Source organism: Malurus melanocephalus, unplaced genomic scaffold, assembly GCF_030028575.1.
Source record: "Malurus melanocephalus ecotype Western Australia unplaced genomic scaffold, MMel_1.1 scaffold_65, whole genome shotgun sequence".
NCBI lineage: Eukaryota > Metazoa > Chordata > Aves > Passeriformes > Maluridae > Malurus > Malurus melanocephalus.
In genome coordinates this window covers 1669923-1740547 of record NW_026623297.1, presented here as the reverse complement: position 1 = coordinate 1740547, position 70625 = coordinate 1669923, and the positions used below count along the sequence as shown (strand labels likewise).

The 70625-nt window shown below is 41.7% G+C and overlaps 5 protein-coding genes and 1 long non-coding RNA gene across 10 annotated transcripts in view; 4 read left to right on the top strand and 2 right to left on the bottom strand.

Annotated features, from left to right (window-relative positions):
• The first annotated feature begins 12584 nt into the window (after positions 1–12584).
• On the top strand, positions 12585–24188 carry HSPA14 (heat shock protein family A (Hsp70) member 14). The gene is made up of 14 exons (XM_057366434.1): positions 12585–12655; positions 12780–12860; positions 12967–13049; positions 14099–14147; positions 14875–14968; positions 15082–15172; positions 16317–16421; positions 17031–17192; positions 17595–17750; positions 18954–19056; positions 20537–20749; positions 21157–21330; positions 22218–22288; positions 23549–24188. Exons 1-14 carry the CDS (start codon positions 12599–12601, stop codon positions 23625–23627), a joined length of 1518 nt encoding a protein of 505 aa, XP_057222417.1. The 5' UTR covers positions 12585–12598; the 3' UTR covers positions 23628–24188.
• Positions 24189–25089: 901 nt separating this feature from the next.
• Positions 25090–38758, top strand: SUV39H2 (SUV39H2 histone lysine methyltransferase). 2 transcript variants are annotated; one of them, XM_057366432.1, is made up of 7 exons: positions 25090–25141; positions 26182–26327; positions 27284–27955; positions 29902–30048; positions 31611–31740; positions 33104–33219; positions 36627–38758. In XM_057366432.1, exons 1-6 carry the CDS (start codon positions 25123–25125, stop codon positions 33211–33213), a joined length of 1224 nt encoding a protein of 407 aa, XP_057222415.1. In that variant the 5' UTR covers positions 25090–25122; the 3' UTR covers positions 33214–33219; positions 36627–38758. The 2 variants fall into 2 exon arrangements, with proteins under 2 accessions (XP_057222415.1, XP_057222414.1); XM_057366431.1 differs by having other exon boundaries at positions 33104–38758.
• Positions 38759–39089: 331 nt separating this feature from the next.
• DCLRE1C (DNA cross-link repair 1C) lies at positions 39090–50880 on the bottom strand. Its single transcript, XM_057366430.1, is given in 15 exon segments — positions 39090–40541; positions 40543–41483; positions 41978–42078; positions 42881–42969; positions 44554–44608; positions 44767–44903; positions 45501–45602; positions 46120–46260; positions 46421–46493; positions 46739–46840; positions 46929–46984; positions 47652–47711; positions 48773–48857; positions 50568–50619; positions 50741–50880. Coding segments are annotated over 15 exon segments (2142 nt in total). The 5' UTR covers positions 50850–50880; the 3' UTR covers positions 39090–40502.
• A 90-nt stretch (positions 50881–50970) lies between these two features.
• MEIG1 (meiosis/spermiogenesis associated 1) lies at positions 50971–61976 on the top strand. Of its 4 annotated transcripts, none has more exons than XM_057366428.1 (4): positions 50971–51126; positions 53213–53345; positions 55172–55334; positions 61416–61976. In XM_057366428.1, exons 2-4 carry the CDS (start codon positions 53242–53244, stop codon positions 61488–61490), a joined length of 342 nt encoding a protein of 113 aa, XP_057222411.1. In that variant the 5' UTR covers positions 50971–51126; positions 53213–53241; the 3' UTR covers positions 61491–61976. The 4 variants fall into 4 exon arrangements, with proteins under 4 accessions (XP_057222411.1, XP_057222409.1, XP_057222410.1 ...); XM_057366426.1 differs by lacking the exon at positions 61416–61976 and adding an exon at positions 57362–61088; XM_057366427.1 differs by lacking the exons at positions 50971–51126; positions 61416–61976 and adding exons at positions 51212–51262; positions 57362–61088.
• Positions 61977–63046: 1070 nt separating this feature from the next.
• On the bottom strand, positions 63047–68215 carry LOC130573753 (uncharacterized). The gene is made up of 3 exons (XR_008965357.1): positions 68001–68215; positions 67236–67378; positions 63047–65701 (listed from the first exon to the last, which is right to left on the bottom strand). It is a non-coding gene; the product is annotated as an uncharacterized LOC130573753 (long non-coding RNA).
• Positions 68216–69935: 1720 nt separating this feature from the next.
• The window catches only part of TMEM243 (transmembrane protein 243), an 8603-nt gene continuing 7913 nt past the window's right edge, over positions 69936–70625 (top strand). Inside the window, exon 1 of the mRNA XM_057366424.1 lies at positions 69936–70120. Within this exon, the coding sequence (XP_057222407.1) occupies positions 70043–70120 (78 nt within the window). The 5' untranslated portion in view covers positions 69936–70042. The remainder of the gene's footprint in view (positions 70121–70625) is intronic.

Here is a 70625-nt window from a genome sequence, read left to right as displayed (position 1 = left end):
CTTCTGGTGACTGTGAGTCTATCCTTAGGTGCACACCTGGTTCTGTGGTCACTCCACMRGCAARTAAGTCATAGCTGAGCAGACAAAASGTCTTGAACTAAGATRTCTATCTGTATTTTATATGTGTATAAACATATTCTTGACCACAAGAAAAATTTTKATACTTTTCAAACTTTAGGCAACACAATTAAACCCATTTATTGAAATGCTTTGGTGATGAAATACAAATTTATGTATTTTGTACGTAGTTTTTACCTCACTGCAAAAAGATATTGTGATTTTGGATAGGAAATGCAGACTATCTTATTCAGATGTACCTGGAGGGAAATGGAGGTGGACAGGAAGGCTTAGGCAAGGTGTGTTTGGCCACATCCCCAGAGTTAATACTCTGTTCTTTTCTGAAATGATAGAAAATTTTAAGAAGGTGGAAGGGATGGACTTAACTTCTGTGACAGAGCACATGCAAAAGGCAAGTAACATTAAGAGTAAAGCAGGTCCTTGGTTCATTACTGATGGAGAAGGAGCAAACCCTCTTCTACTTCCTTTTTTGAAGCAGATAACTTACAAATTGATACAGATGTAGCTATAGATATAAATGATATAGATATAGATAGATATAGATGTAGAGACAGAGATATCTACCTACTCATGTGTCTACTTCTGTTACAGAAGACACTGAAAATTCACTGCAAACCCAAAAAAAGGCTCTATTCAGTGAACTCAACACATTTCTAACTCTCTTGGCTGAGGCATGAAGTGTGGACAGATGTAAYATGGGACCTCCAGGAGATGCACATCCTTCCAGTCCAGCTGGGACTGCCCAATAGCACTAGAGATGTCTGCTCATTCAAGAGATTCAAGTGGAGGTTTTCCAGACAAGACAAGGCTGCCAAGGTTCAGATRTGAATTTTTAGGCATTTATTCATTTGTAACATATTAGAAGTTTGCTTTTTACCAGCTTTACTATTGCATTTGACCAACTGCAATCCAAATCCTTTTTCCAATGGTGTTTGATTGTGAAAAAACAAAATATTTCAGGGGCTGCCAATGCATGGACTGGTTTCTTTCCTAAGTACTGCATCTTGTTTTGTTCTGCTCCTCCAGCTAGTAGAAAGTAGGTCTCACTTTTTCCAGGATGGGTCAAGTTACTCCTGTTGTTAAGGGATCTGCTGGCAGTCTCAAGCTTTGGGACCAGCTCAAATCCTGCCCATCAAGGCTTGTTTGCTCAGGACTCATGTCATAATCTGTCCTGATGTCTCCCAGACCTTTCACAGTATGAGGGTGCCCGGGCAAACCAGACCAGGATGAGAGATGGCACATTTCCTTCTGGTGGAGATGGARGGGATTCTGCTCATCCCCACTGGAATTTTTGAGGTAAAAACACAATGGACAAGCCCTCTGCTTTCCTTTTATTATTTGTACCRTTGTCTTCTCCTGATCTTCCTGCATCTACATTTTCTGTACTTACAGTTAAGATCACAGCCTCTACCTGTATACATGCCAAATAATTCCTTTAAACAAGTAGAAGGTATTGGAGTAGTGGGATTTTCTGGTTGTGTTGCCATCCATTGTATAAATCCCTGACTGGAAGGGATTTGAAGAGTGCCAAAACAATAAGAGAGTTGAGAGCTCAAGTTTTATTGAAAACCTCTCAAAAGCTCAGTTTARTGGAGTAAAATAAGGTGACAAAGCCCTTGGATACCTCTAGATTTTGGCAAAGCACAATACAATGTGGGAAGAAATGCATTTAGAGTAGGTCTAAAYGCATCTTGAGTTTTCATTTATAAAAATCTTGAGGTTTCATTTATAACAGCTTTAAGTGCATTCAGCTACATATTTGTATCAAACTGCCTCAAAGACAACAATCAAGGAAAACGCAAGCTTGTTGAAGAATCATTCCCAAACAGCAAAGATCTATGGATTAGGGAATAATCTTCACAAGGGAACAAGTATGTGTATTGATGCCACATGGACTCTCCCATCCATTACAAGATTACAGGTGCAAGGTGAAACACTCATTTTGTCCGTTGTGCACTGCAATCAGATGTTTGAAAATAAAGACTTTTTTTCCTGCAGGATTCTGGCTTGTTCTATAATGTGCAATGGACAGGGTTATTCGCAGGGATCCTGCCTCCTTCCTTCACTGCTAAGATAAAAGGCAAAAGCCTTCCAGGAAAGCCAAGGTGGATCTGTGACCAAGGAGCTGCCTGTGGAAGCTGCAGCCAGTGCCAAATACCTCCATATGAGATGATAAGGTAATGTGATTGCTGGCTGCTGCTGCTCAGTGTCAGCAGCGAGTGCTCTGACGGCGACTTCTGCTGGTGTGTGCTGTCCTTGCCCTGTGGAGCACTTCAGGCTGATGCTGGCACTGCAGGCAGAGCCCCTTCCTAATCCTGGCAGCATCATGACATGCTTTAAATGAACTCACCTGAAAACACACTGAAAAAAAAAAAAAATCAAAAGCCGTGATTTTTGCTAGACTTCAATTTTCTGATAGAACTGCRTTGGGAAGCAATGTTTTATCAGGGGACCTTCACTATCAGCAACCATCAGCAGACTGGGAATGCACCACTGGAAATCCCCCTCCAGCCTAAATCTTAGCAGAGCTGGTGTAACATGGCCAGAGAGATTTAAAGCTGCCTCACATCAATAAATCCTGTGCTTGTAAACGGCAAACTCTACCGGTGTCACGCACACTTAAAATCAATGGTGAACTTAATCTCCACTGCAGCTGGGTATTGATTTACCTACATTGACTTAAATTCTGATATAGTAAATCGAGAGCTCCCTCGAACTGACATAAAAAAGCAGGTTAAGGTACTTGTCCTAAGAAAAATAATTTTAGCAGGATTAATTATTTTTGCCTGAGTTTYCCTCTGGATGTGGTTGGACAATCACAAGCAGGCAGGTTAGTTCCTTAAGGCATGTAAGAGTCAACAGCAACACTGAAAGTAAAAAACCTCGAGGAGAGGCTGGAAAAGCAGAAGGCAGCACATACCACTGTGTGCTGCAAAGCTCATCTGTCCCTGTTTTCATATGCCCATGCACATGTGGGCATGTGAATTCTGTCATTTTCCTGCCAGACTAAAATGAAGTAACTGAAGCCACTTGCATCAGCAATCTGAGGTTAAATTAAATCATTGGGGGACCTGGAGAGGACTGGATTCTCTGCCAGCTGGTAGTGGAAATTTCTTAGAGTGTCTGAGGCAAGGAATATTAATAAGAAAATCAGAAGAGTGGATGCATGCAAATAGCAATGATGCATAGTAAGAGGCAGATTGTTTCCTAGCAACACAGGCTTTAGGCTGGTTAGTTTTGGTTAGCGTTTTCTGACTAATTGTTGCAATTTCTATGTGTATTGCTGCTCACTTGCCTACCTGTGTTCAAAGAGAGGAAAAGCAATAGAGAACACAGAGTAGGATCTGTATGTGCCAGGCTGTGTTTGCAGGMGAGAACTCTGCATGTGAGGGACTTGCCAGGGGTCCAAAAATTGATGAAAGCGTGTCTGCAGATGCCCTTTTGTGCCAAATATGAACTAGTTCAGACCTGGACCTTGTGCTTCAGGCAGCTGGACCAGGGCACATGAGTTCACCCCCACTGCATTTTGGCACTTCCCTCCTTCTCTATCTCTATTCCACAATACCATGTRCTCCAGGAATACCCCATGGCTGGTTCTGCTCTCAGTGTCATCAGTGAGAGACCCTTGACTCCACTGGTAACAGGRCAGAGCCCTTTTATTTATTTATGGATTCTGTCTGTGGCTCTATTTACACCATTTCCTCAGAGAATAATGTAGAAAAACAGCTCCTCTGTATGTGTGTGTTCATGTGTGTGTTATGTATAGGTCTTGGCATACTGGGACCCCTGCTCACCTATTGCATGATAAATAATGAATGATTGTATGTCTGTTAGAAATCTTTTCTGAAGGTGTTTGACAAATGCCTTGCACTGCTGCGGTGCTACAAAAGCAACTCCTAATAAAAATCCAATCATCCCTTTAAAACAGCATTTGTGATTAATATGGGATTAATACCAATTAAAGCCAGCTCAGGGTGTGAACTGGGCTTTCCACACAGACTCTTCAGAATAAGCTCTGCTTTCTCCATACAGACCCTGCTGTCAATATGTGCAGCGTCCAGCATCTCYCATCCTCCTGGAGAGCTCCATGTGTTTTAAGTCCAGTTTCCTTTTTGCAAGAGGAAGGAATGTGAGAGATGCTTTAGAGAGCATGTGAGTTTTCACATTGTCCTTAACTAGTCTGTGCTACAGAGAGGCAAATAATTCACTCAGTTTATGCCAAAGCTGTGGAGYAGTCGCTGTAACAGAGGGCAGCACAGCCAGGGAGATCAGTTGTTGCTTCCCAGATGAAATGGGCTTGCAGTCCTGTATGCTCCACCAATCTGTCTGCAGCTCCAAGTATTCAAAGCCAAGGACGAGGGTTTTACCAGTCCATGACATCTCTCTAGAGGGGATGGCACCAGCTCCTCCCTCTCATTTCTTTCCCCAAGAGGGGAAGGCTTTAGAATAAGTCTCAGTAGATATCAGAAAAATCACACAGGAGAATGAGYCTGAGAAGTGCCCAGCCATGAGAAAAGTTCATGCCAACTCCTGCACTTTATTAAGAAAAAAGCAGCAGATCCAAAAGTCATTAAGCCACTGGAAATGAGGTTTCATTCAGTCCACAGGACTGGCTCTTCATGCCCTGTATTCAGTTTTTGTCTGCCATGGACAACTGTCTGGGTGAGAGGAAAGCAGGTTTTTGATGTACAGAAAAAGCAAGAAGAGGGAGTAGAGACTTCATTTATTTGGGTTATTTAAAACTCRGCAGTCTTTGTTAACAGCTGTTCAACTTGAACAGCAACCTCTCTCTGAAGGAGTCAGCATTGTTCCTCCTTCACTGCAGAGCTGGGAAAGTGCCCATCCACWTCCATGAGTCATCCAGAGAGGCCTCCAACAAAGGCTGCTCTGGCCAGCAGGACAGTGTAAGCCCCAGGCTCTTTATTTTTCCTGGCCTAAACTGTRAGTAGATGAGAAAAGGGAGGGAGGCACTACAGAACTATTTATTTCCCTTTCTGCCTGGGTTYAGAAAGGCTGAAGAACAGAAACAGTCTGCAGGAAGGCTGCAGCAGGAAAAACTCAGCAATTTGCTTTAAAACCTCAATCTACCTTATCTGAACTCACCAGCATGAATATCTGCCAAATTATATTTTTCACAGACCCTTGGTAGCGGATGCTGCAAAGCTGGGAATGCTTGCACTCTTTTAGAAACCCACAGAAGTACAAACCCGCAGTCATGCCAGGGAGGTTGACTGCCACAAGCCTCTACCATGGACTCCCTCTTCCATGGGGAAAAACACATGGCAAAGCAAAGTGCCAGAACTGCTCCTAAAGGATGTTGTAAATATGCAAATAATGGATTTTCAAGGAGATATTGAATGATGTTGTTACTATTTGGCAACGATTTATTTAATTTTTGCACCTATAATAAATCCTGAAGGTAAGCCTTGGATTGTGTCTGTCACATGAGAAAACATAATGAATATACAATTAAATGAATTAAAGAGTAATGTGATACAGCAARGAAGCTCTCCTCTTCATGATAGAATGCATCCCATGAAAGCAGCAGAGGTTTCCTACCAGCTTGTACAGCACAGAGAAGGCAAAGAGACCACCTCTGGTTCTAAATCAAGAATGAGGCTCTCCCAGCTCTACCCATCCAGTCCCACCAGGACCTGTGGTGGATAAGCACTCTTCAGCACAGGGGAGGAGGGTGATCCACCAAAACCTCTGCTTATCTCCTGGCCAGACTGACTCTTTGTTTCTCTATCCCCCCAGGAAATTCCTCTTGGTTTCACTGTTATTTCTTCAAGCAGCTTTTGTCTTTTTGCTCTGTGGTTGAACAAAACTCAGAGGAATAACCTCTGGGTGTGAGAAGAGGTCAGGAAAATCCCCAAAAGGTAACCTGGGAAAATCCRGACCTAAAAATTCAGCATACATCTTTCTTCAATGAGTAGACCCATGCAATTGATTGGTGCTGCAGATGTGTCTGCTGAAGTTGGCCTAAAGCTCCTTCTCGGTGCAGTGGGATTTGTCCCTTGTGAGCTTCCAGAAAGCAGTGTCTCCTACAATAGCTCTTCAGGCATTCCACTCCAGCTTCCAAAGTGAGGAGTCCCTGCAGCATGACTGATTAACATCAGARCATGGAGAGATTTTACAACAAACTGCCTGATTGCACAGCCCTCCTGTGGATCAGGAGGCAGGATCAGTCGATGTAATGTGTCCCAACTGCCTGGGCTCCAGGTCTGCACTGAATGAGAAGTGGTTTTTCTCCATAAAAACATGTAGTTTTCCACAGAAAACTACAGCTGTTATTTCAGAGGCAGCTCTCTGGGTCCAGGTCATTAAAACCAGAGAATCATACAGTAAAATTATCCGGTGTCTGAAATTCCTCAGAAGCCCTGAAGCTGTCGCTAAGGAAGAAAAGTGCAGCTCTTTGTTCATCAACCCAGCAGCTCCCTCCTCTGCACCCTTGGCCTTTCCAGGCTTCCTCTGTAAAGGTGGAAGGGAATTTCAGTGTATCTATTCAGTCATCAGTGATGAGCTGCCAACAGCTCTGTTAATTTTCTCCTGCTGTAACAGGCAGTTTAGGGCCCCAGCCAATGACCAGGGAAGCTGCTGGAAAGAGTCCCACTGATTTCAATGGCTGTGCAACAACACACRGCCATATATGCTAAAAATTAAGCACAGATCCTCCAAATTTGCTTCTCACAGGCCACAGGACTGTCCTTTGTTATTCATAATTATCATTATTATTGTCATTACTGGATTTGAATTAATGCCCRTGAGTACAGATGGACAGAGATTTTTAGTGAACACAAATTCTGTCATTTAACTAGGACTTTCTCAGAACTTAAAACAAAGGAGAATGGTTCCAGATGTCATTCTTTTCCTTTGCATCCCCAGCTGCTGACCAGCTATGATGTCCACAGCAAAAACTGAAATTCTCAAAGTGAATTKTAAAATCTGTCAAAAAAATACTTTACATACAACAAGAAAATAAAAACCTTAAGCTGAACAGTTTCTATTAACAAAAGAATATTAACAAGTTAGCTAAAGACAGGGATCATTAACACTTAAAAAAATGATTGCTGTGTAGTTTAAAGAAGAACTGTAATTTCATCTTTGAGCTTTATAGATAAGAGGGATTGTGGGAAAGGAAGTAGTTCTGTCAGCTCTGCATGAATCCTATTAACACTTTTTTTTTTTTTAATAAAAGGAGCTCAAAATCTATCACCACTTTGATCTCAGTTCAACAAAGCTAATCTTAGTGTAGGTTTTAACATGGACATTTAATTGTGTTTAATCACCTTCTGCAAAAATCAATTTAGTTGACATGATACTGACCAGGAGTGGTCAGCAGAGATAAGGAAGAGCTGTGTTCTAGCTACTCCATCCTATTACACTCACCTCTAAGCAGACAACTAATTAATGTGGTTATCCTCAAAACACCCTTGGGAGGAAGGGAAAATGCTACTCCTGTTTGTTTGTTAGTTTGAAAAAACTAAGAATTCAAGGAACAGCAAAATTAAATGGCTTCCACAAGATCCCATAGTAAATCTCGGACAGTGCACAGAATGAACTGATTGTTTCAAGGTGGCACCCTCATACCTAAATCTGTTCTTTGCCTAAAATTCAGACAYTTTTCACTAGCTAATCTGATGCTGATCACAACCTGTTGTGGTAGTCATCTCTTCTTAAACTGCTGGTTGAAACACCACTCSGTTTTCATGGAATCATAGAATTGTTCAGGTTGGAAAAGGCCTCTAAACACTGAGTCCAACCCTTACCCCAGAACCACTGGGGTGMTCACCATGAYCCCAAGTGCCACATCCACATGCCTTTTGAACAGTTCYAGAGATGGTGATTCCAATGYCTGTGCTCCCTTCCAGCAAAGAATTTGTTCCTAATATTTAATTCTAATCTAAATCTTCCCTAACACAACTTGAAGCCATTTCCTCTCATCCTTTYGTAGTCACTTTGCCCTGTATTGTATGAAGGTCATGGCCGTGCTCAATGAACATAAGGTTTTCCACTCAGAGCACAAAAGTGAATTTCAGGCATATTTTACCATGAAGTTTGCTTGGAAAGCTCTGAGCTTGTCTTACGGCAGCCTTTGTAACTCATGTCACAACTTAGATCTGCATTATTAACCATAACATTTTGCATTACAGAGCATCTTCTGGCCAAGGATCTCAGCAGACTTCYTATCTATTATTAAAACCTTTTAACATTCCTGTAGAGTGAACTTGACATCATTTAAGAGTTGGAAAAACTAGAACACAGAGAAGAAAAAGGCCAAAAATATGCAGATGGGCACTTTTCCTGGGGGGAGAAAATAAAAAGTGGTCTGTATCTTTAAAAGTTCTCAGGCTTGACAAGACTAATAAAGTTGTTTAGCCRGCTTTGACCATCACAGATGTGCCCAGAGATGATACTGCCCAACAGAGTCAACAGCAATTCCCCCAATAGCAATGAGATTATAAATATTTTTTCTTTTACTAACACCGTGTGCATGCAATTATCTGTGGCATGTGCTTATATTTACTCTATGGTAATTTATACAAATTTGATTTCCTAATAGCCAAGTTTCAACAAAACCTTACCAAAGGTGACTTGTGTCAGTTCTTCTCTGTTCTAGCTATGCAATGTGTTTACCATGTTTAATTGGCCTTCAGTGCCTCCTTACTCCTGTCAACAATAATTCACAGTTGGCTGAGTGGCAGCAGAGAAGAAATGTACTGGAGTGACTTGAAAGAGCTTCCTATTTTCAGGACAACATTGTTTTCTGTGGAGTCATTGGCAGATTCCCTTGGGATGCTTCAATGTGGGTGAAGGAGCACTGATCAATGCCTCAGGTACAGGCCGGCAGTTTGGTTGTTTCACGTTGTAGGAAAAACAAACTTTTCCTACTTTGTGACTCAAGTTTGTGATGTGGAATGCAAAAAGGGRTGGTTTATTTTCAAAGCACTCCAAGGCTTTTCAAGAAAAGAAAGAAAACTACCATTCTTGAATTACAATCGAAATCAGAGACCTTTAATATGCTTTATGTTGTCTAAAATACAAACCTTTCTTGGGGTACTCTCTAATAAGCATTCTGGTGTGAGTAAAAGAAAATTAATCTGGCATCAACCTTATTGATGCAAACCTACCGAGCCGCCAAACAGAATGCTGCAGGTAAATTGTAGCACTGCAGTTCCATGCTGCAATTCTGCCATCTACAGGCACTGCAGGCAGCTTTACAACGGGTTTGCTTGCCAATCTTTCTACGTTTTCTTTTTTGGTCAGCTGAACGAAGACTCCACAGTGATCAGCCCTGACCTTCGACCCATAAAAATATTTTGTTCCACTCATTAAGAATGAAGACAAGTATTTGATTAYCTGGTCCACTAACTGATCTTGCTTCTTTCTCTATGATTTGCATGCTGTGGCTACAAAGCAAGGAGGATGCTGAAAGTGACTTTATCAAGTGACTTCTGTAATGGGTGGCAAGTGTTAGAGCAAAGCCAGAAACAGCTACAGACTCCACCAAAGCCCAGCAGCTTTGGGGGTGATACACAGACAGACACCCCCTACACCATGTGTGCCCCAAACAAGCACTGCATAATGGTGTAATCACTTTGAGGGGTTTAGACAATGAGCTTCAAAAGCCTCTTTCTATGCAAAKTGAGGGAGATGGAATTTTTCTAACAGAGGTGACAGTACCTCCAGTAAAACTGYTGAGTCTTACACCTCTGTCTTGGGGAAGGAGCTGTTTCCAAAGTTGGGGTGAAGTGCTGCACATGGATTCCTGTCCAGGTCTTGCAGAGCATGTCTCCCAAAGTTCTTCTGAGAATCCTGGCCACTGCACTCGTTCTGTTCACATCCCCAGGCCCGAGATGATCTCAGGCCACACTCTTGCAGCTGCCATCTCTAGTCTCCTAGGAGCTTAATTTCCTGAGAATTAAGTCAGAACACATACAAGATAATTAAAAGAAATTCTCTCATCCCTCTTTCCTTACCCCAAGGGACATTTTAGAGTATATACTATTTACCAGCTGCAAAACAATCTTTGTTCAATAGAAACACTTGTTTCTACTTTTGAAGGCATTTCAGKATTAAAAGCAGACTGTGAGAAATATGGGGACAGAATTTTTAGCAGAGCCTGTTGGAAAAGGAGCTAGTTTTAAACTGAAAGAGAGCTCGTATTATATATAAGGATATAATACCCTGGATTTTGGATGGCTGAGATGTGCCACAGCCCTGAGGAGAAGGGACAGCTCTGACACTGTGAAGGTTTGGGCCACACCTTTGTCAACTGGGAAATAATACTAAGATGTTTCAGCAGAGTACCTCATACTGAGCTGAGTTTGATTCATTGTGGGCTTCTTTGTTGGATGTAGGKGCCTGGAGATGTGCAGGACTCCAGTCAGACTGGGACTGGATGTTTCTCCTCTTCCTGGGTCAGAAAAAGAGCTCTTACAGAGGTGTGCAAGATCAAATTCCCTTGCATTCTGAATCCAGGCTGCTGCTTACACTTTTATTTAGAGGTAGGTTATTGCCCGATTTATCAGCTCACTCAGGTTCAGTGAAGGCTCTAAACTTCCCATTAGATAAGGACAATTCCCCAAACAGTAGGAAGGACACAGGCAGACAAGGGCTTTTCACTCCTCAGCAAACACCACTTGCCATCACAAACCTCTGCCAAGGCATTTTTTGCCGACTACCACTCAGCTTTGCTTACATCTGGCAGGAATATTAACCGCTTTAGTTAAGATAAGCAGAACTTCTTATCATGTGATAAGCTCCATGTGTCCATATGGACATGTCCATGGCATAACAACAACTGGAAAATAACTGGGGATGTGCTTAGCTGTGCAGGAGTTGTTACCAGTGTGGCCACAAGCATTTTTTAATGCACAGATTACACATTTTGGTTTGGGTTCTAAACACCAGTATATTGTCATRAATAGTGCAGCTGGCATTAGGATTTGGGGAAAGCACAGGAAAAATATTCTTGGTTTATGTACTGGGGTTTCCATTCTTCTTTAATCTCTCATTTTCCATGTTTCTTCCCAGACAATCTGCACCTTTTCCTTGGCAAAAAAACATCACTTTTATCAACCCTTTCTTCTACAATACCTTTTTCCAGTCTCCAGAGGTCTCTTCTGTTCGCTGATGCCCTTTTTCTCTTTTCATTCCTCCCTTTACGTGAGAAGAGGAAAACGAGATTTTGGTCATCCTTCAAAGGTACTGTTTCCAGTTGTATAAGCTTTGCTTTTGTCACACTGCCATCATCTCCCAAGCACAGACTGCTGGCATCTGAGCTCCAGCCTTTGGTCACATTCAGCAAGTTCAGGTACCCAAAGGAAGAGTTTCCCATGGCTTAGGAACTTGGGATCTGTTTTGGGAGACAAAATCTTCTTGCAATTTCAAGTGACACTTTTCACTTCTGAGTGATCCTGGTCCATTCCTTTATGGTTCTGGTCCATGTCTAAAGCAGGATAAGGACATTCTTCGCTTCATAATGATCCAGTGAGATGGCCAAGAGGAGCACTTAGTCTCCCTATGGAAATGAGATGCAAATGAGCACCCAAACTTACWCAACTGCTGTCACCTGCACAGTGTGAGGTTGCAAACATGAGGTGGCCTGTCCTGTGATAACTGTGCAGTCCCTTTGCGGGGCCACACGAACTCTGAGGAGCTTTTGGCACAACAGCTTGGGCCAGGATGAAATTCTGTGTGAATGTTGCTGATTTCCCCAGGAATCATTAGAGATATTTTTTTTCTTCCCTTTCTTGTGGCATTGAGGATGGATTTCTCCATGMAGTGCAGCATAACGACACAGAGATTGGCTTTCAGACATTGGACATGCCTTAGATGATGCCAAACCAGCGCTTCAACTCAACCTACAGCACTAGATGTAAAGAAATTTCTGCAATACAGAAAGGTTGGGCATTAGGAGGAATTTCTTCACAGAAAGGATTAGACATTAGAAGAGGCTGCCAAGGGAGGTGGTGCCGTCACCGTCCCTGCAGTTGTTTAAGGAAAGGCTGGATGCGGCATTTAGTGCCATGGTCTGGTTGGCAGGGTGGTGTTTAGTCACAGGTTGGACTCGATGATTGCAGCGATCTTTTCCAACCTAATCGATTCTGTGATTCCGCGACTTAAAATGCCTCCATGCGCTTCACKGCCAGCAACTGAACCGCGAGAGGCGCCACGAACATACACCACMGGCACAGCTGCTGCTTTCTCCACTTTAATCTCGATTTTCTATTTTAATTTCCCTGTTWTCTAATTTCCGCTCTTTACCCTCTATTTTCTCCCGGCCCGGGTGTCCCGGGTTAAACAATCCCTCACGGCCCCGGTTCCCCTCAGCGCCGCTTCCCGCCAAAACCCCGCGCCTGGCACGCGGAGTCTGCCCCCGTTGCTATGCGCGATGACGCCTCTCCCTCCGCTTTTTCTCATTGGCTGCTCCGCCGGTGACGGCGCAGCGCGGCGCGGGATTGGCTGGGAGCGGGCGCGCGCGGGGCACGTCGGGGCGGGAGGGAGGGAGGGAGCGATGGCGGCCATCGGGGTCCACCTGGGCGCCACCTGTGCCTGCGCCGCCGTSTACAAGGTGAGGGCTCCGCGGCTGCCAGGGGCTCTCGCTCCGGGGTTCTCTGCTGCTCCGAGCTGCCCCCTCGGCGGTGAAGCCCCGAGGGGCGGCTCACGGGTCTGCCTCTCTCTGTCTCTTCCTCCAGGATGGCCGCGCCGACGTGGTCGCCAACGACGCCGGGGACAGGGTSACACCCGCGGTGGTGGCGTTCTCGGAGAGCGAGGAGGTGAGGCTGCCCCTCCGCGGGGTCCTGTAGGGAGAAGGAAAGAAAGGGCTCTGTTTGTCTGTTTGCTACTCACTTTTTTTTTTCCCCCCCTTTATTTTTCATTCAGGTTGTTGGCCTAGCTGCGAAGCAAAGTAGAATAAGAAATATTTCAAACACTGTAGTGAAAGTAAAGCAAATCCTTGGGCGAAGGTAAGAGAACAGGCGTGAAAGGGGCGGTGAAAAGTTTTATTTTCCCTATTAAAGCTGGTCAGCACTTGAGTTCAACTGAAGGCATTTTAACTTAGTGTGGAAGTAGTTACGTTACCCTGGAGCTGACAGGAGGGTATAATGTCTTTTAAAAAATATTCTGTTATCATAGAGTCTTTTGGTTTGGAAGKGACTTYAATTATCWTTTTGTYACACYCYTGCCATAGGCAGGGACACTYTACACTCGATTGGGTTGCTATTAGGAACTTCTTAGTCTACATTTCATTCCAGCAGCAAAGAGATGCTCCTGAAAACTGAAAAGTAGAAAACTAGTATTTTATGTCTGAGTTTGATTGTGAAAATCTAATTGTGAAATTTGGTCAAAAGTTTTCATGTATGCTTAAATTTCTTATCTAAAATGTTTTGTTATCTGGTTCTTTCCCGTGTGTTAAATCCACTGTGGTTTTGTTTGAATGAAACTTTGTCTTACTTTTATTGCAATAGTGAAACTATTGACTAGTGCCTGTTGTGATTCCTCTGTTAGTGGAGCTGTGATAATTTGCACTGGCAATTACAGTGACACTAAAACTAAACCTCTTGGGTTGGATTTACCATCAGAGATGTGRCAAAGCTCTTTAGTGATGACCCAGCTGTGTGCTATGGCCCTTTCATTGACAGGAGATGACAAGATGTTGTCCATTGTGATTTATTTCTCAGCATTTTTCAGATGCAGAACTTGACTTAAATCTTTTRTAATGGTAATGGGGKATAGCAGGTTAAAACAATGTGTTGGGTTTTGTTTTCCCTTTTCCCTAACTAGTAGGTATTTTTTCTATCCTAAGTTTGGGGAAAGAAAAGTGAATGATGCCAGCAGTCAGAACTGTTGGGTTTCCTTCTATTTTATGAATATGTCTGTAGAGTGGAAGCAGGAATTTTTGGTTCAAGTATAGCCTTGATGTGTTGGAGATCTTATAAGGAATATGAGCAAGATGAATTTTGCAATTACCCTTGAACAGGTGATTTATTTTGTTCTTTTGAAYTTTTCTGGACAGCCCTGGTGACCCACAGGCAAAGAAATATATTGCAGAAAGCAAATGCTCTGTGAGTATGATAATTTGTATCATTTTATGATTTTCTTGTCATTGTTTGTGCCACACTATATCTGTGTTCTGTAGTGATCAGCTCTCATCATATGAGGTCCCTTTGCTGCTATGTGGAATGTTTCTGTTTTTATCCAGTAAATAGCCATGTTCTGATATCTGACAGCATAATATAGTTCTAACAGAAGAATTTTTGTCTCTTGGCTGTTCTCCAAARGGATGAATTTTAATATATTTGTGTAGTAGCATTATTGGTTTTTTAGTGCTGGTAGAAGATGCTCAGGTTACATCACCTTGTGATAAAAATGTTTACTACTTGATTTAATGTCAGTATTTAATTTGTATAGTATTGTGCTTGTTGCTAGAAAATTTTGCAAAACAGGAGAAATTGTCCTGAAAAATACATTTGTAATAAAGGAGCAAGTTTTTCTCTGAGTTTTGTCTCTTCATATTGATGTGATTTTTTTAAATAGTTAGGGTTTTTTCTTATAGAAGAAACCTGGCATGGTTTTGTTCTAAATATTGCTTTTGTACTAAGGAAAACTTAAAAGTTGGTCATGCTGCAGATCTTTGATAAGCATCTTGAAAGCATTTATTCCCTTGTAGTAGAGTACTAATGCAGAGGATACCTACACGGTCCAGTGCTTTTTACTTGAAACAGAACCTAARTTAGGTTTTGTTATTAATGAAATTACTGTCTAACAAAGGTGTGTTGGTTTTGCTTACAGATAATTGAGAAGAATGGAAAACTTCAGTATGAAATAGATAACAAGCTCATTAACCCAGAAGATGTGGCAAAACTAATTTTTAGTAAAATGAAAGGTATATAATAATTAAATTTGTAGTATGTTTTAGCTTTTTAAGCTGTCCTTGTATTTTTAAGATTTCTTTTTTTTTTCTTTTACTCAACATGCTCTGCCTGTGTTTATAAACAGAGACTGCTCAGTCTGCATTGGGTTCAGATGTAAACGATGTTGTTGTCACTGTACCGTTTGATTTTGGAGAGAATCAGAAAAATGCCCTTGGGTAAGAGCATTAAGGTTTTTATGTTATTTTATGTGCCTAAAGCAGAAGGGCTGGAAGATCAGCAGTGGAAATTCTGTTGCTGGACTTCAGCTTGTGACTGTCAGTCAAGATTTTGGGATTTTTTTTTGAGCTGGGAAAACATGAAAGCAAGAAATTAAATCCTGAGTTGAGAAACTTTAAATGGARTTCACTGACATAACCAAAAGGAAATTTTGAATCACTAACGTGAGGGAAATTTCAATTTAATGTAGGCTAGAACCTCATTTCAGATTAGGATTTTCAGTGACTCCTTTGAAATGCAAATTCTGACCTTCCTCCATAATTTCCTCTCCCTGTCCTTCATACTCCCCAAAACTAAGTGATGCTACGTGACCTACTGAGGTCTGTTTTGTCAGAGTACAGCKATGGAATACATACCCAATTTCTACTTGGAAATTCTGTTTGGAAACATGTTTTCTGGAAGAGTTCCTCCATATGAAAACATAAATGTACTTAAAATTGAGCATAAATGGCAGCATCTGTTTCTGCTTCCTGATATGTAGAAGCCCTTATGTTTAACTGTAACTAAATAACTAAAGCCTGCCTAAATGGTCAGAAAACAGTTAACTGGGGATTTGCTGTGTCTATAGTGAAGCATTCTGCTGCTCTGGTAAAACTTCAAAGTGGAGGAAACAAGTTGTGGGGTATTCCCAGGGTCACTGAGCTTTCAAGAAAACAGCTAAGTAAAATGTTACAAGTGAGGCACAGTGAGTTCATTATGAAATAAATCAGTGTTCCTGGTTGCCTGTTGAAATAACGTATTGACAGTTTTTAATACCACACCTGAACATAAGTTACTAAGTTTGATTTAGGGTGGAGTTTTCAGTCTTGTAGTGGAGGGATGTTTTCCAGTTTTCACGGGCAATATAAATTGACAGACCTGTGTTTTCTTTGACAATGAGCACACAACAGTCCTATTACTTGAAAAATACAGTAGTAACTGGATTTCTTCGTACTTTACTTTTCCAGTCACTCAACTTTGTTAATACCATGCAGTAAAGAAGGTCTGATTAGGTGGCACATATAGTTCAGGTGAAATCTTAATAGTGTGTGACTATGGTGAAATCATTAAAGTAAAATGAAATGTTGTTATGGCTCATTGCAGGGAAGCAGCTGCAGCTGCTGGGTTCAATGTTATGAGATTAATTCATGAACCATCTGCAGCTCTCCTCGCTTATGGAATTGGCCAAGATTCACCCACTGGGAAAAGGTAAAATCGTAATATTTTACTTCTTTTCAAGTTCTTGGATTTAAATCCTGAGGAATCTTAAATGAAGGAATGCTGTGTTACATTAGCATGAGGTTTGTTTTGCCTTTTTTTCTCTCAATAAATGAATAAGCATTTGGAAGTTGTAATTTGGTAGTGCTTTAAATGCCTTTGTTTTGGTTTTTATATTTTGAGAATTGTCTCTAAAGATTTGTCCCCAGTTTGTGATTTTCTCTTTTATGAGCTGGTTAGCTTGAAGAAAAATGCATTCATTTTAAACATATTTTGGCATAACTGTTTTTAATTGTGGGAGATGGGATCATTTTACACATGCTGGAAGAACTAAAGCAGAGCTCCTGCGTTCAGTAAGTGCATTTGGTTGTGTTTATGAATATTCAGATTATTCACAAGACTTTGAAAATAGTTAAATCAGTGTGAACTACGTTGTTGCTCTTGGTGTTTTTTACTGTTCTCAAATACTTCTTGCCTGACTAAAATCTGCAGTATATTATTTGTTGGTATTTTTAGTGTCTTTATAGACAGCRTGTCAAAATTAACATACCTTTTGATGGTTTACTGATGCTGCTTCCAATATTTTTTTTAATGTGGCAGCAATGTGCTGGTTTACAAACTTGGTGGAACGTCACTTTCTATCACAGTCATAGAAGTCAACAGTGGAATATATCGTGTGCTTGCCACAAACACAGATGACAGCATTGGTGGAGTTTGCTTCACAGAAGCTCTAGCGCAACACTTAGCTTCTGAATTTCAGAGGTAAGATTTGAATTCCAAGCATGTTCCTGTTAGGACAGGAAATTCATTATCTAGTGCTTGCTTAAAAAAAAATAAATCTAGCAGACTGTCTGTGAGTAAAATGGTTCAAGTAAAGATCATGTTGAAGGAACAATCAGTTGTTTGRGGCCAAGAAGGAAGACTGGGAAATTCTGGGGTTTGTGTGGATGTTGCCTGAAATTGGTGTTGAACTATAAGGGCTCAGCTATGAACTCTGCTGTGTCTCAAGTGATGTGTGCAAACTTTCAGTAGTGACACTGTAGTTAATACTAAAATGTTTATAAAAAGAAGTTCAAAATCCCTACCTTGTTTTTCCTTTCAGAAGGAGTTATCAGGCAAAGTCCCCCCTCTATAAACTTCTATCTTTTTTTTTTATGAATACAGGTCTTGTAAGCATGATATTAGAGGAAATCCCAGAGCCATGATGAAGTTAATGAACAGTGCTGATATTGCAAAACACTCTTTATCRACCCTGGGAAGTGCAAACTGTTTTGTAGATTCATTGTATGATGGATTAGATTTTGATTGCAATGTGTCCAGGTAAGGCAGATCTTGAAGCTACTCAAATCTTTCTAGGTGGTATTATGGATGTTCAATTAAGCTTTGGTTTCTGGTGGTGTTTATTTTGGAGAAGAAAAGAAGATTGAAGGCAGATTTGCTGTTCCATATTGATTGTTGCCTTGTGCTGCAATCTGTAGTGGTCAGGGCAGTTGCACTAACAGTGTTGCCCCAATGGTTAGAAGGTAAAGTACAAAAAGGCACAAGGAGATCCCATCTTTGGGGTCTGGCTGTTGATGGGAGGAGAGTAAATACCATAATGAATCAAGGTGGCTGTTTCCTCCCCTTTATTGTTTTTGTTGCTATACTTTCCTTAAAGAAAAGATGGCTTGTGGACTCTTTAAATAAGATCCAGAATGGTAGGGGTCCTGGGAATCTTGATGTTGCCTCAGTGACAGCTGGGGTAGAAGGATGTCTTCTGTCTTTTTGTTCATAGTGCTGTGTCCTACTCAGTCTCTTTTCCCTTGGGATGGTCTCTTACTGAGAGTTTTAGCTCACTTTGATTGCTCTTCCAGGCAGCAGCAGCTTTAGCAAAATGAAACAGACTTTCCCGGTTTAGAGCTCCAGCAGTCTAAAATAAGACACAGCATGTTTGCAAATGTGAGAGGGGATACTGTGTACCGTGGGTCGGCTCAMTGTTGGATGGGGATGCCAATCMTGTGGATAAAGTGTTGCAGACWTGGATTCATTGTATTCGTGCAGAGYAGAACTTCCTCTGCAGGSTTGAAAGAGACAAAAGCAAGCTCAAGTTTGTCTCTTAATTTGCTTAAACTACTTCCTGTCTGCAAATCATAACGCACCTTRATTTGTCTCTAAAAAATATTTGAGCCTTTGTATCCATCTTAAAGATGAAGCAGTTCCAGGATTTTTGTTTATTTTTTCACATGAGTCAAGACAGCAATACCGGGTGTTGTCAAGACAACAATACTGGTTTTTTTTTCCTCTAAAGTACATAGAAGCAGAATGAATGTGTGTTCCATGTAGGTGTCAGTGATGAAATTTATACACAAATACTTCCACAACAACAAAATCACTTGAAGATTAACAATGGGAAAAGATTAATTTTTTTTAAATCGCTTCATACCAGCTGGAGAACTAAAGTATATTCTAAAAGTTCMATTTCAGCTGTTTGCCTGTAATGGATGAAATGACCCTTTTTGAGTGTATTTCGCTTTTCTCTTCTAGGGCCAGGTTTGAACTTATCTGTTCTTCACTTTTTAGTAAATGTGTAGAAGCAATTAAAAAGCTCTTGCAGCARGTTGGATTTACAGCAGATGACATTAATAAGGTAAAGATAGAAATCATTTGTCTGTACAGTGCTTCATAATTCCACAAGAAAATACTTAGGGGTCTGTTTTCCTTGCAGTCTGAGATTTTCATTGTATGTTTAAGGATTTTGAATTGGGATCCAACAGTCTATGCACTCAAGATCTTTAGGACTTCYATATTTGCTTTCATTAGTTATTTAAAGTTTAGTATAAGGTAGAGTATAATAAGCTGTGTATTTTTACTGCTACATATTGAATAGGGGAGGATTTGCCTCCATTTTATGTGTTTGTGTGACTGCCCAAATTCAAGCTAAGGAGTACCTTCCTTAAGTTCAGTCTCTTGACTTTGTTCTGCCTTCACTGAACTTTGGATGAGGTTTGCTGACACCTCTGAAGAAAGGCCAGGCGTTGACTTAAAGTTGAATAAATTGTTTGGTGTCCACTTGATGTTCGTGCTCCTCCTTGTTGGCATAAATACCTCATGAGATGCCAAACCAGAGGGTGTTTTAATCGTAAAGATGGTGAGCAAGGCAGCTGACATTAGTAGTTTAATTCAAATGTCTCCTGCCTTGGTGTAAGGAAATTCATCTTGCCCCCTTTGTACCTGGGAAATGCATTCATTGGTGGTGGAATTGGCTCCCCAGGTCTGCAGCTAAAGCTGCCTGGTGCTTTCAGTGACATTTAAGCTATTTCAAATTAATTGGTGTTTGCTGTGTCACATCAGTTTCACTGGTAGACAGTGAAGTATCCCAGGCCACTGTTCAAAAAATGGCTTTTGTTTTCTGGTGGCAGTGGTTTTTAGGTGGCCTTTTAGGCTCTCAGGCTTTAATGCTTTGAATGGAGGGCAGTTGAACACTTTAAATGTAAAAATAAGTCATTTAAGAGTAGTAAATTATGCTTATGTTTTACATAAGGAAATTTAGGAATTGGCTTTGTTTTCAGATGTCTGATTTCAACAAAGACACTGTAATAAGACTTGGACTTACAGATAAAACCTTCTTATCGGTGCATGATGAAAGGGTGAGTGGTAAGCAGCACAAGTTACAACAAGGGGAAATTTTAGATTCCAAGAAAGGAATTTGTAGTGTGAGGRAAATCAGATGCTGAACTAAGCACCTGCAGAGGCTGTGAAATACATATCTGTAAAGGAAGCATCCTGAGCAACCTGTTGTAACTGTACCTCCTCTGGCCACGAGGTTGGACTAGATCACCTCTGGAAGTCCCTTTCAACCTGATGGTCTTTTTGTGATSAATTTCTCAATTTTTAAAGTGTTACTTTATATAGCTGTTTCTGGCTGTAAGGAACACTTTTCTGAGACATCATATTTCCTTTAATTTCAAATGYAAAAGTATCACAAGTAAAACAAGGACTACATAAATTTTTGTTTTAATAACTGCAGATAAAATACCCCAGAGCAGTTTTCATTTCTGTACTGCAGGATGTGACCTGTCTGTTTTATCTGACATAAAGAGTTGAAATCCTTCTGGCATGTTTTTTAGGTTGTTCTTTGTGGTGGGTCTGCWCGAATCCCAAAGCTACAGCAGCTGATCAAAGATATTTTCCCAACYGTGGAATTACTGAATTCAATTCCTCCAGATGAGGTTATTCCCATYGGTGCAGCCATAGAGGCAGGAATTCTGCTAGGGAAAGAGAATACCTTGTTAGAAGAAGATGCACTCATTGAGTGTTCTGCCAAAGATATTCTTCTTAAGGTAAGACTAAAACTAGAATGTTAGAAAATTTTACTGCTGCAGTGAATATATAGCACTAATTATGTAYGGTTCATATTAGAGAAGCAGCATTGTTTTATTATTACTTTTACAGATAATGCTATAGATAAATGCTACTTGGTAGTAGCATTTAGGTTTATTGACAAAAAACTTGACAGAAAATACTGATTTTGAGGAGAGATAATTTGTATCTTTTCTATGCTGTAATAGCTGGACTTYCTATTTATAGGAATGTCAGGTTGTTGTGATGTGTCACTTGCTGTGATGGTAAATGTGACAGAGGGAGCAAATCTTGGATTYCTTTTCTTGCAGAACATCATTGTAACACTTCCAGCTCAGTGAAGCACTTAAAGACATGAACTCAATTTCATTTTTTTTTTCTTTTTTAGGGAGTAGATGAGTCAGGGGCTGACAAATTCACCGTGCTATTTCCATCAGGGACACCACTGCCAGCTCGAAGGCAGCAYACCCTGCACGCTCCTGGAAATATTTCTTCTGTGTGCCTTGAGCTGTACGAGTCATTGGGGAAAAGTCCCATGAATGAAGAAGATAAATTTGCAGAGGTGAGTATACACACATTCGTGTGCACTTCTACCAGCAGCTCCCTGAAAATCAGTTGGACCTGGAAAAAAAAAAAGGGAAACCATTCCCACCACTACCAAAACTTGTTAGAAAATTATAATAGCATGCATCTCTTCGGCATTGGTCTTTATTAATTCTTCTGTACATGGATAATATTTAAGCATTTTGTAAAGAAAGTGAAGTTTCCCTTTTGAATTACTAAAGGGCTGACAGGATTTGACACTTGYAGTAAGTGAGTTATTGTATAAGTAAGTTGACTATTACAGTAAGATCACCTGGGATGTGAGATCTTTATCAGTCATGCCAGTAGTGCACAGATCCTCCAATGTTTTAAAAATAAAACTGATGGAGAAAATTACATAGCTAGTGTGTTGATTACTTTTTGATCTTCCTGGATTTGACAGGATCTTGTATTAAATACTCAACTTAATCACAGTTGCAAGATTAAATGGTTCTATCAAGTGAGGATTTAAAGTTGTTGGTTAGGAGTCAACCTACAGAGAGAGCACAGCTTTTTTGAAACAGTGATGATGCACTTTCCTTGAAAAGCATCAGAGAAGGGGCAGATGTGTCTGAAATTGATAGAATATTTTAGAGGAATATTATTCCACCTTAGTTCTGCCCAAATATCTTTTATTGGATAGGGAAAGGATGTTTACCTAATAATTACAGTATGGATCCTAAGTAAATGACACTGCGGGGGGATAGGTCCCCCAGCTATCTTGGTGGTAGGTTGTGAACCAAACCACAATAACAATAGTGCAAATAGCTTAAWATAGATTAATTTGCCCATCTTACCTGTTGTCACTTCCTTTGAACTGCTGTGCATGAACTTCAAGAGCTTGATTATAATCTTTTTTTTTACTAGATTGTACTCCAGGATTTAGATAAAAAGGAGGAYGGCCTACATGATATACTCACTGTTCTCACTATGAAAAGGTAACCAAAATACTTGTTCTGCTGTTTATCTTGCTATGTCACATTTCTGGCAAGCAATCTTTGCTGCTGTTACAGAGTATTTAATTTTATATTGAGAAATTTATATTCAGAATTTCAATTTTATTGGTCATGGGGCTGCACAGTCCTAGCAGGGGTAAATTCAGTRGAAATGTGGGTTTTCTGCAGTACCTTTGGTGCTGTCATTGTTTGTGTCCTAAAGAAAGCAATCTTAATACAACTGTGTGTTATTTTTAGCAACATCTGAACCGTTGATCAGTTTAACCATGCTTGAGAGCAGTCAGGGTCTCAGACTTCCTGTGGAAGTAGGTTGGGTAGTTTTGTTGAATACCCACACTCTAGGGAAAAACTGAAAAATATTTTGGCTTTTTTAGTGATGAAGGATTGTAGAATTTACAGTGGTTCTGTCCTTTCAGAGGCAGGGTTTTTAAGCAGAGAAACAGTGCCACAAAAAAATTGTACTTGGTGTTTAAGTTCAAAATGGTTCGTTTTCTTATGTTAGCTGTCAGGTGTATTAATGCCTATTAATAGACCTCACCTAGAATGCCTTGTTTGTCATACAGAGATTTACATTTAGCACTGATAAGGAAAACAACTTGGGGATTATAGGTACAGCTCTGTCATGCAGACAAACAGCATTCTTTTGAAAGAAGTTTAGGTAATATTTAGGTGAAAATGGGAGAGAAAGTTTAGTATTTCTGCCTAAATATTTTGTGTGACTGTGTGCCTGACTAAAGTAGGACTCAATATTGGTTTTTAATTCTTGGATTTTGAAAATTAAATTAAGTTTTCCTTGTTGAAGGAGGTGCTTGGAATTCAAAGACTACTTACACTTTAAAAGTCAAGTTGTCAAGCTAAGACAAGACATACTTTTATCAATCCATTGCTCAATTCTCACAATGAATATTTTGAATAATACTACCACATATTCTGTTTACAAACCTTTAGTAAATAAATTCAGTTGCAATATTTAAATGTGTTCCTGGATCTATTCCAGCATATATAGAGAAGATCCTTCTTTAAGGGCAAGAAGTGCATATATAAACACTCACTAAATTAAACTTAATTTCAAAAACCAGTTTTATCTGTGTTGAAGCATTGTTGAAGTTTTTCCTTGGATATTTCGATGCTGATCTTTCTTGCTTTCATCTGTGTGAAGACTATTGTTTATTGTTTAACATGCAGTAATATAGTAGTTGTTGTGTTGAGTTAATCATAAATATACCCTCTTTTTTTATCTAGGGATGGGTCCTTACACGTTACTTGCACAGATCAAGATACTGGAAAATGTGAAATCATCACTGTTGAAGTGGCATCGTAGTCCATTTTGAAAGGCAAAGTTTTTCTGAGTTGATTTTGTCTCTTACTGGCTTTTCTGGCAAAGCAGTGACTCTCTGGGATGTCTCTGAAGATTGGAGGACTGTAATAAACTGTAGTAAAATGCTCATTTGCCACCAAGTCTGTTTGGAGTGTGGTGCAAAATGTTAGTCAAGACATGTGGAAGCAGATCATTGAATTATCAGCATTTGATTTAAAAAATGAAAAGCACAAATGTTTGTGCCTCTGGTTCAGCAACAAGCATATTCCATAGTCTAAAGATTTTTCCTTGACTAATTAAGTCTAGTACTCTTTTAGCCTGTATATCTGTGGCTTCAGCCACATAACTTTGGACCAGCGAGAGCTAGACTGGTGAAATGGTAATTGTACTGGAATCCTGTCTGGTTTTGATATTGCCCAAAAGTGTGAAGGTGGAGCCCATTTGTGCTGGCCTCTTGAGTAGGTTAATTTTTTTTCTGAAGTTTTTTTTTCTGTAAAATGGTTTTGTGGTATTACCTGGGGCATATAAGAGTTAAATGTGCTTATTTATATGTTATTAAAATAATTTTTTTTATGTAGATCCTGGCAATCTCCATTCTGTGTGGCRCTGTTTTAATCTATATGTCGTACATTTGTCTGGGTATAAACTGGCAGGTTGTTTTAGTAACAAGGTGCAGCAGGCGAGTGTGGTTATCTAAAGCACGGGCAGTGCAACAGTTCACTGCTTACAACTATGTGTTACCTTGTAAATAAAAAGTTTCATAGTAGAGCCCCGCAGAGAAAATAGAGCAAGGGATACCAGTCTGGATTAGAAGAGCTGTGTTGCATCACCTGGTGTTCGAAGAGAACTTGAGAACCTCGTCTAAAAGCACCTGAAATTAGATTGTAGCCGGGGCGGGGTGGGGCTCGTTTCTGTTCAGCTGTGACAGGGGAGGTTGGGGTTGGACATTGGGAGGAATTTCTTCACATTAAAGGTAATTGGGCATTGGGATGGACTGCTCAGGGCGGGAGTGGTGTTTAAAGAAAGCCTGGAGAGTGGCACTCAAGTGTCATAGTCACTGATGGTGTTTGCTTATAACTAAACGATTGTGTGATTCTGTGAAAGCTACATTATCAGGAAACACCTCTTGAGGAGGGAGCTGTGACAACGGTGTAACTTTTTTTTTTTTTTTTTAACAAGAAGTGCCTGGACTATTTCTCCGCAGTTCTTCCTTTCAGCTTTGCAGCTGAGGTGTCGGGGGAGGAAGCTGCCTCGTGCTTCCCCCGCCTTCCCCAGGCACCGCAGGGCTCTAAAAGAACAAAGAGAAAAGGCTTTAAMTCCGTCCCACTCCATTTCACCCGCCCTCCTCTCCGTTCCCGCTTTCSCGGCCCCATCGCGCCGGGAGCCCCTCACGGCAGCGGCGGGAAAGGGGGGCAGGGCGGTGGGGCCGCGCTCTGCGCTCCGCCCTCTTCCGGCCGGGGCGGAGCCGGAGCGGCCCGAGCGCGACCCCCCCCCCAACATGGAGGGCTGGCGAGGAGGTGAGGGGGGAACGGGCTGGGGACGGGGCCGCCCGGGGCTGATTCCCCTCCCCACCCTCGGGCTCTGCCTGCCCTACGCCGGGCGCTTGAGGGCCGGGATAGAGAGGGAGGACAGGCGGAGAGGCTCCCGTTCGCTCTCGGCGCTGGGAACCGCTGCCGGTCTCTGTCGCGCGGCTCCGTCAGGACCATGCCCACCGCCCCTGCCCACAGACCCCCGGCGGGGCGGCAAGGGAAGGGCTGGGGGCCCTGCCCGCTTCTCTTAGGATCCTGCCCGCTGCCCCCGGGGAGCTGTGGGAGGAGGGTGGGAGGTGCCTGAGGTGAGCATGGAACGGGGGTGGGACGTGGGGAGAGGCGCTGGATCTTGATGCGGCCGCGGGAAAGGCACCGCCGCCCCCTCCCCAGCTCCTGCGCTGAGGGCCGGGGCGGGAGAGCCCCGCGGAGCCCCTGGGGCAGGCGGGCACGGCCCCGMAGCCGGCGGCTGCCGCTCTGGACTCCATCCAACCCCTCGATCCCGGTGTTTCCCGGGCGCTGCCGCTCTGCGGAGTGTCTCGTCCCTCTAAATCCGCCTGGCTGACAGGGCAATCGCGATYCTTCTGGATGAGGGCTGTGAGTCTCTGTTTCCTCGTCCAGTCACCATGGCTGCGTTGCAAGTGCTCGGTTGCGCTTGACTACAGAAATTTGGCGGTCTTATTAAAGAATGGAGGTTTCCTGCTTGCCGTAGTTCAGTTCCGCGATGCTGTAATTGTAGAAAAATTGCTCGGTGCTTAGTGTAGCTTTCACCTGTGGAAGTCTCTGCCCTCCAAAATATTGGTTGTTCTTTGCAAGTGTACATACTGTGCAGAACAAAGGTGCAGGGAGGGAATCATTGACGAGTTTCTCTTGACCCGTTAGAGAAGCATTGAGTTGGAGATGCTGCAGTTGTACAAGACACTCGTGGAATGCTATGACAAATGGTAATGTGGGGACTCTGGGATGAGGCATAATGATTTCAATTTAGCCAAGACATTAAATAGGATTCTTTACCAATTTTCTTATTGTAGCCTGGTATGTGCCATGTCTAGCTTCACTTGAGACCCTCCAAGAATTATGTAGGAAGGAAAATCTCAGATGTAAAGCCATTGGAATCACCGACAGGAATCTAAAGAGTTATGAGGTGGAATATTTGTGTGACTACAAGGTAGCAGAGGTAAGAGAAACACAGACCAATTTGATCACTCTTTCAGCTGAAATTCAAAAGTAGCCAAAGGTAGTTTTGTTCATAATATAAAGCAGCAGGCAGTGAGGACAAAACTTTTGTGGGCATCAAGTTAAATATATTTTAAACTTTGAACTGTAAACAGAAAGTGGTGTAAACTGCTACTTTCAACATGTGGAAGGAAGAYCTTTTCCTGAAATTACAGACGTGTTAGAATACGAAATGTTTCACCTTTGTGCGTCTGATGCTGATGCTTTTSGTGGTAGCTTAGTATGAATTATGATGCCTCTCCTTTATTTGCAGACAACCACGTGTATTTTTTCCCCCTTTGTTGTTTTAGTCTGTTTGATGAAGAATTAGGGCCATGTGCTGCAAATGGATTCCTGTGAAATTCAGTGTCAGGATTTGTCCTTGTTGCAGTTATTTGTCCTTTTAAAAATAAGTGTAAAATGTATGCTGCTTCATTGTAAAGATAATGTTACATGTATCAAATTAATTGTGGTTTTGGGAGGATGGTTGATATGACCAATACTAGGGTTTAGACTTTTTGTGCTAAGTTTTGAATTTTGTTTTTGTTCTGTATGTGATACAACTGCATTCTGCTTGTGCATAYGAGTCATACAGCAAGTTAGCATAATTTACCACCTGTCTTGACAAACTAGCCTCCTCCTCCTCCAGGTATGATGTTAGCAATCAGAGTTCATTCCAACTTTTTTCTTAGCCCATAGAGATGATATGTAAAGTATACAAAGTTGTGCTGCAAGTTAATTTGCAAACAAAACCGATTTTTCTTTTTCTACCCAATTGTAATTGATATGSGGGCATCAAGGCCTTCTGCATTGTGTGCTGATCCTCAGCTCCAGAGCTCTTGTGTTTGTGTGCTCTGTGATGCTGGATTTCAGCAACACGAACTCTGGCTAAATCTATATCTTTTTCTGTATTTCAAGGGTAAAGCATACTATCTTGTGAAATGGAAAGGATGGCCTGAATCTTCAAATACTTGGGAACCTCGGAAACATCTGAACTGTCCTTTGCTTGTTAAGAACTTCCGTAGAGACAAGAATGAATACTTGTCTCGGGTGAGAGATGGCAAAGCACTGAAAGTGAGAAACCGTATTAAAGCTTTGAAACCTGCAATTGCMGATTACATTGTAAAGAAGGCTAAACAAAGAATAGCTCTGCAGAGATGGAAAGAAGAACTCAACAGGAAAAAGAATCATAAAGCAATGATTCTGGTAGAAAACACGGTGGATCTTGAAGGCCCTCCTTTAGACTTCTACTACATTAATGAGTACAAACCTGCTCCAGGAATAAATGTGCTCAATGGAATAACGACTGGCTGTGAATGTGCTGACTGCCCTGCTGAGAAGTGCTGTCCAAAGGAGGCTGGGTTTATTTTGGCTTACAATAAACGWAAGAAATTGAAAATCCAGCCTGGCTTGCCCATCTATGAGTGCAATTCGTATTGTAGATGTGGGCCTGACTGCCTAAATAGGATCGTACAGAAAGGGACCCCATATTCCCTCTGCATCTTCAGAACCAACAATGGCCGTGGCTGGGGAGTAAAAACCCTCCAGAAAATTAAAACCAACAGTTTTGTGATGGAGTATGTTGGAGAGGTAGGTATGTATTTACCTCATATAGGTGAATTACATATGACCAAGGAAATGTTAGATAAAATCTTTATGAGTTTTAACACTTCTTGACTTTTTCACSCAGAGGGTGGTCAGACACTGGAACAGGCTCTCCAGGGAGGTGATCACAGCAACAAGCCTGAGAGAGTTCATKGAGTGTTTGGACAATACTCACAGGCACATGATTCCTGGGGATGTTCTGGGCAGGGCCAGGAGCTGGGCTTGGTGATTCYTGTGGGATCCTTCCAACTCAGGATACTCTGTGATTCTACTGTATAATGGATCAGTCTGCTTTCAAGTAGAGAGATAAATAGAAATTCAAGCCAACAGCAAAATTATATTGTCCAGAACATTCCTTCATTCCAGAGCTGTTGTAAAAGGTCAAATGTAAAGAGAATATTTATCTCACATGGCACTAAATAATTATTTTAGATACATGCCCTAATGGTTTTTCTAAAGGCAAATCCTTAATTTCTTTCATGGCAATCATATTCTTCATTCTTCCCTGATCATCTTTATTGTAGTTTTTGCTGTTCCCAAAGCACACTTATTATGAAACTCCCTGCACAGTCTGTCAGTCCTTTCGTTTTCTGTTTCATCTGAACTTCTCAAGTAGTATTTCCAAGCATGTTTATTACTTTTAATTACCAGCAAGAATAAGACTTGCAGTACAGACATTATCTATTTATTCAATCTTACACTATTTCAAAGAGAACTTTTATGTTATAAAATACAGACCTTGAGCTACTCTTGAGATTCTGTATTGCCCTGTGTTTATGTGGTTCAGCCTGTGCTTTGCTCCAGGGCTCTTCACACCAGCAGCCCCTGGCAGCCTGCCTCTATTACACTGCATTGCATTTCTACCACAAATCTGCCTTGYTACTATGTTGACTCAAAGTATTTCCTTCTGTCCCTTTGTGCAATGTTTACGGTCTTAAGTAGATTTCCTCCATGCTTCCTGCTCCAAAGCTTCCAGCTTCTCATATTCATACGTATTTACTTTAAATATACAAGAGGTCAGCATTACAAATATCTCTGTGGATGGCTTAATGCAGAAAGGTGATTAAGCAACAAAATTACATAAAGGAAGGAGTGTGTATTTACCTTTTCACCTGAATCTACTTAATACCTATGCTGAGTTCTCAAATCTCATCTGTCAGATTTTAAAAGGATTTGTTGTCCATCACATTTCTTATCTCTCTTGCTGCCAAATTATGATTTATTTGCTGAACCTGCACAACAGAATGTGTTTAAAGTGACAGGCTGCAGATGAAGTTGTTTAAGTTGTTTCTTCTGTTGGCAGTGACACGCTCGCCTAATTGAATAGATGGAGCTTTGTCATGTGTCTGTCTGTGCTACCATGAATAGGATCTTTCACTGCAGTCAAAAATAGCAGGAAGAGATGCTTCTGGGAAGAGAGGAAATTAATGTCAGGCTGTAAATGTGACTGGGTTTTAAAGACTGATACCTGATGATCATCTTTGCAAAGGAAGAAGATCAAATCCTGGTTTTATGTGAAGTAAATGAGGCTTTCTGGGTCTAATGGGAAAAGTGTGTACGTGGAAAGTTTAGTTAGAAACAGTTGATTGTATTGTCATCATCAAAACTATTAATAGAGGGTGCTGATACGTTTTTTTTCGGAGACAAGATAGTGCTGTGCATCAGCTGTAGAGAAATAGCATCCCGAGAAGCCTCAGTCACTAATTAGTTCAGCAGTATTTACTCTTATGTATTCTGCATTCATTCATTCATCAAAATGYTATTTCARCATAAAAAACTTACTGTGGTATTTTTTACTAAGTAAAGGGTTTTTTTTTCCTAACTTGATTGGGATTTTTGTTTTTATTTAGTAATAGTGAATAATATGATGCAGGTTTCTTTTTTGCTCTTTTTTTTTTTTTTTTTTTTTTTTTTTTTTTTTTTTTTTTTAGGTGATTACAAGTGAGGAAGCAGAGAGGCGAGGCCAGCTCTATGACAACCAGGGAAATACATACTTGTTTGATTTGGACTATGACTCAGATGAATTTACAGTAGATGCAGCTCGATATGGAAATGTGTCCCACTTTGTGAACCACAGTGTAAGACTTTGTTTTGTATACTAAGAATTTTGAGAATTATCCTAATTGTGCTAGAAATGTCTTCTATTGTAAACATTTCCTTACCATATTCAGTTTTTCTAGAGTAGTTTGCTTCATGCCASCACATGCCAGTCCAGTCAATCAGATGATGTAAATAAATAGAACAGAATACTTGGCCTTACTTGGACTGAGACTGCTTAMAAAAATCTGGGAGTGAGGTGATGCCTGAATTGGATATTTTATAGGACTGGAGTTTTCACTGMATCTGCTGGTTCTAGACAACCAAAATAGGGTTGGTTTGGGTRTGTTTTTTCCGAGTACCTGAAATACTTAACATGTGACAAGTCCTTRATAAAATTAGCCAGGAGTCAAAGATGACAGGAATTTATGTGTTATTTTGTAGCTGGGCAGGATGGAATGTTACTCTAAATTTTATCCTACAAACTTGGTAGAGGGAAAGAAAAAAATCCTGTGCTGTCTTAGGTATCTACAGGGAAGAAACATAATATTCCCTCCTATTCTAAACTTGCYAGAGAACTCAAAAGTAGATTTTAAAGAGCAATTTTTTGCAGTGTTTTATTCAAGTTTAACTGAAGCACCTAAAATAAGAACGCTAAACTGCACTTGTAAAGATCCCTGAACTGATTTCTTACTGCTCTAATGTTTGTGAGGTATGCAGTCAGTATCTACAAATACAGAAAATTGATGTCTTCAGGTTTGTGAGATGATGATACTTGTATTCCATGTAGGTTTGCCAGCRAGAAGGATGAAGAAGAGTTTTAGATACAGTTGCTCTTTCAGAAACAGTTTCACTTTCAGAAACAGAACGGAAGTATTCGCAGTCTTCAGTGTAAAGTTAAATGTCTGTAAGGTCACTTCTGATTCTTTAACGTGTGATATATCTCACTTCTGAAAGAGCAAAAAAGCATGCAGATTTTAAGTCTCAGGAACTACTGCCTTCTAGCACTTAATTCAGAGAAAATGAGGAAGTGGTTTCTAGTTCCTGCTTAGTGCCCTTCATCCTCCTCCTACCACCCAGTCCATGGCAGGGAATTCAGAAGCAGATTTGCAGCTGACAGTAGAAATTCATTCATAGTTATKAAGATGTTATCTCTGGCCTGGAAGCAATACTGAAACATCAATACAGAGCAGTACATATGTGGGGCTTGAATCACCAGGCTGTTTTTAGTTTTCTTTCAACTTTCATTCTTTTTGTGGGTTTTGTAGGTAAATACTAACCTCTGAATGTAGCTCTAATTACTTTGTCATCATTTTTGTTCTCACCTTTGAAGGTGCCATTTTTGTTTTATCAGTTGTTGCATATTAGTATAGTGTACATATTGTGTGAATTGTCTTCCTGGAAGAACTTGCATCTGAGCTGTGAATGTTCTCCTGGAACGCTATTTCAATTTGTTAATTTCAGAAGATAACTTAATTGCAGACTTCTGTCACTGAGACAAGAACCCATTCTTCCTTTCCTGTGACCTTGGTTTACTTAAACACTTCAGTGAAATTTAATGTTAATTTTTCTAAACAGAAACTGCATTAATTTTTGCTTACAGTGTGATCCAAATCTTCAAGTCTTCAACGTGTTTATTGATAACCTCGACTTGCGTCTTCCTCGAATAGCGCTGTTCTCTACCCGAACCATCAAGGCTGGAGAAGAGCTAACCTTTGACTATCAGATGAAAGGTCTGCACACTTTAACATGGTTCTTGTGGGAGTTTGGGGTGCTGGTGGACTGTACTGCAGCCTGACTGATGGTAGCATCTCAGCTCAGGCACAGCTCTCCCTAACACAGTTCTAGCTTTCAGAACAGTCATTGCTCATGACATGTAGTGCAGAGAAGAGCACACCCAGAAATTTTTGCCTGCCTCCCTCAGTGCTCCTAGCACTTCAGGGATTGTGGCTGGATTATCTGGTGAAGCAAGTGATTTTGAGGATTTGTCCCAGGAATGTTCAAAGGAATGAGCAGGCTGCCCTTAAATGAAGCTTTTCTTTATTTGAATTGGCATTTCAGGTAAACTACTTCCTAGATAATCTGCTAGTGATAGTTACTAAGGCAGTTGTAACAGCTCAGCAGCATGAGGCACCATAGGTTTATCTCTGGATTCGGGTGTCTATAGGCCTCAGTTGCAGATRTAGGTCCTATGGGGCAGCTGTTTCAGCTGGAATAGAGTTAACTTCTTCTCAGTAGCTGGTACAGTGCTGTGTTTTWGATTCAGGATGAGAATAATGTYGATAACTCACTGATGTTTYGGTTGTTKYTAAGTGGTGGTTTTCCTAAGTCAAAGACTACTTTGTGTCTCATGCTYTGCCAGTGAGGTGCACAAAAAAAAGTTATAAAAATCTGGGAGGGAGCACAGACAGGTGACCTGAACTGGTCAAAGGGTTATTCCACACCAGAGAATCATGCCCGTTGCAGAAACTGGGGAACTATCCAGAAGGGTCTGAYCAGAGTTTAGGGATGGCAGCTGGGCATTGGTCAGCCATAGGAAAGCAATCATGTGTGCAATCACGCATGCTTGTTTTTTCCTTCTAGTACTACCAATAATCAGCATCAGCATAACCARTATATCATCATTATTACAATATAATACTGTTTCAATTATTAAATCTTYCTTATCTCAACCTTTAAGTTTTACTTTTGATTCTCCTCCCTGTTCCGCTGGGTGGAAGTGTGTGAGTATCTGTGTGGTACTTTATTGCCAGCTGGACTTAAACCATGACACTGCCAAATTGATCTTGAACCCTCAAAACTCCTCTTTCTCTCCATGGTGTCTGTGAACACTGACATTGAAGGCCAGCTGCACGCTCATCTGATCTGTGTGKATACCTGGCGGGTACAAAGCTCAAGGCTGAGTATTGGATTCTGTTGTGTATGCCAGGTGTTGTACAAGTARTTATAATAAGGCTGTCAGTAGAAGCTGAATATAGCTTCACACACAGCTCTTTGAACCGGGGTGTTAGAAGGCCTTTAGAAGCTCTTTGAATACCAGGCATGGTCTCAGTCTATCTTTTAGAACTTCCTTTCTTGTGTTTATCTGTGTTGCAGGTTCAATAGATCTGACTTCAGACTCTGCTGAAGGTCTTAGCCCATCCAAAAAGAGGATCAGAACTGTCTGTAAATGTGGAGCTGTGTGTTGCAGAGGTTATCTCAACTGAGTTCGGGTATCCAAAGTCACAATTTTTTTTTCTTTTTTTAATGTGTTTTAAGAAGACTCTTCTTTCACACATATTTTCAAGTATTCTCACATCTAATGTCAATAAGGATGGTGAAAATAAGGCATTGTGTTTGTAATTGAAATGGGATTGGCCAAAGAAAGAGATTGTAGTGTTTCTATTCAATACAGAACTGATAATGGSGATTAAAAATTAATTTTTCTAGAACTGTTGTTTAGGAAGAAGTAATATGTATGCAAAGAAGACTCTAAAATATACCTTGATTTGAATATTCATATAATAAGCTGGATTGGAAGGGACCCACAAGGGTCATTGAGTCCAACTCTTAGTCCTGCACAGCACCATCCCTKAGAGTCCCACCATGTGTCTGAAAGCATTGTCTGAACACTTCTCGAACCCTGTCAGGCTTGTGACCCCTTCCCTGAGKAGCCTGTTCCAGTGTCCAGCCACCCTCTGGRTGAAGAGCCTTTTCCTTATACCCAGTCTAAACTTCCTCTGACTCAGYTTCAGGCCATTSCCTCAGGTCCTGTCACTGGTGACCAGAGGAGATTGGTACCTGCCCCTCTGCTTCCCCCTGYGAGGATGYTGAAGAGCACAATGAGGTGSCCCCTCAGTCTCCTCTTCTCCAGGCTAACAGACCAGGTGGCCTCAGCTGCTCCTCATAAGTTTCCCCTCAGACCCTTCACCATCCTCTCCTCTTCTGGATGCTCTCTAATGGTCCAATGTCTTTTTTTACATTATGGCACCCAAAAGTGCCATCAGGACTTGAGGTGAGGACTAGTCTGCAGAGCAGAATGGAACAACCCTCTCCCTTGCCTGGCTGGTGGTGCTGTGCCAGGACAGGGTTGGCCCTCCTGGCTGCCAGGGCACTGCTGACTCATGTTCAACTTGTCACAGACATTCGAGTGTGAGATMTCAGCCTTAGGGCTTCAGGAGCTGATTCCATTGGGATGAAGTGATGTTACATATTTTCCGTACCTTGAGAACTCAGGAGACATTTGATTTTAATTATAAATCTTAGATCTGACAGTTCTTTTTGGTCATATAAAGAAAAGCTTGAAGAGCTTAGCAATAACATTTATGGCAACAGGATGAGGGATTAAGAARAGCCAGTGTGTAAAGGTTCACAGGAATGCAAATTTTAAAATGTTCATGGTACTCCATACAAGGGAAGTAATTGCAGAAAGAAAACTAGAGAGGCAAAAGCTCAACCAAAACTTACCCTGGCCACTTCTTTAAAGGATAATAAAAAAAGTTTTTATAAATACATTAATAGCAAGAGGAGGGGCAAGAAAACCTCCATTATTTATTGGACAYGGTGGGGGAATATAGTTACCAAAGATGAGGAAACGTTTGAGGCACTTAAAACCCTCTTTGCCTCAGTTTTCAACAGTAAGACAGCTATCCTGAGGACAGCTGGCCTTCTGAGGTGATAGATGGGGTTGGGGAGCAGAACAACTCTCCTGTAATCCAGGAGGGAGCAGTTAGAGACCTGCTGAGTCACTTAGACACATACAGGTCTATGGAACCAGATGGGATCCATCCTAGGTTGATGGAGCTGGCAGAAGAGCTGGCCAAGCCACACTCCATCCTTTACCTGGAGAAAAGGAGGCTCAGGGGTGACCTTAYCACTCYCTACAACTGCTTGACAGGAGGTTGCAGCCAGATGAGGGTTAGTCTCTTCTCCCAGGGAACCAGCAATAGGACTAGGAGACAGTCTCGAGCTGTGCCAGGGAGGGTTTAGGTTGGTGTCRTGGTTTGAACTTGGCCGAAAGCCAAAGCACCCATGACATTCTCTCCCCCCCCACCCCAAAAAGGCAGAGGGGTGAGCAAAAGCCCAATTAACAATAAAATTTATGGCTTTTAGATAAGATAACATAATTGAGAGAAAGATATATATATATATATATATATATGCTCCAGAAATGGCCAGACAGACTGAATAACTTCAGTTGCAAAATAGATTTATTACTAAGGACTACTAAAAAACTACCGCACTGGGGAGGGGAACAGAGATAGGGAAAAATTTATAAGGAGAAGAAAAAAATAACAGTTATTTTAAGACCCCTGTTATTCTCTCTGCAAACCTGTCTCTCTCTCAGGTCGTCCCTCCCCACCCCTCCATGCCTTCCYATGCACAAGGTGAGTAGGGATGAAAGTTTTAACATAGATCAGTCTACTCATTATGGTTATCGTCCAGCACCATAGGAGAAGAGTCCTTACAGCTCCAAGCTGTGAAAGTTCTTTTCCCAAGAAACAGTCAGTGTATAACTGCTAATGGCATGGGATTCTTTTTTTTTACCTTGTGGGAGAAAGGGAAACAGTCCTCCAAGGCTGGCATGCTTCATTCTGAGGGTAAGGCCACTCTCTCAAATCTCCTGGCAGAACACAGTTTCYTCTAAGCATCAASTCACTTCAGACRTGGCGGGGGCGGGCACCTCTTCCCCCTTTTTGGCTTATGATCAGTCCAGTCCTGCAAGGCCAGGTTTTTTATCTCGGGTGCAGGGCCTTTCTTTTCTATACAGGTCTCCCATTGAAGAAATAGTCATTTCGAGAACAGCTTGTTTTCTCCATGTTCGAGCACCACAGCAACAGCACCTGTATTCTTCTTACATCTTTGGGCTTGTGATCTTTGGGCTTCCATTTTTTTTCGTACATCTCCTCACCCTCCTCCTCTGTCCTCCCCAGGTGCAGGGGATGATACTAACAACCTAAGAACTAATGGCAGCTGCCCTCTATCTTGTTTTGAATTCTTCTTAAATAGAAGACCATCTGTCATCACAGAGGTGTAACTAGCATGTGCAATTGGCCCAGGCCTGACCAGCAGCCTGTCCATTAACCTCAGAGCCACAATGGATTGGTTCTAAAACACAGGGGGCAGGGCTCCTTTTGCTGGAGAAGAAGGAGAAAGCTTCTAGRACTTTCTCACAGGAGCCATCTTTGTGGTTTCTTGGTCCCATCCTCCCACCACCAAAAAACYGGACCGAGTAAAACCAGGATAGTTGGACATTAGGAAAAATTTCTTCTCAAAAAGGGTGATTGAGTGGACATTGGAATGGGCTACTCAGAGAGGAGTCACCGTCCTGAAAGTGTTTTAAAAAAGCCTGTATGTGGCACTAAGTGCCATGGACTGGTTGACAAGGTGGTGTTTGGTCATAGGTTGGACTCAGTGATCTCAAAAGTTTCTTCCAGCCTAATTGATTCTGTGATTCTGTACTTGGTATTAACAGATCCCAGGTGTAAAACTTGAACTTCTTGGCTGATATTARGTAGATTTTTTTCAGTTGTTATGCTCTGATTTTTAGTTAGGATTCTATAGGAGGACTGGAGTTCCACAGAGCCTTTGTAAATACAAGATTGTCAGAAGCAATGTTCACTGTTCATTTTCGTTGCAGAAATTGGGCTGTCATGGCTGAAACAAGTTGCTGGCTACGGTTTGGAAATAGATAGCAAARGATTAAGGAGAGCAGCCCATTGTCKAACAAAGCCAACGCACTGGGGAGATGTTAACTGCAAAAGTACCCCGGGATTGATGTATATTCACAATTGGTTTGGATTAAGTTTTTATGTACTGTGGTTTTTTTTATCTAGTGACAGACTTCTAAGATACTAGGCCTGTATTTTCTGGTTGCAAAAATGTTAACTTCAGTGAAGTTAGACTAGGGGTGAGTATACCCATTTGCTGTAGACATTTGTAAGATGTTCTTGAATGTAAWGGCTGAGAAATGTTCTTCAGCTGCTTGAGTCATCTTTTTCTTTTCCTGATCATCTTAAAGTTGTCTCAATCCATTCCTAATWTATGCTAAGTTTTGCTTGGCTCCAAAACCACTGAAGAGCAATTGAGGTGGATGATGAATGGAGTTACAGCCAAGGTCCATGCTCTAGGGGTGATCCAAGTGCTTTATTCTCATGGATTCAAAGCTCGTAAAACTTGCATATTGCTCACAAGTCACATAAGTGTTGACAGGGTCAGGCACAATAATGTTGCTCCATAAATGGATGCTCTGTAGCTGGATGCTGGCTACGTGTCATAGGTCAGCTAGTTACCTTTGTAAGGTGCACAGCTGTTGGCTCAGGTGAATGAAGTCAAGCACCCAGCATGTAACTGTTTACTTAATTTGTTAGAAAATGCCTTAAATTCCATGTTAATTACTAGCACTTCAGAAAGAATATTTCAAGGTTGTTCATTAAGCACAGTTGCATTTGTACTGAAGATATGACTCTTTGGTAGCAAATGACATTTTGTATGCTACTAGCCAAAATCAGTTTGACAGTTTTGGTGAAGAGCATGGGCCCCTGGAAATGCAGTGTGAATTTTGTAATTACAATACAGAGATACAAGTTGAAACAGAGACTATATATTGTTTAGTGAATAGGAAAAATCTTGCTTAGATTTAAAAGTATTTGATGTGACTATGCTCACCTGTATCCACACAGTTGAGAAATGCTGAATCTCATCAGTTTTTTTCATGTCATATCTCTAATGATTTTTTTTTTTCAATTAAAGTTTTAAGTGGAATGTAGAGCTTTAATGTCAGCAAACTCTAGATGATCTTGAATCATTTGGAGTCACTAGTGCTTTCTCTTGCATGTAGCTCAAATGAGCAATGCATTCTCTGTGGATGGAATCTGCAGTCTCCAGCTCCTTAATCCACTGCAGTCTGGAGCCTGCCCTGTCCCTGCAGGATGGAGCAGCTGTGGCAAGAGATGGATTCCTTCTTCCAGCATTACCTGTGCCAGGGGCACAGGGTGGGCCTCAGGCTCTGTCTCTCCCCATGCCCAGTTTGATTTAAATATTGCAATTAGATAYATTTTAGAAGGTAATAGCTGTGGCAGTTGTACTGGAGCGCAGTGTCTGCCTTTTCCAGAGTTAATGAATGTTATCACCAGCACTGGAATAACGCTGCTGTTTGTTAAGGATGTGTGTGTTATCTTCTGCCATAAATAAAGAACCRTTAATTTATGTTCTAGGAGGTAGCAGTATTTTGTATTTATTTGAAGGAAACCCATAGATCCAGTTCCCAACTTAAAACCTTGAACAGTATTTTATATTTCCATATGCACAGTGGATTTGGATTGCAGTCAGTGAATTAGCTGAATGGGACACTGTGTCACTTTTAAAACTCCTTTTACCATTTTTATGAGTTTGGCAGAATATTGCCAGATTAGAAAAGGAGAAAAAGCTGTTTTCAATTTCTTAGGGAACCTAAACCAGCCCAGCTTCTGCCTTTGTTTTGCTTTGTGGTCTGTTGGCATCATCATGGTCACCAGTTCAGTCGTGTGTATGCACTTCTTAGGGCCTGGTGACCTGTCCTCCAGCTGTTTTTTGTTGGTTTTATATTTTTTTTTTTGGTAGCTAAACTAAAGCTGCAAGATCACATGAGAGAAAAGCTATTGTCTAGTGATTTAATCTTCAAGTCAATATTTTGGTTATTTTTAATGTATGTTTTAGGAACTGTATTAGAATATGCAGTTTGTAAGCTCAGGAACATTTTCTTTTCATATTGTGTCATCTCTAGTATTGCTATCTTCCTATAGTTTTTTTATAAAATAAATTACATTTAGTTTTTCTCTTGTTGTTGTCATTCTTAAAAAAATTAGCCTGTCAAAATTTGTTGTGGCAGTAGAATTTGCTTTAAAACTGCAACCTCATAATTCCTGGCCTGTACCTAAATTTTGTAGAATTCCATCAGAGGGACCATGAGGAAATGATGTGTTTTCAGTTTAGGGCTGGTGAAAACTGGTATAAATTTACACTGACCTGAAGCAGACTGGATTCCTGTGTATTTGAATATCCTGTTAAAGGCAGCCCTGAACTCACATGCACAATACAAAATGAAATGAGCCAACAGAAGAGGTTCTGCTCTKGCTTTATTCACAGAGGTAATTCCAACAGCAGTTCTACTGGCTCAGGCTTGCTAAAAAAAACCCCAAGCTGGTAGATCACATTTGGAAATTAGGTTAACAAGTCCCACAAACAGCAGAAAAGGTAACAGTGGAGAAATACATGGATMTTGAATATCCTTAAAATCATACATAGATTGTAACAATGCTTTGTCTCCTCCTGCTTCTGTTCCCTTTGGCAGAATGCTGGCTGGTTTAACATTCACATGTCACTAAACATGGCACAACAACTGAAGGCACACTTAGAGGGGAGACATGTTGTGCTAAAGTATGTTTAATTCTTTGGGACATAAAACCACATGGATGGAAAACCTCAGGGATTTTTAGGTGACTTCTGTGGTTTGGATATTTCATAGGCACTCCAGTTTATGAAGAATTTGAATTATATTTCTATTTTAGAAGCTAAGAATTTTGGCAGAGTGTTATAATGGCACACATGCATGGAGAATGTATTGTCTTGCTTCAAAACAGTGAAGTCTACAGAATGTTGCAGAGGAGGTGAAATTTTGTAATACAYGAGCCTTAAGTAATGCAACCACATGTCTGGGATACCAGGTTACCTTCCAAGTTACCTGCCAGAGCAGGACAGAACTGGTAACTTGGGCACCACAGGATTTTATTTTTAAGTTTTTCTGAAGAAAATTCAGAACAAACCGGGACACATGGGAACTGATGACAAGTTGTTTGCAATGAGTTGGAGATGAAGCGTAGACAGCGGTCTGCAGTACCTCACTCAGGAGTTAAAGCCAGACACCACTTGCTCAGTGAAAAGAGCAACTTCTTGAAATGAACAATTTGATTTAAAAAACAAACTAAAAACCCCCTCACAATCTCAGTAATTGTTTAACCTGTTCTGCAGTTGTTTTTTAAAAATAACTGCAGTGAATACTGATTAAATTGTTAYAATAATGATAAACAGTGGTAAGAGTGATAGAAGCCAAATAACAACTGTCTTTGTTTGCATGGTCATTCTTAGGTGTTCCTCCCGACAGTTAACAATGCGGTATTTTATTAAAACCTGAGATCACATTATAAAGGCACTCTTAGAGCTTATAATAAAACCACTAAATTTTCATTTAGTGTTCTACCCTTAGTTTTGTCTGGTCCATTTTTTGTCTACTTACAGTCCTGGAGAACAGAACCTTGGGAGGTAGAAGGCTTTTATAGTCTCTCATGAGAATAATTCCTGAATACTTCCTGTTCAACATTTCATGGAAGGAACAGTAAAGTTACACAGGCTGTAAATTCCTTGTTCTTACAGTAAGATTTTTCATATTTCTGAAAAAAGCATGACTCAGCACAGCTGCAGATAGTAACTGGCAGGAAAGAGAAAAAGAATAAACATGTTGGCTATTACCTCAAAGTAATCAGTTATACCTGTCCTCAGGAGACTTTTTTCTCATTGATTATGTTTTCACCTGCTGCGAGCTTCTTGTATAAATAGTGCAGTCTATCTGGCTGAGGCGCTTCAGCATCAGGAGTCAAGGGAATTTCAAAGTCAGAGGAGCTCTGGGAGTCCCTCCTCAGCTCCAGATCAGGAGTCCTGGAGTTGTCACTTATTTCCACCAGCACATCCTGAACATGGGCAGCACCAGCTTCYGCAGCTTTCTCACAGCCTCTGCTTTTCAAGTCACAGGCACCATCATGGGCACAAGGTCTGTTCTGACCCAGTGGCTTTCCCCTGCCACTGTCTGACTGGCTGTCCCTGGGAGTCTCCTGCAGCATGGGAACCACTGCTCTGCTCCCACCTTTGCTGAGTTCCAGGGCACTTCTCTCCTGGGAGGTGATGAGCACTGTGTCCATTTGGCTATCCCAGCCCTGGCTCCCCTGCTCTGATATGTGTGTTGACTGAGAAGAATTTTGGGAAGAAATGTGTGTTGAGTCACTTAGTCCATCTGAATCGCTGAAGAGTGACTGGGACCCACCAGCATCTGCTGAAGACGGAATATTGTCCTCATTTTCAGAGCTTTCCTCTAGTTTATTACCTGTGAAGAATTCACCCCAGCAAGGGACATTGGCATTAGATTCCTGCTGGTCACTAGTTACTCCATTGAAATTGGCTGAGGAAGAGGCATTTGGCTCATGGGAAAGAAACGGAACTGTATTTTTTTCAGATTCTTCTTCTTCTTCATCATCATCATCATCATCATTTGATTCCTCACAGTCCACAAAGTCTACATTGAGGGATGTGCAAGTTGTGGTCCCTTGGTAACTTTCTGTGCTCTCATTAATGTTTCCTTCAGCATTTTCAGGCTGTCCTGTGCTGGAAGGCCTGCTGTCTTCCGTCTGTAGCTTTGGAATCTTAGGCCTTGTAGAAGTTAMTTCTGAATCAAAGAGATCATCTTCATCTGTCAAGAAACAAACAGAAAAAGAAAATCACTAAGAAAAGTTCATATCTCTGCTAAAAACTTGTTGAGAGCAAAGTTTTAATAAAAATTAATTTAGTATAAATGGAGGAAGAAGTTCTTTAACCCAGCTGGAGACTTTGCAGGATGTTATTGACAGTGTTTGCCTTGCCTTGTCTCGACCAGTGCCTAACTGGGACTGTTAGGATACGCTTTCTAAGGGCTGGTCTATGACTGAGGGAAGGAACACCATCCAAAAACTTACATGCCTGTTGGGCATTAAGTATATTTAAGACTGCAAAGAAATGCATTTTTACACAATTAGTACTCTCTCACCCTCCTAAAATCTAAGTTCATTTAATTTTATTTTAATTTCTTTTCTCCTTTCCAGCTGTTGCTTTGAACACACAGACAGCGGTGAACATCAAGGCTTTTGGCACCTCTGCTTCAGTCTCAGACTTCCATTTAAGGTGCAGTAGCACCAGCAGAATCTTTACCTGTATCAGATAATTCTCTCTTATGGGCTCTCTTCAGTGTTCCTAAGGGCTTGTACCTGGGTTCCATGTTTCTCCTGTATGACCTGCATAAKGGCTTTAATCTAAGGGGAATGAGAAAAGCGGTTAATATTTAGAATTCAGCACATGCTTTCAGGAGCAAAAGTAAAGCTTTTAAGTTGTTTTAAGTACACTGCTTCATGCCTTTCACAGGCACTGGCRAAAAAAATGTTAAAGGCACCAATACCTAGGGCAAAGTCCTTGATTCATTGGCGAGCTTCAGCAGCTGAAAGGGAGAAATCTCTCAATATACACCTTGGAACGTGTATACCAGTTGATAAGTAATTTAATTCCTTGCTTAGAGAAGATGACAGTGTTCAAGATCTGACTGCAGTTTTATTTAGTAATTATTAAGTGGAAGTCTCTTTTCTTACTAAAGAGGAAAGGAAAACTGAACAGGAATCTTTGTTCTGTCCAGACTAATAGACACCATAACTCTCCTGCTCCCTGAGGGTGCTTTTTCATCTGCCAACATCTGCAGCAGCACAAGAGAATTGGCCTTTCTGATGCTGGGCAGAGGGGAGGAGTTCAAGTCCCAGAGAAACCCTTTTTAAAAGAATCTTCTGAGAAACAAATAGAAATGGGTCACAGACCACAGCAAGATCAATGTGTATTCAGCTTCTCATCCCAGCAGAAAGCCTCTACACATAGATTACAATCTCTCAAGCTCAGCTCAGCAGACTTGTGTGCTTCAGAAAGCCCAAGTCTGTGTGACTGAATATAGAAAAAAAAAATCTGAATTATCAGACAAGTAAAGCAAAAGGAGTGGCCTGGGATTCAGGGTGGGAATTGTCCTTACAGAAACAGAGTTTGGATCACCTCCCATCAGTAACACTTGTCACTTACATTTCCATAACTTTGTCTTCTGTCCTACCCATTGGCAGTACGTTGGGATACACATTCACAGGACAGATATAGCTCAGGAAATCCTTGATCTAAATTCCAGGAAAGAAGAAGCAATTTAACATCAACAGTTAAGAATGCCACTTAAAGGTAGCACTGATACAAGCACATCCACAATAATACCAATAATCTTATTWAAAGACCAATGTAGCCCATGTCTATGGGTATCTCTGGAACAAGGAAACAGGCTTGAAAGGATGCTGATAATTTAGCCTCACCTAACACCTCACTGCAATTATCAGTTACTATACAGACCATCACTATCTCTGAAAGAAAAGGCTGGGCAGACCTGTAATGTGATCCAGTGCTTTCCTGTCCTTACTGCTGCTGATCTTTTCAAACATTTTTCTTACTGGACTTCAAGTCTCCAGTTGGTATTCCAGATCAAGTATTCATTTCCTCAAAGACTTTTCCTAAAGTCTCTCTTCAGTCCCCTGTAAAAGCCCATTACGACAAAACAYATGGTTTTTTTCAAGCCTTACTCTGTTGTCTTCTAGATGATCTCCAGTAAATTTCTTCAAGAATTGTGTYCACTTTGGGGCACTCCTGCTGAGGMTTTTTCAGTGCTGAGCACTGGAAATACTTGCAGGTTGTAGATTACACTCCTATCCACACAGACAGTAGGCCTGTCCTGGGGTGAACCATGATGTTATTGCAATTTTGTATCTAGAAATTATTTACTGCTATTTTTTTGCCTGTTGCTGTTCCCTTTGTTAGGAAATTGGGKTTTTTTCCACTTCTATCTACTTGTATGCATTCCTTATTGCTGGAAAGAGATAGGTTGAATCTATAAAGGAAGAAAACACATTCCAGKGTGTTCTCCTTTAAAGTGTCTCTAACAAATACAAGCACCCATCTATGTTTGCATGTGGAGGTAGGAGKGTTACAGTTACACAAACCCCCACATTCCACCAGCAAATTCCACACTGGGACCTCCAYTGAAAATTCTGCCTGGCAGAGCAAATTTTAACTTAACGAAGATCTTAAGAACATTACTGCCTTCCTCAATTTTGTAGTGCAAGACTTCGTGACAGTTCATTGTTAACACTGATCAAGTTTCAGTTCAGTTTCTTAGGAGAAAGAAGTGTTTTTAGAGCTGTGTCAAGTCACATTAAATGAAAGTGACTGTCAGGAGGATGCTGCCATGACCAATTTCCTTTTAGTCTTTAACACAGGAAGAGGGGCAACAGCAGCAATCAGGATGTGAGAAAAATTCTGTTTAAATGTGTSGGCAGAGAAAAGAAAGCAAACCCACCCAAATCCAAGTCACAGGAGATACGCAATGTATGGTAAAACAAAACTCCATGCTTTAAGCATTGCATAGTTACACTATAATCTAAAACAGAAAGACAGTCAAAACCACTGTAGCAGTGACCTGTACACTGAGAACAGAGAACAAAAAAYAGGCTTGTAATCCTACCCTACTTTAACAAGTTCCTCTGCAGCTACATTAAAATAAATTTCTGACTTCAGCATCCCCAACTTCCTATCCCCTTATGTCTTATTACTGACAAGATCTTTTTTATTGTGACAAGTTATGTCATTGACTCCAGAATAATCAAAACTTTTTTACATTTTCTTAATCAATGTATATTCAGTACTACAAGTATACAGACCTCACTGTATGAAGAGTGGAAAGAGAAGCAAGCTCTGTATGAACTCTCCCCAGTCCTAAAAYAGAAGAGGCACAAAAATTAGGTAACTGCTTTTCATCCTTGGTCAACAGACCAGCATAATCTACGCTTAAAGTCCATTTTGAGATTCAGTTGTACAAATGTCAGACAAGATACAAACTTGAAACAACAGGTTTCTGCGGCCCAAATGCTTACCTCACTATTACATTTGTTTTCTTTTTCCTTTCCCCAAACCACATAGTGGAGGGTTTGATGCTGATTATGTGCAAGGGAGTTCCATTGTGGCAAGTGATCCCACAGGGCAGTCTGTTCCCTCGGAAACAGTCATCATCCTGTCCAGTGGAAAATGAAATTATGTTTAACGGTGACCTTTTCTAACCAGAAATTAAGAAAAATCTAGCCAAACCAAGTTCTCTCACTTCCAACTCCCTTGAAACACTTTTTGTCACACCTTGCTTCTTCTGACCGATTTCCTTTGCTAGCTGCTCTAAGACCGATGCCCCARTGTGCCATTTTGGGTTCTACCTGTGCTTCTCCAAGCTGGATCCTCCAGCCTGACAGACATCCTGGAATGGGAAGGCCACATGTTAAAACCACACAGTGTGTGGCTGCAGCAGGGATMATTTTACCCGCTTTTGATACATTGAAATTGATCATACCTGATTGATCTAGTCAGCTGCTTGTTTCACTTCACTTAAAAGTACAATTTTCAGGTTTCAAATACAAAGAAATTATTCCTAGCATAAGCTAATGCATTTTTCCTTTTTTTAAAGGAAAAAGAAAACATTTTCCTTTTTTTAAAGGAAACTTCAACCCACTAACTTAAGTTTTCACTCTGCTTTCCATTAAGCCACTGTTTCACCAGTCTTCATTAGCCCAACAGGCCCCAAACCAGCAAAGTTAGGGGAGGCTTTGCAGAACAAACGCACCCGAGGATGTCGACAGGCGTGAATCTGCGTGTGTCGGTCTGTGGTCACATGGCACAGGATWTCTGGCATGTTCCTGAACATATCGAGTTTATTTGTGTGCACCTAGAGAAAGGCAGAGTTTACTCTTCATTAGTTCAATGTATTTGGCAGACTCCAGTTGGAGCAGCTATACAGATGTGATTCTGCTCTCCCTGAATGCTGGCAGGCATTTAAATTATTACTTCCACTAATAATGTCCAAGCAGAGTTATGTCAGCCAAAACTTGGACATCTAGAACAAGTAGATCATACCTTCTATGCTGTTGAGGGATGAATATTCATAACGAAGTACAGAATATAAATACTATTAATGCTGTATGTAAAAGACTTTTATCATTCACAAAATAAAAGGGAGAGAGATAAACACTGATTTCAAAAACTGGGAATTAACCTCTCTTTTGGAAGTCCAGATGTCCCAGACTGAAGTCAACCAGTTAACTAATTTTGAGCACAACTGCACTTTTTAAGAGAAGTTAATGAAACAGGAGCAACTGTCACMTAGAGCAGCCCTCTGAACAGCCAGTGACTGGCCACAATCATTACTGAGGATCTGTTCCAAACAACACTTAGAGAAACATTACCTTGATTCCAAGTTCCTCACTGAGGTTTATGAACAAATACTCATATCCATAAGCAGCTTTGCAGTTCARCCACACAACATGATTACGAGACAGCGAGGTCCAGCTTCGCACTAATTCCAAGATCCCATTTAAACATTCCTCCTGAAAAGTGTAGAAAATGCTGTCAGTCAGCTTGGAAGATACTTCCAAAGTGCTGTKATTCGGTAATGCAAAATGGCATTGCTTTGCAAGACTTACCTAACAAAGGGGTGGTTAATTAATTAGTTTTAAGGGGTTTTCCTCTCAGTGTTTTTAGACTTACCCGGCTTGGTATGTGGTAAAAATTGGGATCACAAAAAGTAGTGTCCAAATACACACTCTGGATGTCCTTTACCCTGGAGAAATGYAGTATCAGAGTAAACATTGCATTACAGTGCTAAGACACACCATTTTCTCTCTCTACAAAAGAAGGTAACTGTACCTCTTTATTAGAAAGAATAAGTCAAGGGAGGCTTGTAAATGCAGTATTGCAATTATATTTAATCCAGAATAAAAAATGAAGAAAAAAATAATGAATACCTAGCCAAATTGTCTATGCCATATGGTCTTCCATTCTTTCTATAKCCCACAAATAGCTCACCTGGTTCCTGAATGCAAAAGCTCCATTCTGGCTGCTTCTCCTTTTGCAAGCCTGAAATCCCCTGTGTACAACACAGTGCCATTCCCACCTTCAAACAGAAACCTGCAAACAACAACACGYGGGTCAAACTCATCAATATAAAGCATTAAATGCTCGGTGGTGAAACATTTWAAGTATTGAGTTGACATACATGACTGAACCTGGACAGTGACCAGCTGGCAGAAGTGTCACCACTATATCTTCTTTCTGGAAAAGAMAGGTTAGCATTATTTTCAGACTGTAGTTAAGTACTACTGGTACTTTCATCATCACAGTGAAAGCAATGCATTACTCCCCACAGTCTCCTGCAGCATTCAGCACTGTTTTTAAATCAGAGAGTATCTTCACATTGCAACAAGCATTAAAGAGCAACAACCATCCTGTCACGGCAGAAGAGAGGACCAAGTATTGTATGGTGTCCATAAAGCAAGTTGGACAGAAGGCAGTTGTGCTTCCTTGTATCCTGGTGAGCAAGTACWGAATCACAGAATGGGCTGGGTTGGAAAGGACCTTTAARGTTTACCCAGTCCAACCCWTTTGCAATAAGCAGGGACATCTTCAACTASRTCAGGTTTCTCAGAGCCYATTCTAACCTCRAATGTTTCCAGGGACAGGGCATCCACCACCTCTCTGGGCAACCTGTTCCAGTGTTTCACCATCCTCATTGTAAAATGCTGCTTCCTTATAYYTAGTYTRAAWYKAMWMKMKWKTMRWTTMARACTATCACCCCTTGTTCTGTCACTAGAGAAGAGGAGGAGCACATACATGTTAAAAGAGCTTGTCTGCTTTGAATGTTGCTGCTGTGTGTCCTGTACTCATTTAAACAGCATTACTRCCCATGACTAATATGAATCTTTCTTTCCCTGTAACTTACTTCACCAGATGTTTCATCTTCTAAGGAAATCTGGGTTGGAGTTTCAACTTCCAATGCAACCTGTACAAAAAGATTAATTGCATTATAGGATTTACTGAACACTCTGTTTCATGTTTACAGGTAGATATTCATTATGCAGACATCTCTGGCACTCACTATGGCTAATGCTAAGCCTGTAAAATTAAACTCATTTTCCCATAGTAAGTCATAAATTTCCATTTCCAGTGGAATAGTTTTCTGAAAGTTATCTAAAAATTAAATGGAGATACCTCAACCAAAAGTGTGCATGTGTACAGAAGTTAGAGCATGTTGGATTTCTTGTAGCAACAGCTCTTGYTCCTCTGTGGATCTCATGCCTTATTTTTGGATGACTACAAAGCCCAAARCATCCCAGTGCCAGAGCACAGCAGTGGATCTTCCTAGGATACCTCTGTGCTGCAGCACTTCCCACTTCCCACTTCCCCCTGTTACCAGAAGCAGAGCCCACAAATCACCAGGASCACATATTCCTGTGTTTGTGCAGAGAGAATTATTTTTATTTCTGTAAAAAAAACTCATGTTCAGTTTCATAATATCTCTATCTGCAAAGGGAAGCAAATAACTACAACCTGTAGTTAACACTGTACTGAGTGTTAACAGTCCCTTGCAGTTTGGCTTCAAACACTGGAAATCATGAAAAATATTAAGTTCTTGAGTAATTTTATATGATCTAATTTCTTCATGTTATAGTCCATTTTCCAAAAAGCAAAAGGAAAAGAAAATAACTACAGATTATATATACTCCAAGCAATAAGAAATTTTAAGTGAAGCAAATGAGAAAGTAAGCACAAAGACACATGAGCAAGGTAAGGAAATGAATACAAATTCCAGAGTACAAATGATCAATGTAAAGATGAAGGCCATGTAAAGCTGAAGTTGAGAGAAAAGGAAAAATTTTGTGGCAGGAAAAATAATTAAACAACAGAGAGCAATAAACCAATCCCACACAGCAAGCAGCAGGAAAGGCACTTAAGCCCTGAAACACTATCAACACAAATATTTAGACAATCTGAGGAGAGGGGAACTTCTTTCCAAGTATCACTGCTCAGAAAGTGCCAATTTCAAAATAAACACACACTCACAATATGATTCTCCCAAAACTTGTATTTCCAGTTAGTCAACAACAATTCCTTAGTTACTGGTGAGCAGTATAGTTTAACTTTCAAGCTGTGAGGAGACAAAAAACACAGATAAGTGTTTTTTAAGGTAGACRCAAGGAACAATCTAATGACACATCAGTACCTGGCACGCAGTACATCAATCCCTAAGCTCAGAAACYTCTCATATGAGGAGACCTGCAGAGCTTGAAGCCTGCAGGCTATTTTTAAGCACAACAAATCCAAACTTACCCCTGTGTGCCCCCGCCTGCATGGCTTTGCGTAGATATAAATGCAATGTGTGGTACATGGTCATGTRCAGAACTATCTGCTTGTTTCTGTAGCCCTGCACACACCCCTGGAACAAGCATTTGGGACAGTCAGCACACAGCAGAACACTGAATACTCCATATGAAGCTTAAGCTTGTGCACAGAGACATGATGAGCAAAGGGATTCTCTGCTTACATCTGAGGAGATGCAACATCTACTCTAATAAATCAAACAGAGCCTAGGAAATGGTCCACAACCTCCCTGGACCCACTGCCACATTTGTTCATCCTCATGGTGAAAAAGGTGTCCCTTGCCCTTTCCTTATGCACCTYCATGAAGAGTCTGGCTTCATTTTCTCCACCCCTACCTGCAAACAGTGATACGATTGTCTCCTAAGGCTGAAGACACCCAGCTCTCTCAGCCTCTCCTCACACATCMCATGCTCCTGTCCCAGACCAGCATGGTAATCCTTCTCCAAAACACTGTTGGTTTACTGTCCAGAGGAGCCGAGGACTGGACTCAGTACTCCAGACAACTCTTACAAGTGGGCCAGAGGAGAATAATCGTCTCCCTCAAATTGCTGGCTGCCTGCTTGCTTATACACCTCAGAAAGCACAGCTGGCTCCCTTCACTGCACAGGCACAGCACTGTCTCTGTGTACCAACACGCTCCCAGGGAATAACAGAGAGATCCTCATGAAGCTCATAAACATCATGTAGTTCAACAAGGACAAGTGTACCCGAGTCTGGGCAACCCCTGGTATCAAAAGACACTGAGGAATAAATGGGTTAATAGCAGCCCTACAGAAGACTTCRGGGTAGTGGTGGATGAGGGGCTGGACATGAGCCAKYAGTGTGCATCTGCAGCCCAGAAAGCCASTTGTATTCTTGGCTGCATGAAAAGCACCATGGACAGGACAAGGAGGGAATTCTGTTCCTCGGTTCTGCTCTGGTGAGACCCCACCTGCTGCATTCAGGTCTGGGGACCCCGCACAGGAAAGACAGGGAACTGCTGGAGCAGGTCCAGAGGAGGCCATGACGATTCGTAGAGAGCTGGAGCATCTCTCCCATGGAGGCTGGCTGAGATAGTTGGGATTCTTGGGCCTGGAGAAAATTCTGGGGAGACCTCACTTCTAAAATTTAATATTTAAAGGGCGCTTTCAAAAATTATAGGGAGGGACTTTCTACAAGGTCATGGTGGGGACAAGCAGGGGTGATTTCAAATTGAAAGGGGGCAGGTCTAGATTAGACACAAAGAAGATGTTTTTTACACTGAGTGAGGGTGGTGAGGCACTGGAACAAGTTGCCCAGAGWAGTTGTGGATGCCCCGTCCCTGGAAGTGTTAGAGGCCAGACAGGACGGGGCTCGGAGCAACCTGGTCKAGYGRGAAGTSTCCCTRTCYCATTCCCATCCTGTGATTTATGRCCCAGGRCAGCTCCCCACGCCGTTCTGCTCACGCTTTGCCTCGCACCAGCCGCCTCCCCGAGGGCTCCCCGCCGCCAGCCCGTACCTGCCCTCCAGCCTCCTCTTGAGGGCGGGCGCCCGCAGCCCCTTCATGTGATCTGGGGAGAGAGGCACCGGGTCAGTCGGGGGACACACGGGGCGGGCCGGAGGGGAGGGACACACGGGGGGAAGGGCACACAGAGGGAGGAACACACCCGGGGGACAGTCCCGGCCCCTCACCCTTGTGGCAGTGCGACAGGAAGAAGGCGCGCGCGCGCAGGTTGTCGCGGTCGAAGCGGTCGATGGACACAGCCGGGTACTCACGCGTGCGACCCCCGAACCGGCTCATGGCGGGCGGCGCGCGCTTCCGCCCGCCCGGCCCCCAGCCAATCCCGACGCGACCCCGCCCCGCGCCGACCTATCAGGGGCGGGCACGGCCTTTTAAAGAGGCCATGGCGGGCGGTTGCCTGGCGACCGTTGGCACCGTGAGGGGAGAGCCGTCAGTGGGGCAGGGGCCGTGAGGGGCGGCCACAGCGCCTCGGCCGCCGCTCCGCCCCGCCCCGCCCCGCTCCGCCCCGCTCCGTACCGCCTGGGAAGAGGCCCCGCTTCCCATCTCTCCAACCGAGGTGGGCTGCCTTAAGGGCTGGGTGGGCGGGCTGTAGCCATGGCGGTGGGGGCACGGTGAAGTTACCGTCGCAGCGCTGATTCAGGCCGAGATGTCTGCCTGCGCGCTTTGGAACGTACAAGGAACTGTCGCGTAGAGTAGGTGGAAGTCACTAGAAAGAGGGGAAGTTTAGGTTAGATATTRGGATGAATTTTTTTACAGGGAGGGCGGTGAGGCACTGGAACAAGTTGCCCAACGAGGCTGTGGTGCCCAAGCCATGGCAGTGTTCAAGGCCTGGCTGGATGGGGCTTTGACCAGTCTGGTCTTGTGKAAGGTGTCCCTGCTCATGGCAGGGGGTTGGAGCAAGATGATCTTTAGGGTCCTTTCTTTAGGGTCCTTTCCAACTCCTTTACATTCTGTGAAATCTCCTACTGTGAAATCTCCTACTCTCCTACTACTTCTGAGTCCCCAAATATGCCCTGTGTTGGGATGGTCCTTGGATCAGTGATATACAGCCATCTCCTCCCCCTGCTCTGGCCCAGGGCCCATTGTGCCACTTGATACCCTGGCCTGGCCTCAAGGCGTCTCTACTCTTCAGGTTAAAGTTTTCTGGTGAATATGGATGTGCACCGTAAGTGTACCAAAATGAGCGAAGATACAGACACCACTCTTCCCTAGCACCAGCTGCACAGGCTGTGACCCATAGTCCTGCACCACCTGCTGACATGGAGCCCCTCATTCATGACAGTCCTTCCCCAGCAGCTAATTTTTCAGGATGCATTCCTGTTCCTGCTCCAGTGTTTGGAAGTTAAGAACTGACACCTGCTCCAGCAGCTGGTATTACAGGCCAGAGGTGCTCATGCCCCCAGCCTGACTCCGGGAGCTGTCAAAAGTGTTCACTCTCACACAGGTCTCACCAGGAGCTGGCACTTTGTCCTTGCAACACACWCACATGTAGAATACAGAGCTCATGCAGACAGATAGTGAAGATTTAAGAAGATACAATAGAGTAAGACAGTCTGTAATGATCAGGTGTGGGGCTCAGCCTGGCATGTATACTGACTGTCCCTGTTTTACACAGTCAGGCTTATTTTATACTTATATACCCTTTTGTCTATTCCCATCTTTGTTGCTCACTGCTCCTGCACATTGCTCACAGATCCATACAGTTGCATGGTTTCCCACACCTGTCCAAGTCTGTATGCCCCTGGTTAATAGTCTTTGCAGTGCAAAGTCCAGTTTGAGCACCCTGGATGTCATTCCTGTAATTTCTTGATAGCTCATCTATTAGTGCTGGARTTGAGGTTTGTTCTCTATGTTTGTTTTGTCGGGTACTTGCCTCTGCATATTTTGTTTATTTTCCCCTTTTGCCCTAACTTCCCTATTGACAAGATCTCTAATCAGATAACCTTGCTGCAATAAGCATTCTCACATTCTTCACATGCCCCCTGACTTGCTAGGTGTGGTTCTCATCACTGCTTTCCTCATTTGCTGTTCAGGTTTGAGTCCCCATATGTTCTTATTTTATGGTTTCCTACCTTTCCTGTAATCCCGTGTTGCATTGAAAATGGAGGGAGATGAAAATCTCCCTTGGGCAGATGCCCTAAGGGAGCAGACATTCTCCTCCCATAAACCCTTACAGTTTGTGTAACTATACAGGAAACCACCATTGTGAGCCATGCTAGTTAAGATTCCAAAATAATTGTGTTATGATAAACATTAAAAATGTGTTCCCAAAACCAAAGCRCTCCCTATTTACCCTAAATTAGGAATAGGCAAACATTGTCATCTTAGCAAACTCCACGTCACTGTTCAAAAATTCCCCATAAATGAAAAGTGTTAATATTAAACTCAATTTCTTACTATTCTCTTGTCTTCTTTATTTGCCTTTATCTGTCTGTTGCCTTTCATCACTTTCTGAATTCCTGGCTGGAGTACAGCTGTGCCCTGCTCTGGTACAATGAAAACAGCTCTGTGCCTGGAACTCGGGCACACAATAGACAAAGCACAATTTTCAAATAGCAGCCCAAAAAAATTTGCATGCTGTTTTCATTATTTGAAGTCACAAAGCTGGAACTTTCAATATATGACCTTTATTTTTTGGGCAGGAGTACCTGTGGGCAGGCACTGTGAATTAATGGTGACTCAGGAAGTGGCAGACCTACCTACATGTCTCGAAGAAGAAAATTCATTAGCTGAATCCAGCACATCCAGTAAAGAAGYACTTGACACTAATGACATGTAAGTTATCACAAGACACATTCATTATGGCTTTGCATTTATTAAGACCTAATGTTATTGCTAATTACATTGACTGTCTAAAATTCAATATTGACTGACAATAGTTCTGATCAAACTCTGATGAACATATAAAGGGTCAGAAAAATCCTGTGATGGCTGCAAAAGAGCCTTTTGTAGCACAGCAGAAAAAAACCCCAAACAAACATGTTGATATAGATATCTCAAAGGCTACCCTAAATATTTTGAAGAAGGGTTTGTGCTCATCCTGTTAATTTGTATTTGATACCTCATAACCAGGTGGGAAAATTACATTTTTATGTTAGTAAATGGCTGCTTTCAATTGCAAAAGGCTGCAGTGCCTGATAAAACAATGCTTGGAGTACTGAACTGCAAGAAATGTTCTAGTGTTGCTASAAAAGAGCTCTTTTACATATTTTTATCGATCTCTAATAAAGCGTATTTGGTTAGAGATGAAAAGCTCTTTCTTTGTCTCCTGATGGCTCTCATACACTTATACACTCTCATACACAGGTGTGCAGACTTCTTTCTGCTTGTTCCACATTGTGATAACAATAATTCTTGATATGATTTTCAAAAAAAATTCTATCCTGTGGTGCAAGACTTTTTTCCAATTTCTGCTTTTCTAACAGACTAGTGGCATTTTGCATTTGATAAGATTTCAGCACTCAATTTTCAAGCTCTCTGTTGATATAGGAACTTGCCAAGAAATTTTACTCCATGTGCAGGATTAGTATGCAGCAACCTACCCACAGGGAGGGAGACTGTATTCATCCTCTCACTGCAAAATCCAGAAGCTTTCATTCCTTGGAGAGAYCTTCTTAATTATGGAGCTGAAGCTTGGTGACATTTCAAAACTAGGAAAGGACTGAGCTCTCATTTGATCATACATACTAGTCATAATAGTGTTGTGTGTGTGTTTTATAACTAAAAGTTATATTTTAGTAGTGAAATAAGGTGCATTCAAGAAAGCAAATTCAGTGAAATTCAGATACAAGGTCAAATGATTCATACTTTTTTAATATAGTTTAAATCCATCCCCAGTGAGTATCCACTGTCTGCAATTTTTTATTGCTTTTTTGTTTGTTTTGGGGGGTTTTGTCATTTATTTATTAGATATTTTTTTTTTATTGATTGAGTTTCAACGTCCCAGTTCTGCTCTTTTCAGGTTTAACAGTTGATTAACCTGTTTACTATTTCTCAGCAGACTGCATAAATGGGTTTTGTGTGAGGATGAAGTCAGTTTGATAGGGCAAAGGTCGAAAAGACTGAATTTTGGCAGTTCATGTGCCTTGTCTCCTTATCCAGTTTATCTCTCAAGACCTTATCTCTGTCTTCTGCACTGTGTCCATTTGACTGTGYATGCATTGCTCTTTTTCTCTCCTCTCTCACCCTGAGTGTTTGCTGTTCTTCAGTAACAGCCCAGATCTTCCTTCTGTGGTTCCCAGTTTGTTGCCTCTTCAGGAAGAAGAAAGGAAAATCTGAAAATATGTCTGCCAGCCCTAAGGGGACAGCACCTGCAAAGATATGAAGTTAAAAAAATACAGCATTTAATATTATTTTAATACATCAGTATGCACAACTGAATTTTAGTAAGGTTGAGTCAATGTGTATATGGAAGTTCAGATGGGTTGGAGTTTTTGAGATCAAGTAGTGCATTTAATTTGGTTCCAGCTACTTATAACATTTTCCTTTTTTAATCTCAGACTTTGAAGTCTGCAATTCCTTTGTTTTAAAATTTTATCTATGTCCTCAAAAAATTACTTGCTTCTGTCTTCTCTGTTTAATTTTTTTAAGTCTAATTTCAGGAAGAAGTCTGAAGTTTCTGAAGTCATGACTAAAGYTGACATCAAACCAAAATCTATGCATCGTGCCAAAATATGGTCAGATGATGTAGAGAACTTATACAGATATCAGCAAGCTGGATACAGGGATGAGGTGGARTATAAACAAGTAAAACAAGTCGATGAGGTAAGATTTAGAACTTTGTAAGGGTTATTACTTTCAACTTCTGTCTCATGTTAGATGATTAAATAAAAGTAGAGGTGCTACTTATTTTCTTTCATTTAGGCTAGATTCTGATACAGTGTGTTTCTTCCCAGGTCTGACTTGAATTCTTGAGTTGTCATTAACTGTGCAGAATAACTCATTTCACACAAGTGAAASAAAAAACACTACCCAGCCTGTGGTTTTTCTCCCCTCTCTGATGCATTTCGAAGCATCATAGATTTCTTTGAATAGACACAGCTAATCTCCAAAGTAATAATTCAGCATTGAGGGAAGAAATATTTCAAAGTGAATTCTCTGATGTTTTCCCATTATTCTGTCAGTAGACTTGGTAGGAAAGTCGTTGGCTGTCCATGGAGTCAGTCCTGTGTCATTGCTGCTGCTTCAGTTTGCAGTTGGATTRTGTGGTAGCACAGGTAGACTTTGTGCACACTCAAAACTTGGCCTCTATCAAAATGATGCCCACAATAGAAATATTTGATGCCATCTGTGCTAAAGGCAGTCATGAGCAGTCGTGACACAGCCTCTTGTCAACAGCAAGGACAGCTGGTGGTGACTCTCCCCAGCACATCAAATGAGCTATTGAGCAGTAGCCAAATATTCAATAGTTACTTGAGGTTCAAAACAGCAACCAAGAGGTTAATACAGCAAACAAGACATCATCCTTATTACAGCTCTGTAATTTATCTTCCAAAGCAGCAAATATGGTATGAAGAACACACTTTTGAAAGATGTGACCTCCTGTGCACATAAGAAAGCACTGAAAGTTCCAAGAAAGTCACTCCCCATCCAGTTAMCTCACAACGCAGCAAAACATTGATGTGCATAATAAGATAGTTTTACTATTTTTTCATGGGCTCAGATACCACTGTAAAGGCTGTGGTATAATTTTTAGTAATTGCAGAAGGAAATCATGTAGTTAGTGTGGTAGGATCTGTGTGTTTAAGATTTATGGCAGGGCACAACCACTGACAGTTAAACCCTGATGAATGTTAAAGAACACCACTGACTCATTGTAATGTGAATGTGCAGTCTGTTCCAGCCTGCCAAGGCTTGGCAATTACTCTGTTTCAATTTACCTGCTCTGAAATGTCTTGTTGAGTCCATATTAGATTTCTATAATGCACCTGTTACTAAAGATTCAATTATAATGTAGGTCAAATGACTATTAAGGCTGTTATGTTTAGACAGACAATGCAAATAACATAGCTGTATGCCTGAAGTCATAAGGTAAGTGATGAAACCACTTCTGGGGCCCTCCACTTAGAGAAAGCTCTAGTCTGACATCCCGTTGTCAGATCTGCCTGGAAGAAAAATAAGATCCTTATTACCTGATTTTTAAAGTTCGGTTTAATCAGAAGYAGTCATAGATGCTCAAGCTGAGAGAGCTACTAAAGGCATAAAGCTGTTGAATGTGCMAGTGCTCAAGCCTGTAATTTAAAGCTTTACACTGGAACAGTGAAGAAGAGCACCATTGTGGTGCTGGGTTTWTGTGGGACTGATCCTGCTCTCTTTGAAACTGATACAGTCTGCAGCTTACTTTATTTTCATGAAATTGCAAATGAAAAGTACATTTTTCATGGTCAGAAAGACTGAAAGCAACCTTTAAGTATGTCAGTCTTATGAAAGCAGATTCTTGCAGCCTCTCAGATTAATGAATAACTGAATAGCACCAGTGTTATATTTCTAAACAATGTTATATTTCAAAACTTTGACTTCTCCAATTTTAAATTAGCCTGTCAAATACCCTTAGATTCCTCTTTCTAGGCTTTTCAGATCACATAACCTTATACTAAAGCTGCAAACTGGTTTCTGATATCTTGTTCTCAATCTGGTTTTASAAGTTCAGCAAATTAATAGAAAAGTAGTATTTAGATGCAAATGAGGGTTTCCTATGGAATTATACCCTATATTCCTTGTAATGGATGCACCAATATYGTTTAATGTGAGCATGTTCAGGTGATTGTATATCCTTTTTGTTCTGTTTGTAGGTAGAGTGTTGGCCAGAAACTGGATTCATTAAGAAACTTCAGAGAAGGGACAATACATTCTATTATTACAATAGGCAAAGAGAATGTGAAGACAAAGATGTCTGTAAAGTGAAAATTTATGTCTATTAGTATTGTTATTGTTCTGGTTGCTTTGATTTTATAAATGGTTWCTTAAGACCTGTAAGTAAATGAAGTGTGTAATTTGTCTTACCTTAAGGATCCATGTCATKCTTTTGTAGAAAGGGGAATGCTGGAAATGTAGAGAAGCCTGGAACTATAGACCTAGAAACTTCACTTTTTTCTTCTTATAATCAAAAGTCTTGCTATTCTTCATTTTCCTGGTTACAAATGCTTTGACATAAACCAAATATTTGATGCCTGTTTACCAGCTTTTTATCTTTAACTGTATATGACATCCATTGTCAGTACAGGCATCAATCTTTATTCCAAACAATATAATCTTGTTGACACTGGTTAATATCAGCCACAGTCTCTTGGTGTAGCTAAGGGTTACGAGACTCCAAAGGGGGGCCAGAGCACTGACTAAAATTCCCTTGSAGCAAAGCAAGAATAACAAGCAAAGAACTTAACTGAAGGACATTGAACAATCAAGTAAAAAGGGCCAGTACTGAGCTGCAGATTCAAAGACTGGTTATTGTGATAGAAAGAGCCACAATAGAAATGTCTTTTTGTCTATCCCCAAAGTATTTTTGTCATGTGCCAGTATTACTTAATTACTCAAAGAGGAATTGTTAATTGACTTAGTAGCACATCCCTTCTTGCGGGGTGGATTGTGGATTTACAGGTGTTGGGAGTATAAAACTTTGGGAGAATATGAAATCCACACTGCAATATTTAGGGGAAAGTGACATACACTGTTGGTACGTGGAATATCTGGGCAGAATTCATTTAACTTCAAATGTCACATTGTAAACATCCACACCTGATCCTGTCATTTGGGCAGCCTTTTTTTCTGTATGGAGAGAAGCTCTTGTGGGCACAGTTAATTTYTTTTAAGTACAGCTATGTAACATTTTCTTGGAATGTGCTGCTGTGACATCAGCTCTGCAGCAGCCACCCATACCTGGGTTACTCTGAGACACTCAATAAAGATGAGGGACTGTACTTACCTTCACTTATCAGAGGATTTAATTAAAATACTTTGAGATGCCAAAACTCTTGAAAATTGACCAGGAGAACAAATAATTGTTATGTAAACCAGTAGGTGTGTTTCTGGTAGTTAAAAAAAATGTTATTAATATTTCCTATCTCTAGACTCATAACCAAGGGGTATACAAACTCAGTTGTAGGTGTGAATTAGCAGTACACATTTGATCACCTGTTTAATGGATATTCTTCATTTATTTGAGCCTAAGGTGGAGGCAGACTCAAGACAAGAAATAGAGTACTTAGAGTTCCTAGTCAAAATAAGTAGTATGGATGCAATATTCAAAAGATCTCATTGACAATGACTAATGATGATCTCCTCATCTTATTTAGACTACTTGGAAAATTTTAGCTTAAATTTGTATGAGCTGTGTTAGAGAAATGACTGAAAGRTCCTCTGAAGCAACTATGAAACTTATATTCCAGGAAGGTTTTAATGGCATATAAAGAGAGAGTTACTGCAATGTAGAGAAAAAAAAAAGCTTTGCTACAGATAACCCGTCTATTTTGTCACTTTAATTTAGTGGATCTCACTTTATTAACTTCATGGATTCCTAGAAACAAAATCTTCCAGTGGAMATAAAAACTCTAAAGAGTTTCACAAAAAATCAATCTGTTGTATATCGCCAGCTCAAACTTATTGTCAGAAATTATTGCTATCAGCACACAGAGAAAAATTGAGAACATTTGGTACTGCCATTTTCTCAGTCTGTAAAAAGAGATAGTCAGGCGCTTGAGAATAGAAATTAAAACTGCAGGTAACTTTTTTAAGATTTAATGTGGGGTTTTTTTCCTCAAGACTTTTAAAAGTTGAAACAAATATAAGAGATTATTCTAGGATTCCCTCATTTTACCTGACTGCTCCTCAATATTTTTTGCAATACTGCTAGATGCTTCTGTCTATATTTTAAAACAGTGAGCTTGCATTTCATTGCAGCCCATGGATATTTCACTTCAAATAARTAGCATGGGGATTCATGTTCCACTTTGAGTGGACAGATCCTTCCCGCTTTGAGAGAGTGAATTACCCAGATTTTATTGCTTACATTTTTCAGCATTGTGAGTGTGCAAAAAAGGTGGAATCTCACTGTGACATTTAAAAGATTAACAGGATGAAAAAGAAAGACAAGCTTTGTAATAAATAAGACCAGTTTACAGAGATGGTCTTTTGTCAGGACTGTGCTGAATTTGGGAGTTCTCTCATTGGGAGTTCTCTCATTTGGGAGTTCATTTGCAAAACGGCAAGTTTTGTACTGGCAGTGTTGGTTTCAGTTATAATTGTCTTTTGACATCCAGTTCATGCTGAGCTTAGGGTAATGTAACCACTCCTCCAGGCTGTCAAAATTCTTCCTGACCTGGCTTTGGCCTTCAGCTGTGCAGGCTGARCATGGAGCTGACACTTGAGTACCAACAGTTTTCTCTGCTGCCTGTGTGCTGGATGTATCTTTCACTCAAAGAGCTGTCAAAAAGGTTCAGTGTCTTCTCTTATCAGATACATCTGTAACTGAAATGCCCCTACCTCAGTTTTAAGCAGGTGGAGAACTGTGAGTTTACTTGTCTCTCAAGCTATGAAGGAGTATCAGAAGTAAGTGATCTGAGGAAGCTGTGCTTCATTGTAAGGGTGACTGTACTTATCAATGTAAATAATTTCTGAACATCATTATAAAAATATTTTTAATGAATTTTAATAACTTCAAAGAGCTAGAGATAAAARTTACATCTCTCAAGTTTTATTGCCTAGAGATGAAAATATGTGCAATTTTTCTGATTTGAGTCTTAGTAAAAAGTAATTCTGTAAAAATACTTTCCCAGGTACTTTTCTTATCTGCTGGCATTTCTCTTATCAGGGAATACTGTAATRCTTTCAACAGCCATTTGTAGCAGCTAAAGGAATGGCTGGTGGCAAGGCTCTCCATTAGCTTGCAGCTGCCTAAGCCTGATCTACTTGGTCTAATTCTAATTCTCTTCATGGCTTTGTACAAGAAGRATAAATCCTTTCTGTGCCTGTTGAAGCTTACAAGAGTAGGTAAAACAAAGTTCCAAGGCCTACTTTTCAGGTTTTGTTTTTGACAGCTACACGTGAAATGGCAAGAGTGCAACCTTGTGTGCCAGGCTGGTGTGCTCCATTTTTCAGCCTTTACTTGAATCCATTATGGAACACTATTTTCTGACAGTGATACCATGGTTGTTTGATTGCTTTGCAGTCACAGCAGCTCAAAGAACCAAAGAGGAGGATGGTATAGTTGTTTGGATTTTCACTTAGGCACCCAAATGGACAGTTGTTTTTCCATCTCTGAAGACAGCTGAACCTCAGCCTTTCAATTTTCAAACACAGTTCCCTTTTTTCAAAGTGTTGAAAATGATTGGCCTCAAACTCATTAAAACAGCTTTCTAACTCAGCAGCTGTTGGTGCAGGTGTTCCTCACATTGTCTATACAAATGAAGGCTGCCTGAAAGCAGCTGGAATGGAGTTCCCCTATGCTCTTTGTAAATTCTCTCCTAGTACTCCAGTTCTACTGGATTTACCCTTTTTATTGGATCTGCTTTCTCAGTAGCCTGGCTGTGCTGAGCACCCTCTTAGCCAATTGTACTTGCTAAATAAAATACAAATTTTTTTTTGTTTGTTGCAGTTGAGACTTTGTATTTAAATCACATCTGAAGCCCAGCACCCTCACAAACAGCCTTTCCGAAGGTGACTGGRAAATGTCTACTGTCAGCAGAGGTCYAGGGTGGCACCCAAAYAATCCCTGCAATGTAACTTTGAACAAACATAATCATTTTCATGGATACTTTGTTCCACCAGTGTATTTATATCTGTCAGTGTTGCTGCTTGCTTTTGTGGCTCTTTTTTCCCCTCAGTACTCTTCCATATTCTCTGCCTTCATAGGCACTCCACGCTCATGGATCCTTTGAATATCCTGTTCCGTGTCCTCTATCCTGGCTCTCCCAACTCAGATCTTGAGTCTTTTCCAGGGCTGGCACACAGAAAAGGTAATTAAGSATGGGATTTAATAAGAAGGTGGGCCAGACTGCAGGGAGCAGAGTCCAGCCAGGTGATTGTCCTACCCAAATGCTTGCTTGTCTGATCCCTACAACCTCCCTCCTTGTCATCTTCCCATACTTGTTCCACCCTGATCTCCTCCCTTCCTGTGTCTTTGATCATTTCCCTAAACATCCTGTAGTAAGTTTTATGCAGTCCCCCAGGCTMCCTCAAATACCCCTTAAAATTCACACTAACCATGCTTTTTCTCGATCAATTACAAAATTGAGGCAGATCCTCTCCAAAGCTGGAGTGGCTCCTTTAATGGCCCATCACTCAGTGCCTGGCAAGCTCTGGCTTCCCTTATTGTCTCACTTATCACCTACTCATTAATGGTTATGTGCCTGTGTGTTTAAATCACTGTTTTCCTTGTTATTTATTTCTATAATATGGAATAAACAACTTAGTGCAGCAGATGCTATCCAGTTTCACACGTTCTCATGGCAGCCTCCCCGAGGCTCTCTGAGGGATGATGTAGAGGCACCTACACACTGGAGCTCCACAGTGCTGCTGCTGCTGCAYGTGGCCTGGCTGGTGGCARCTCTAAGGACACAGAGAAAAAKRGAAGGGAACACCTAARAGCAGAAAGAGGAGGAGGAAGAGGAAGGGAGGGAAGAAGAGTACGGGTTCAGGGAAGGACAAGCATGCTAAAGAGTGAAGCACATGGGTGCATCACCATTTTGCCAGCAAACTCATACCCACAGACACTCTTCCCCTGCTGGCAACTCCTTCTGRTTGGGGAAGTAGGATATAGTCCCAGCTCCTCATTGCAGATGTTCCTCTTGCCTTGGCAGGAATGYCCAAATGCCTCATCCGAGGGGGAGGAGGTGTCCTGCTTGAGTGGGTAAACTGCTGCCAGCTGCTTGGGGGTTGGAGCATAAAGCAGGGGGACTGGATGTRTGGCAGGTTTTTCATTTTTGCCCAGGGTGTCTAGAGGATGTCTGCTGTGCTGTCCTGGGGAGCATCCTCGTGCCAAGTACAGGGTGTTCCAGCCAGCGCTGGGATGTGAGCGAGGAGGAGCCTGCAGGTGGGCTRTGAGTGCGAGGAGATAAGTACTAGGATGCTGTGCCTGGATGGGTTGGAGCCAGGCACACTCAACACAGGGATGTGTTGGGCAGTGTTTCTGGAGAAAAGAGCATGGTGTCCCTGCAGATCAGCCTCCTTCCATGRCTCTGGTCTCCTGCAGCTACAGACAATGGAGCTCTTGCTCTATGGTGGTTACAGCCTGCCAACTCCTATCCTAACCTCCCTGAAAGATACATCCCCATCTTGTTCAGAAGGAACTTGAGTCATCCAGAAGAGCCCTTCTTCCCTCCACTGACTCTTCAAAAGTGAGGAGTTCTGTGTACCAGAGATGGAAGATCACTGTTTGGAGGAGATGATAATTAAAACCAGGAAATACCTCTTTCATAGCCTATCACTCACAACTTTGGTCTCAGCAAATRAGAAAGATACACTTGCAACTACAACAGCAGAGATTTATTTAAAACAACAGTGGATTCATATTTTGTCACACCAGAGCAATATCTCAGCAGAGAAGAAAGGTAGATAGATGGATAGATGGATGGATAGATAGATCATAGACAGATCTGAAGGATGAGTTCAGAAGAGGTGTTTAGAAGAGATATTCATTGCTATAGAATGTATATTCCAAGCAGATCCTTGAGACTGCAAGGCAACAGAAACAGAAGAAATATAAAAACTTCAGTATGTTGTAGACAGTAAGAAGACATTTAAGTATCACCAGAAATTTTAACTTATGAATAGCTTCTCTGTTATTTACAACTTTAACATTTATATCCATCAGAGGGGAAAAATATCACACCAGATGTTCATAATTCCTGCTTTACTATATCAGAACAAGGTAGTAGAATCCGTTTATACCAGAGGAAATAATTTAGCACCTGTAAGCTAAGGAGGATGTGAAACATCACTGCTAAATGTCAGTACTTTCACTTCAGAAGTCTGGGGTCATGCACACTCCCAGTCTTAACAACAGTAGCTCAGTACTGTCATTTCACTAATTTTAGATCTTACCAAACTTTGGAAATCTGGAGAGATGCCAGAGGACTGATGGAGGGTCAWCATGAACCAGTACTTACAAGGGAATGATACTAGACTGATAAACAGACTCCASTCAGGGATAAATTAATGAAGTGGTTACACTGTGACTCTGTCAGTAAAGGTTAATAAGTATTTTCCACTGTGCTTCACTGATCAGACACATCTTGTCTGATACAGACAAGGTGGATACAGAGATGCAAGACTGATACAGAGTAGGCAGAGGTTTTGTTTCTGGAACATTGTTTTACCGCCTGAGGACCGACACGGTTTCCAAACACTGTCATCAGTCAGCCCGGAGCTACCTGACTCTAAGCAGCGACTTGTGCTGTGCGAGACCCTGAGTTCAACCTCTCACTTGGAATGGAGCTCTCCAGCCTCAGACTCTGTGAAATCCGTAAACTTTAGTAAGATAACAGCTCCCTTGTGCAATCAGGATTTGCATGACTTGCTTTTCAATTCAGAGGCTGTAGCCACTGCAGGTTTTGAATTGCACATGCCCATGGAGAAGAAAAAAGCCTGCGGTTGGGGCAGTGCCAGCTGGAAACATTTCAGCACAAGAGGCAGCAGTCTGGATTTTAGGCAGATTTTAGTCAGCTTCTGGCTAGCCATTGTTTAATCGACTGTGTGCCCTGGGAACACGGAGTTTTGGGAGGAAAATCTCCTCCCAGATTGTGCTTGGGTGACTGGTAGCCTTAAGGCGGCTCAGGAAGACAGACGAGTCACACAGCCCCTCMCTGCTGGTGGATGACCTCTCCTGGCACAGCAAACCATGCTTGCTGTGGGCAGAGAAGGTCTTTCATCTCACCTCTCTGCAGRCCATCACAAAATTCTGCATTTTAAGGCTGTGCCAGTGCCAAGGGGAGCATATGCACGTAATAAGGAAAGACAAAGAGGTGGATAATTTTCTTTTCTGTTCATTCCACTGTGGAAAGTTTAAATGATAAGATGGAAAACCTGCAAAATCAGGAGGTGGTACTGCTGCTCTGTGTCTTTTTGCCATTCAAAGTAGCTTTTTYCTTCTTGAAGATCAGTATCAATGCAGATTTCCCTGTGATGTTCCTGCCACCCTTGGGGGGGTGACAGGTGATGTCTGACTTGCAGATGCAGCAGATAAAGGGCTGTTTTGTTCAGCTGGTGTGTAACCACCGGTGTCACACTGAGCTTTTTCCTCTGCTCTTCAAAGGGGTGTTTTGAAGCAGCCCCACAGCTGCTGCCCCACTTAAATGTCTGCCACCAGCTCAGAGGAGCAGTTGGTAAACTGCTTATACATGTATCAGAAGCCCAGGAGGGAAATTTGCATTATATATGCACACACATGCATATATTAATGAAACATTTATCTTTTTGAAGATTTTTTCCCAAAAAATAAAAAATATTGAGGATATTTTTCTCTAAATCTATCGGACACTGTGACTCTTTCAGCTGAGATTTTGGAGCATGAAGGAGCAGATGGGAAATCCTCTTCAATACATTAAGGAAAATAATGTAAAAGAGGAAGAATCCACAATCCTCATAAAATTCAAATGCCTAAAAACCCACAGGAGAACGAAGATTATAATGAATAATTCAGACAACACATCCTTGAATTAGAATGTTTCAGCTTCCTCATTTGCTCAGTCTCTCATCTGATGTCCAAGAGCTAAGCATAAATGTGGAAAATGTGAAATGAAATAGTTTTGCAGAACCGTTTGAAGCCCGCTGCCTGCATTCCAGAGCTCGGAGGAACGCCACGGGCTGAGGTTTGCACCGAATCTGTGAGCTTGTGCCTCCCTCTGCTGACTGCCTCCCCAGACCTCTCTCTCCTTGGCTGTGAAAGATAAAAGGCCGTGGTTGTTTTTCTCCTCCTGATGGGTTGATGTTCCTCCCCACGCCCCAAGCAACGCCGTAAAGTCCAGGGAGCTGTTGAATATGGGCTGCTCACATCAGCTCCAGCCTCATGGTGCCAGTGGGTGTCACTCCAGCGGTGCTGTGTTCCCTTTGTGGCATCCCATGGGTCCCAGTGCCACTCAGCTTCTCCATTAACACTGAATTAATGCATGAATCCTTGTTTAGGGGAAAATATCTGAAAGCTGTAAGGCAGAGACTTAAGAAAAGCTACCATCAGCTGAAAGATGCAGGCACAGACCTTTGGCTACAYCACTAGATTACACCTGGGGTATACTGGAAATTCATCACTAAATTTTTTTTAAGTTTGAATATGCCTGTGACACTTGGTACCAGTTTTAAAATAATCTTTTGGTCCTTATAGGCAGCTACTATGTAAAACTGATCATGAGAACGGCAAAACTTAAAGGTTTTGGATTCTCTTCTCCTTTCACACACYGTCTGCAGAAACTTCCTGTCTTGTCAGCAGAACATGTGCCCCCAGCAAAGGCAAGAAATGTACAATCTCAGCATRGCAGGATTAATTGGAAAAAATCATGCCACTCACTCTGGAGAAGGGGATGTGCTGGCTATCCTCTAAATATCCTTTCTGCAGAGGGAGGCAAATCCAGCTCTCCAGTGTTGTAAACGTCTTGTCCATTTATTCCTCTTCCCGAGTATTTTCTTAGGTAGGGGGCCGATAGAGATGAGATTAAAGTCCATTCTAACAAACCAAGTTTGTTACRTTTCCTTTGGACTTGAAAACACAGATGAAAACAGCTCCTGGGTGCTCCAGGAATTTTGTGTTGTGGAAGCTTTGTTAGAAAGCTCTGAGGAAACTGGTATCATTTCAAAATAAAGTGTGCCAAACAGAATAGCCCAAGGGCCATCGTGCTGGGAGGTGAARGCTGATTTAATAGTGCAAAAACCAATTACCAGGCCGTGATCAGTAATGGCTGTGTCGGGAAGCTGAAATCGCTACGGGGAAGGAGACAGGAGAGCAGGGTCTGCTCTTGCTGGAGCTGAGACTAAGATAAATTGCAGCAGAAAGCCCCTGCTACCAACGAGTTATGGAATAAATGGATGCATTAGAAGCCCCAGTACATTAGATCTCTTGAAAGGACACGCAGAGCATCAGGGAGCCAGGTTGGTGAGGGGCTGAAGGCAGCACTGCCTGCCCAGAAGAGTTACTGACCTCCACCCCGGGACTCCCAACAGCCAGCTGGTGACTTACACCAGCAGCATCAATGACAGTGATATATAATTAGCCTTGGGATATATCAGAAATTTTCATATATGTGCTGAATTGAACCTTCAATACAAGTGCAGGGAAAAAGCAATGATGACTTTTAATATAAATAAAATATTAGACAGGAGAAAGCATATATTCTCTTACAGTCTATGGTGCTGATGTTCTGAAGAGACTCCAAARCTCTCTGCAATTTATGGGCCAAATCTATTTATTGGAAGTAATGCCAGGAATATTTTTGAGAAAGGAGAGCTAAAGCTCAGCATATAAAGCTTGGAACTGCTCTAACAGATGCAGCCAGCTGCGATAAATGTAAAATACGCTAAATTAGACCAAGGGAGTTGTGTCCAACTGAGCAGTACAAACCTTTCCAACGTTAAAGCAACCAAAATTTCCTGTAATATGACCTCCTCCATTAAAAAGCAAGTTGTTTTTTTTTGTTTCAGGCCAGAGAAGCATAGGTAGTTTTCACTAAAGATTGATGCACTTACTTTGAATTGTAGAAAGAAGTGGATCTGTTTGGTTTGTCATGTTAATGGCTCAATCAGACTCAACAAGTTAGAGCTTCTGTCTACTAAGTGATCACATCTCCCACAAAGTACTTGTGAGTGGTCCAGGTGGGAGAGCTGAAGATCTGTTAAGTGGAGAAGATGGTTAACACTTAAACAGCAACATACTACAACAAAGCATGGGCGGAGTAACAACTCTCCTGTTCTCATATTCACTGATTGTTGATGCTGTTTATGTGCAAGTAACAGTTTGTGGTTTTCAGCAAGTTTTGCCTGTGCTTTGCATTTGTTCTCAGTTATTCAGCAGATGTTGGAAGAAGGTTATGTCCCTTTGTCCCATAACTGCAAATATAAATGCAGTACATGATGCAGGGCACTTCCACAATCCTTCCCTCCAGCCACCCCTGTGCCCCACCCAGACCCCATAAACCCCTCAGTATTTAATCTGGGCACAGCAGGAGCCTGCTCAGGAATATAATTAATATACAAGTGCTGAAAAATAAGTAGAGAACCAACCGTTCTGTAGGTCAAGAGCACTTGTGTGTCAGGAAGCCACATTCTTGACACCTGGGGATTGTTTTTTCCAAGTGGCTCAAGAGGACATGAAGAGTCTCTCAACTGAGTTCTGGAGACCCTTCTTTCCCAACATTTAGCCTGGGAAWGACTGCTGGAAGGTTACAGGAGACCTTTGTGACTCCCCACCCAGTACTTCAGCTTATTGAAACCGTGATCATTTTCTGGCCTTACTTGAATTCAGTACTTTTCATCTTTGAAGCAGCGGCACTTTGGTCTCTGAGCGTGTTGGGTGCAGAGGCTGAGAGGAGATCGAGTAYTCCCGAGCCGTGTGAACACAGCACGGCCCAAGGTCAAGCGGTTCCGGCAGCACTTTTGACCTAAAATGACAGAAATGTTTCGCAAGAGAAGTGGCTGATTTCACTGGGCTCTTGCTCAAGAGCCGGGAGCTGCACTGACCCGTGTCCAGTGGCCTACGGGGTGACCTTGGATGATTGGGGGTGACAGGAATTGGAACAACTGCTCTGACAATTCATATCTGCAGCTCATTTTCTTCTTTCTGATCTTTTCACCTACAGATCTGGCCTATAAATGTTTTCTATCCAGCAAGAAGTAAATGTCCATGTTATTTCTGCTAAATTCTAGTGAYATTTAGGGGAGGTAGTCTCTCAAGGCAAAAAGCCCCCTGGAATTCCTGGAGAGGTRTGTGGCAGGTCCAGCAAGGCTGGGAGGAAACCGCCGAGTTTGTCTGAACAAAAAACTTAAAATCTGTCCTGGATGCCATGACATTTAATGCATCTTAGCTGGTTTATTTTCATTCTAAAATGCACTTGGAGAAAGGTTGTATCCATGATGGTCTGGAGGATATCCAAGAGGAAAGCTATTTTCTGAGAGCAAATGATGTAGCTAGAAAAAATGAAGCTAATTWCRAAGTAATTTTTTWAAAAAAAATCAATAAATACAGATTTAAATAAAAATTAAAATAAGTAAAATTAAAATAAGGTAAAAGGRAAATAAATAAAAATTAAAATAAATGAAAATCTAAATTAAAAAAAAAATAAAATTAATGCCCCCAAGCTTTCTCACATGCCAACCTATCTTCAGGTCCAAAGCAGCAGGAGCARCAAGCTTTATCCTAAGCAGCAACAGTAAATGGGAAAACTTTGGCTAAAGAATGTTTCACTGCCAGCAATCCCAGCCCCAGGCATAATTCCTCCCTTTTATCTAGTTTAGGTAGGCAACACATGTAGGTGACTAGGAAGACGTTATATACATTCATTTTTCAGCTCTAGCAGCGTCAGATGTTTAAAAACAAATAAACCAATAAGYGCCTCCAATAAAAGAAAGTAAGATAGAATAAAATAAAAATAAAATATAAAATAAGAAAAATGCAACACTATAAAATAAAGGTTAAGGTAGCTATCAGGAAAAGGTTCTTCACCTATAGGGTGGCTGAGCACTGGAACAAAATACAACACTATAAAATAAAGGTTAAGTTAGCTATCAGGAAAAGGTTCTTCACCTATAGGGTGGCTGAGCACTGGAACAAAATACAACACTATAAAATAAAGGTTAAGTTAGMTATCAGSAAAAGGTTCTTCACCTACAGGGGGGCTGAGCACTGGAACAGTGCTCACAGCACTGARTTTGACAGAGTTCAAGAAGCACTTGGACAATGCTCTCAGGTACAGGGTGGGATTTGTGGGGTGTCCTGTGCAGGGCCACGAGTTGGTTATTTGTGCATCCCTTCCAACTCAGGATATTCTGCTTCTGTGATTCTATGAGAGTAAAACATAACAAAAGAAAACAAAATAAAAGAAAAATATAGTAAGAATAATAAAATAAAATATATAATAAGAAAAATCAAATGAAATCGAAATCAAATGAAATCGAAATCAAATCAAATCAAGTTCCTTTCCCCGAGTTGCCGTATCATCATCCATAATGAGCTTTGCTCAAATACCGCAACTTTGTTGAGCAACAAATCGGCCCAGTCAGCGGCGGCGCGCTGGCCCCTCCCCTGCCCTCCCTCCCTCCCTCCCTCCCCCCGCGCAGGCCGGGCTGGCGGCTCCGCACCCGCGCAGGTCCCGCGGAGCCGCCCCCGCCCCTCGCATTGCCATCGCCACCGCCATTGCCATTGCCACCGCCGTGCCACCGCCATCGCCACCGTGCCACCGCCACCGCGGTGCCATCCCGCGCAGGGGCCGCGCAGGGCGGGGGGAGGCGCAGCATGAGCGGGCGCCCTCCCGCGGCCACCGGCGCAGCGCCCCCGCGCCATGGAGGGATTCCCCGCCCGCGGGTACGGCACCGGCGGCGCGGACAACCGGCCGCTCTTCGGGGAGACCTCGGCCAGGGTAAGGGACAGCGCTCCGCCGCACCGGCGGCCGCCCGCGGCACCCCCCTCCCCGAAAACAACCCCGCGCCAAAGCCAACCGCAGCCGAGAAAATGCAGCAAAAAGTCCCGCTGTCCTCCCCTCCCCAYCCTCCCGCCGTAAGTGCCCCCCGGTAGTGAGGAGCCTCCTCCCCGGCCGCCCCGGACAGCGGCGGCTCCCACCCCCTGCCCCCGAGCTCGGCACGGAGCGCCGCAGGCAGCCGAGCGGCCGGCCCGAGCGAGGAACCTGCCCGAATCCTGCAAACAAATTAAAAACCCCTATGAAATAAGGAAGAATCCTCAGTCCTCCCCCCTCAAACAGCATCAAAAATCAGAAAGGCTGCACCGCAATGGAAAAATAGAAAAGGAGCCCCCCAAATTCCAATAGAATAAAAAGCTTAAAATTGGCGTAATTATATAAAAAAACCCTCTGAAATGAAACAAAAACAACCCCCTTYTGATTAGTGCCCCAAACCAAAATAATCCAT